The 68605-nt window shown below is 50.3% G+C and overlaps 4 protein-coding genes and 1 long non-coding RNA gene across 11 annotated transcripts; 3 read left to right on the forward strand and 2 right to left on the reverse strand.

Moving 5' to 3' along the window:
- Nucleotides 1-1869: 1869 nt before the first annotated feature.
- On the reverse strand, nt 1870-12337 carry LOC309401015 (protein HEG-like). 5 transcript variants are annotated; one of them, XM_081969904.1, is made up of 12 exons: nt 12224-12337; nt 11462-11560; nt 9124-9252; nt 8329-8417; nt 7955-8013; nt 7106-7263; nt 6804-6932; nt 4613-4655; nt 4119-4156; nt 2945-3023; nt 2570-2705; nt 1870-2439 (listed from the first exon to the last, which is right to left on the reverse strand). In XM_081969904.1, exons 1-12 carry the CDS (start codon nt 12300-12302, stop codon nt 2284-2286), a joined length of 1194 nt encoding a protein of 397 aa, XP_081826030.1. In that variant the 5' UTR covers nt 12303-12337; the 3' UTR covers nt 1870-2283. The 5 variants fall into 5 exon arrangements, with proteins under 5 accessions (XP_081826030.1, XP_081826034.1, XP_081826031.1 ...); XM_081969908.1 differs by lacking the exon at nt 2570-2705; XM_081969905.1 differs by lacking the exon at nt 11462-11560 and having other exon boundaries at nt 12224-12336.
- Nucleotides 12338-13050: 713 nt separating this feature from the next.
- Nucleotides 13051-21754, forward strand: LOC309402032 (uncharacterized protein). Of its 2 annotated transcripts, none has more exons than XM_081971518.1 (16): nt 13051-13099; nt 13202-13308; nt 13402-13669; nt 13765-13905; nt 14476-14851; nt 15226-15315; nt 15898-15970; nt 16084-16277; nt 16353-16595; nt 16797-16895; nt 17492-17685; nt 17802-17976; nt 19145-19301; nt 20080-20233; nt 20695-20806; nt 21179-21754. In XM_081971518.1, the coding sequence occupies exons 1-16, from the start codon at nt 13088-13090 to the stop codon at nt 21346-21348; spliced, it is 2565 nt and encodes an 854-aa protein (XP_081827644.1). In that variant the 5' UTR covers nt 13051-13087; the 3' UTR covers nt 21349-21754. The 2 variants fall into 2 exon arrangements, with proteins under 2 accessions (XP_081827644.1, XP_081827643.1); XM_081971517.1 differs by having other exon boundaries at nt 13087-13117.
- Nucleotides 21380-29143, forward strand: LOC309381818 (GTPase IMAP family member 1-like; the record flags this gene model as incomplete). The annotated part of the gene is made up of 5 exons (XM_081933102.1): nt 21380-21482; nt 22642-22733; nt 23184-23267; nt 24770-24797; nt 25862-29143. 5 exons carry the CDS (start codon nt 21380-21382, stop codon nt 26650-26652), a joined length of 1098 nt encoding a protein of 365 aa, XP_081789228.1. The 3' UTR covers nt 26653-29143.
- A 21654-nt stretch (nt 29144-50797) lies between these two features.
- Nucleotides 50798-56510, reverse strand: LOC309401019. The gene is made up of 3 exons (XR_014176747.1): nt 56244-56510; nt 53443-53604; nt 50798-52190 (listed from the first exon to the last, which is right to left on the reverse strand). It is a non-coding gene; the product is annotated as an uncharacterized lncRNA (long non-coding RNA).
- Nucleotides 56511-57215: 705 nt separating this feature from the next.
- Nucleotides 57216-60743, forward strand: LOC309382099 (GTPase IMAP family member 6-like). Of its 2 annotated transcripts, XM_081933570.1 has the most exons (4): nt 57216-57468; nt 57738-57807; nt 58257-58284; nt 59330-60743. In XM_081933570.1, exons 2-4 carry the CDS (start codon nt 57775-57777, stop codon nt 60085-60087), a joined length of 819 nt encoding a protein of 272 aa, XP_081789696.1. In that variant the 5' UTR covers nt 57216-57468; nt 57738-57774; the 3' UTR covers nt 60088-60743. The 2 variants fall into 2 exon arrangements, with proteins under 2 accessions (XP_081789696.1, XP_081789697.1); XM_081933571.1 differs by lacking the exon at nt 57738-57807.
- Nucleotides 60744-68605: the final 7862 nt, after the last annotated feature.

Below are 68605 nucleotides of genomic sequence, written 5' to 3' on the forward strand. Positions count from 1 at the left end.
TTGATCATGCATCCGTTGGGACCACTAGGGATATTTTTCACACTTACAACTGTCGCATCCTCCCTCGTGGTCCCGTGAACAAAATTGCCAGCCAACTCGTATTTATGATGGTCGCAGCATCCCGTGGGGCCCATCACAGGATCCCCTTCGGGCAACCTCCCAACCAGCAAATTCCATATATATATATAGCCGAAGCTGCCGTCTTTCTATAAATCTTGGCATGTGTGTGTGGAGTGCTGGATTTGTTTCAGTAAGTGGATTGATTGGATGTGTGGCTGTATCATGATTGGTAGATTGGTGCTGATTGGTGCTAGCTGTGGGTCCGTTGTTGTTTTGTGTTGTAACAGCCTGGGTGGTGGGTGGGGCTCATTTGTTTACCAGGTTGGTTGGTTGGTTGGCTGGTTTCCAGATGTCTGATAGTGGGGAGGTATTGTCACATTTATTTATATTGTGGGGGTGTTTCTCTATTTTGACATCAACTCCATCTACCAATTAGGATGCAACTACACAGCCAATCAACCCACTTACATCAACAAAGCCAGCACTCCACACACCCCACCAAGATTTATAGAAAGACGACAGCTCCGACCACGCCTTACTCGCACAAGCACGAAGCCGAAAACACCAGCCTGAAGATGGCGAGTGGGATCCTGCTGAAACGTTGCCAAGACAATATCAATCTTGCGCGGGAAAAGACCCAAGTACAACAAAACCAGCATACCAACACCCGTGAGAATCTACGAATATTAAGCAACATTAAAAATATGGTTTTCTGCCTGGATGGTCTCCTGCAGTGAGCCCTTTTCCCATGTAAGATCTTACACGGGAAAAGACCCGAATACAACAAAACCAGCATACCTACACCCGTGAGAATCTATGAGTGTGTGTCTGTGTGTGTATGTATGTATGTATGTATGTATGTATATATATATATATATATATATATATATATATATATATATATATATATATACATACACACACACACACACACACACACACACACACACACACATACATACATATATACATACATATATACATACATACATATATACACACACACATATTATACATATATGTTGGAGAGAAACAGAGGGCTCAATCAGCAACTAATGGGGATTGCTGTGTGGTCACCTTTGCTCTGACAGAGCTGATTATCCGAAAGGTTTACGGCCAAAGTTGGATTCCCACCTGGAGAGATGTTGAAAATGAGATCGATAAAATGAAATAAAATGAACATGTTGAAATTGTTTCCAGATTAAGGGATTGCGTCACATTTCCATGTCCCCGTTGACAAAGTCAACAAGGAAGCATTTGTTGTGCAAAACTCCCCACCATCTACGTGGCCCACGGTCCCCCCGACAATCGTCAGAGTTGAGCGTTTAAGTATCGGTGGGACCGACAGAAATCTGGATTTAAACCCCATAACAGGACAAAAGGGCCCGCCCGGCTCAGTTAGATGGGAGCAGGAAGCCAGGAATTAAAAAATGGTGGACTTTTCTTTAGTTTTATTTTCATTTGTTGGCTTTCTGACCCAGATCCCCAAGTGAGTGTCACTGATCCAATCGATCCCAAAAGGATCAGCAGGAGAAAACGGATTGCTTTAAAAGCAGCCCTGCCCAACCTTGGCAACTCTAAGACCGGTGGACTTCAAGAACTCCCAGAATTCCCCAGCTAGCAAGGATTTACCCGAATGGATCGGAGGAGGAGGAGGAGGAGGAGGAGGAGGAGGAGGAGGAGGAGGAGGAGGAGGAGGAGGAGGAGGAGGACAAATGGAGATGGGCTGCTTCATCCCATTTGTTGACAGGGTGACTTTATTAGTAGGTGGGGAGGATATGCAGTGAACATGATAGAACCCCATTTTTTTTAATATGAAGACTTTATTAGTAGATGGTGGATATGCAGCAAACATAATATATATATCCTGACCTCAACAGAGTGAACAAAATTGCTGGCTGGGGAATTCTGTGGGGTGAAGTCCACAAGTCTGAAAGTTGAAAAGGTTGGGCATCCCTGATCTAAAAGGAAGGTAATATATCCACTTTGCAGCCCTTGAGCAGGGGCTGGACTAGAAGACCTCCAAAGTCCCTTCCAACTCTGTCCTTCTGTAAGGGTCTCCAGCTAGAGCAGAGGGTTGGACTAGAAGACCTCCAAAGTCCCTTCCAACTCCGTCCTTCTGTTATTCTGTAAGGATCTCCTGCTTGAGCAGAGGGTTGGACTAGATGACCTCCAAGAGCCCTTCCAGCTCCATTCCGATTGATTGAAAGCTTTTCCAGCTCCTCAGAAGTGATCCCGCTCGGCTGGCTCTCCCGCGTCACCGATGAAGACCAGGTTGCGGCAGCCCCCCATTGTCTGTGGGGCCGAGAGAGGAGGACCCCGAGACCCCCAAAACGTCTTCATCCGAGGGGCTCCTTCTGCGGGTGGCCCCTCCCTCTCCTGCAAGGCACGTAAAGCAAAATGGATGACAGTGACTGAACTCAGAGGCCGGATGGGGGTCCATGGGGGGGGGCTGGGACCCCAATCCCTGAGCTGAATCCTCCCCCCCACAGCTCCCCTCAACACTCACTGGGTCAAGGGCCAAAGGGGGGCAGTCTTCGGGCTGCGGCATTGACCCCGGCGGCCGCACCCGAGGGAGGCTCAGGACCCTCGAGCGGAGGGAGAGGGGCAGGGCCACGGGGGTCTCCTGGGAGGTGGGACGTCTTCTGTGGGGAGAGAAGCCACTGAGAGGGGGCAGCCCTACTCACAGTAGGCTCCACCTAGGCCCATTCCAGGAGTGGGCTTCAGTGGGGTGAGGCTGGCCTTATTACCGACCGGGCAAAAGATTGTCCTGTGAGCCCCCTCCCCATCAATGATGGCTGCCTTCCCTTTCAGGGAATGGTAAGGCTTTTCCTGCTCGAGCAGGGGGTTGGACTAGATGACCTCCAAGGTCCCGCCCTCTTACCGGAAGAGCAGCAGGGCCAGCAGCAGGCACAGCAGGAGGCCCGCTAAGCAGGAGACCCCCACCAGGGCCAAGAGGAGAGCTGTGCGGAGGGGGAGGTCAAAGGTCAGCCTGGGGAACCCTCCAAAACTGCTCAGCCCTGCACACAGAAGCCCCCTCCCCACCAGGCACGAAGCATCGCCAAGATGGCAGCACCCCAACTGGCTTTGGGGGGGTTCTTGAGGGGGGGCTGGGACCTTGCCTGAGGGGTCATATATGAGCCATCCCCATCTTCCTCCCTTCCTTCCTTTCTTCCTTCCGTTTGTTTTTTCTTTCCCTCCCTTTGTCTTCTTTTTTCTTTCTCTTTCTTTCTTCTTTCCTATCTCCCTTCCTTCCTTCCTTTCCCATCCTCTCTACCTCTCTCCCTTTCTTTTCTTTGTCTTTCTTCCTTATTCTTTCTTTCTTTCTTCCTCCCTCCCCGTCCTTTCTGTTTTTTCTTTCCCTTCCTTCCTTCTTTGTTTTTTTCTTTCCCTCATCCTCCCTTTCTCTTTTTTGCTCTCTCTCTTTCTTTCTCTTTTTTTTCTATCTCCCTCCCTCCCTTCCTTCACCATCTTCTCTCCCTTTCTCTTCTTTGTCTTTCTTCCTTTTTCTTTCTTTCTTTCTTTCTTTCTTTCTTTCTTTCTTTTTCTTCCTTCCTTTTTTCCTTCCTTTCCTCCCTCCCTCCCCACCCTTTCTGTTCTTTCTTTCCCTTCCTTTCTTCTTCCTTCCTCCCTTCCTCCTACTCTTTCTCTCTCTCTTTCTCTCTCTCTCTTTCTCCAGCTCCTCCCCTGCACTGCTCAGAGGGCTGAGACCCTCAGACAGGGGGAGTGGGCAGACGATCGGGGGTCTTAACCAGGGCCGTCCCTTGGCCTCTGCACTCCTGCTTGCCTCAGAGGGAGGGTCTCGCTCTCAAGGAGTGGGGGGTGGGCTTTCAGTACACCCACATCAACCGAATCGGCCGGGTCCAGGATCGGGCCCAATCGGAGGAAGAACCCCCCCCCCTCCGCAACCTTCCCAATCCAAGTGCTTGTGGCAAGGAGTTCCCATGTTCCCCTGCATGCCATCCAGGCAGGTTGCTCTGCAGGGCTTCCACTCCTCCAGCAGACTATCTAGCTCCCCCCCCCTCCACCAGACTCCACCCGGGGGGGGGGATACTTACGGTCCTGGCAGGCGGCACCCCCAAAGCCGAAGAGACACCTGGAAGGGAAGGAAGAGGTGGGAGGGCCAGCGGGGAGGAAGTGGGGGGGGGGTAACCCAATTGCCATGTGGGAAGGAAAAAAAAAACAACCCTGGCTGCACTTTGGGCACCCAGAAGCCTCAGCCGCTGCCAGGTGGGCTTCTCTGCTTTGCAAAGCCCTGGTCATGGGCACTGCTGCCCTCTAGTGGCCTCAGTCTGCCTCTTTTTCATCATGGGATCTTAAGGGCCGGAAGGGACCCGGGGGGACGCCTTCCAGTCCAACTCCCAGAGGCTGAAGGCTCACCGGTCTTTTATTCCGAATGGCTGTCCGCCTTTTCTTTTCTCTCTCTCTCTCTCTCTCTCTTCAAAATGACCTGCGATGGAAGCCCCGCAATTCCCAGAGTGGGGTTTGAAGAGTCCCCGGAAGCAGAATTAGAATCCAGGACCCGATTCTGCTGAGCATAAATGCAACTCACCTGACACAGGTGCCATTCCGCAGCCAAAATCCACTCTCACAAGCTGGATGGAAGAGAGGAAGAATGTGAGAGAGAATGAGAAGAGACGGCAAAAGAGAGAAAGAGAGAGAGAGAAAATGAGAGAAAGAATGAAAGAATGAGAGAGAGAGAGAGAGAGAGAGAGAATGAGAGCGCAAATGAGAAGACAGAGAGAGAATGAGAAGAGGGAGACAGAATGTAAGCTAGAAAGAGAAAGAAGAGAGAGAGAATTAGAAGATATCATGAGAAAGAATGAGAAAGATGAGAGAAAGAGAAAGAAAGACAGAGAAAGAGACAGACAACTGGAGAATGACAAGAGCAAGCAAGAGAATTAGGAGAATGAGAGAGAATGAGGACAAAGAGAAAGAGAAAGAAAAGAGAGAATGTGAGAGAGAATTAGAAGAGCATGAGAGGGAGAAAGAGAGAATGAGAGAGAAATGAGAAGAGACAGAATGAGAGAAAGAGAAAAGAATGAGAGAGAGAATGAGAATGAAGTGGAGAATGAGAGAGAGAAAGAGAAGAATGAAAGAGACTGAGAGAGAGAGAGACAATGAGAGAGCGAATGAGGACCGAGAGAGAATGGGAAGAGGAAGACAGAAAGAATGAAAGAGAGAATGAGATAAAAAAAACAGAGAGAGAGAATTAGAAGATAGAATGAGAAAGAATGAGAGTGAGGAGAGAGAAAGAGAGACAATGGGAGAATGAGAAGAGAGAGCGAGAGAATTAGGAGAATGAGAGAGAATGAGGACAGAGAAAAAGAGAGAATGAGAGCAAAAAGAAAGAAAATTAGAGAGCAAATAAGGAGACAAAGAGAGAGAATAAGACAGAGGGAATGAGAGAGAATGAGGGAAAATGAGAAGACAGAAGAATGAGAAGTGGGGGACAGAATGAAAGAGAATGAGATGAAGAAAACAGAGAGAATTGGAAGGTATAATGAGAAAGAATGAGAAAGATGAGAGAAAGAGAGGGAGAGACAATGGGAGAATGAGAAGAGAGAGCGAGAGAATTAGGAGAATGAGAGAGAATGAGGACAGAGAAAAAGAGAGAATGAGAGCAAAAAGAAAGAAAATTAGAGAGCAAATAAGGAGACAAAGAGAGAGAATAAGACAGAGGGAATGAGAGAGAATGAGGGAAAATGAGAAGACAGAAGAATGAGAAGTGGGGGACAGAATGAAAGAGAATGAGATGAAGAAAACAGAGAGAATTGGAAGGTATAATGAGAAAGAATGAGAAAGATGAGAGAAAGAGAGGGAGAGACAATGGGAGAATGAGAAGAGAGAGCGAGAGAATTAGGAGAATGAGAGAGAATGAGGACAGAGAAAAAGAGAGAATGAGAGCAAAAAGAAAGAAAATTAGAGAGCAAATAAGGAGACAGAGAGAATAAGACAGAGGGAATGAGAGAGAATGAGGGAAAATGAGAAGACAGAAGAATGAGAAGTGGGGGACAGAATGAAAGAGAATGAGATGAAGAAAACAGAGAGAATTGGAAGGTATAATGAGAAAGAATGAGAAAGATGAGAGAAAGAGAGGGAGAGACAATGGGAGAATGAGAAGAGAGAGCGAGAGAATTAGGAGAATGAGAGAGAATGAGGACAGAGAAAGAAAGACAATGAGAGAAAGAGAAAGAATGAGAAGAGAAAGAAAATGAAAAAGAATGAGAGTGAATGAGGACAGAGAGAATGAAAGCAAGAAAGAGAGAATGAAAGAGAAAAGAATGAGAGACAGAATGAGAATGAAGTAGAGAATGAGAGAAAGGGAAGAGAAAGAATGAGAGAGAGAGAGAGAATGAAAGAGCAAATGGTAAGACAGAGAGAGAATGAGAAGAGGGAGACAGAATGAAAGAGAGAATGAGATAAAGAAAACAGAGAAAGGGAGAATTAGAAGATAGAATGAGAAAGAATGAGAGTGAGGAGAGAAAGAGAGACAATGGGAGAATGAGAAGAGAGAGCGAGAGAATTAAGAGAATGAGAGAGAATGAAGACAGAGAAAGAAAGAGATAATGAGAGAAAGAATGAGAGAGCAAATGAGAAGACAGAGAGAGAGAATAAGGATAGAGAGAGAGAATGAGGGAAAATGAGAATAAGAGAGAAAATGGGAAGTGGAAAAAGAAGTGCCCCACAGTAGCGGGGGGAGGGGGAGAGGGATCCCTCAAGGCCAGCCCAAGGGAGCCCACCTGTGCAGGTGCGGTCCATGACATGTGCTCGGAAGAAGCCGGGACGGCAGGTGCAGCTGACCAAACCATCTGAGGAGGAGCAGGTGGTCGAGAGGGGGTCGCAGACATCCAACCGGCAGAGATTCAAGGCTGCAAGGAAAGGGCTCCGGTCAGCGACGGACTTTTTGGCGGGGAGGGGGGCTGCCAACTACAGGGCCCTGCCTTTCAGGATCCTCAGGGATTGGCCGTTTGGCAGCCCTCTCCTGCCCCCTCCCTCCTTGCCAGGGCCGGGGCTCTTGGCCTGAGCTCCCGTGGCAGCTCACCCTGGTAGGTGCCTACATGGTCGCAAAACAGAGCATCCTGCAGGCTGCTGTTGTGGCACTGCACTGGGAAGGCCTCCACCGCCTCGTCCACCTCGTGAATTGTGACTGGCCCCCGAGCAGAAAAATGGTGCAGGATGGTCACCTCTTGGCTGGACAGGCTGCAGAGCCAGAGGTCAGGGTCAGCAGGTGACTGGGGGTGCACGACCCCTCCCACCTGTGACTCTAGGTTCATCGTTCCTCTGAGACGTTTGGGGGGCTGAGGGACCTCCGATTCCATTGTCCTTGATGCAGGAGATAGTCACAAGAGGAGTTGGGTGGGAGAGCGGAGCAATTCTCCTCCCAGGAACAGGTTTTGTTCCCCTGGGGGGCAAACTGGAGTTTGACGACTTGGAAGGGTTATGCCGAGGCCGGCCGGATCTCTGTCAGGGAGCCGTAGGGAGGTGGACAACAAGAGGAGTCCACAACCCCCACGTTTGCGGCTGGTTTGGAACCGGGCTGTACGAGCGACAGGCGAGCCCGTATGTGCCCGGGGCTACAGCCGTACAAGCAGGGAGCGCAGGTACTCAGTGCCCAGCTCCACTCAGGCGGAACCATCCCCTATCTCTGCCGGTCTGCCAATCCAAAAAACTTGGGGATCACTGGACTAGATAGTCCCCAAGATCTTTCTCATCCTCTCGCGAAGCCCCATCCACGCGCCTGCGGAAACACCAAACTACACTGTAACCCGGTCTGTGGAAAAGCTGCTCTTGGTCCGCAGCACCCCAAAGGTTGTGGGTCCCTGTCCTAGGAAGCTCCAGGGCAGGCCCACAAATTCATCCCCCCCTGCCCCATCTCCTTCCACCGACTCACTTCAACGCATGAACCCGGGAGTCCAGGTACCCCTCCAAATGGCCCAGGATGCACTGGAACTACGGAGAGAGACATTCAGGCATGACAAGGAGGCACGGGGCACAATTCCTGCCCCTGAGGCTCTCCAATGTGTCCCACCCCACCCCCCACTGCAGGGGACTCTCTCCTTTCCCAGCCTTGCTGGGGACCGGCAAGGGTGCTTGGTGGCCTGCAGGCAGGGGGGGTGGGCAGCGCTACGGCAGGAACTCCAACCAACAGCTCCCCATCCCAATCAGAAGGGATGGTAATTTGCCTCTGCCTTAGCCCCACGGGCATGTGGGTTCATGGCCACCAAGGGGGCAGCCTCCGTCCTTTGAGGGGGGGGGGGGGCTTACCAAGTGTCGGATCTGGCAGGCAACCCGCAAGGATGACAACTCCGGGGGCTCCAGGTTGCAGACCGTCAGCCGGGCAGGGAAGACTTTGACTGCAAGATGGTAGCCATGGCCCTGGCCGTCAATTCGAGGGTCCAGAGTGCGAGCCAGATCCCCTGCCCTTCCACCCACATCTTGGCTCAGGTGGAGCCCTGGGTGTGGGGTGGGACAAGTCCCAACCAGGAGGCAAGGATTTTATGGCGGGAGGGGCTGTCAGTTCACTCTGTGTGCTGAAGGAAATACCTGTCAACCCGCCGTTCCCAAGCCCTCCCTCCCTCCCCTTTCAGACTGGACTCTTCTCACTGCCCCCAAGCCATCCATCCCTCCCACCCTCCCCCTTCACCGTTTTGCTGAAGCCCAGCTGAACCAAGGCTGGGACGGGCAGTGCCCCCTTGGCGCTTGCATGCAGGAGCAACGCGTGGCACTCACCTGGCTGCCAGCCGGGAAGAGGGCAATGGGGCTGGAAGGGGCAGCCCCTCCCGGAAAAGAGGAACAGGCGAGGGCCTCTGGTTGGACACTTGTCTGGCGTCAGGGTCTTCTGGGGGGAGCTACAGGGGGATTCCCCCCACCCACTTCCTTTTGATAAGGGGTTCCCTATCCTCCGGTTGTGGACCCGTCTGGGGCCGCGGACTGTTAGGAACCGGGCCGCACAAAGGAGCAAAACTTTAGTCTCCAGAGTAGTGGGATCGAGGTGGCACGTGAAACCATCTCTTCCCCCCCCATCCCTGAGGGTGTGTGGGGTGAAAGTTGCCCCCTTACCTGGCACGCAGCCAAACACAGGGTGGAGATGGTAGCCCAGCCCGCAGCGGCAAATTTGGCGTCCCACGTGGTCTTCCTCGCAGGAGCTCCAGGGGGGGCAGTCCTCCTGTACATGACAGCTAGGGGGCCCTGTGAGGAACGGGGGGACATTGTCTGTGACACTGGAACCCCGTCTTTGCGAGGGGTGGTGGCGGGGGGCTCCAAGGAAAGGAGCCTGAAAGGAAATGAGGGCATCCCAGGGCACTGGAGGTGGAGCGTCCTCGACATACGACCACGACGGAGCCCTGAACGTCTGCTGCCAAGTGAGATGTTTAAGTAAGTTTCGCTCCGTCCGACGACATCCCTCCCCACGTTGGTTAAGTCGTCATGAAGTTAGTTACACGGTCATTAAGCGAACCCAGCTACCCCCTTGACGTGGCTCATCGGAAACTCATCGTTATCCTGTGACCCCCGGACACAGCGACCGACAATAAATGGGAGTCCGTCGTCAAGTGTAAACCCCGTGACCGTGGGGATGTTGAACGGTCCTAAGCACTGTTCCCTCTAAGGTGCGCGGCTGCGCGTCCGCGCAGGTGGCAACAAAACACCGCGCAGCAGTTTCCAACTGCCGCGCAGTGTTTTGCATGGTCACAGGCGCCGGAGGCTGGGGAGGTCCTTTGCAGACAGCTAGAACTGGCCGCCCGCAAAGGACCTCCCCGGACTTGTTTTGATGAGCGCGGGGCGACTGAGTTCAGGAAAGCAAGCCCGGGGAGGTCCTTTGTGGGCGGCTAATCCTAGCTGCTTGCGCCCGGCACTGCAGCTAAAGTAAACCCCCAAAGCCTTTTCAAAGCTCCCGCCGGCACCCCCGCCCGTGGTAGCGGCACCTCCCCCTCTGTTCGGAGCACCCGCGTTACCCCTGCTGCCCCCTCCTCCTCTGCTGTGCTTTTGAAGAGCCATGAGGCCGCAGGAGCCAGTAGAAAGGCGGCAGAGGGGGCGGGAGCAGGGGAAAAAAGCCTCATGGCTTCTCAAAAGCACGGCGGAGGAGGAGAAGGCAGGTAACGCGGTGCTCTGTTCCGAGTGGAGGGGGACGCGCCGCGGCTGCTGCCACGGGCGGGGGCGCCAGCGGGAGCTTTGGCGGCTTCACTCCAAATGTGGTGGTGTCGTTTGAGGAGGAGGAGGAGGAGGAGGAGGCAGCTGTTATTCTGGTGGCGGCAAGGGCTCGTCGGCATCTTCAGCAGCAGCCCTGCCCCCTGTGAAAAAAACTGAAGATGGAGCAGATCCACGCTGATGACGTCGCCGCAACGTGACTGGAGGAGGAATTCTGGGAGTTGAAGTCCACAAGCCTTCAAGCTGTCAGGTTTGAAGACCCTGGGTTTTTTTTCCCTAAAGGGTTAGGGGTGCAAGGGTCTTGCAACTTGACAGCTTTAAGACTTGCATGCTTCAATGCCAGAGTTCCTGAGCCAACATGACTGGAGGAGGAATTCTGGGAGTTGAAGTCCACAAGTCTTAAAGCTGTCAAGTTTGAAGACCCCTTGGGGTTTTTTTCCCTAAAGGGTTAGGGATGCAAGGATCTTGTAACTTGACAGCTTTAAGACTTGCGTGCTTCAAATGCCAGAGTTTCTGACCAACATTTTGGTTGCTAAGCAGGAGCGTTGTTAAGTGATACTATATAACACTTTTAATTAAGCGGGTACCTTGAATAAACATAACTTCGAGTTTCAAATAATACTGATTTTGTTGTTGTCTTAGGTGACACCTGTGAAAAAAATTCAGGTGCTCAGGCATAAAATGTGCCGCTCAAACACTATACTTTTCTGCTCACACTGAAAAAAAATTAGAGGGAACATTGGTCCTAAGTGTGAACACAATCCCAAGTCCCTTTTTTCCAGTACTGTCATAACTTTCAACGGTCACTAAGCAAAGCATTGCAAATCGAGGAGGGCTTGTACCAGGTTCCATCATGGCTGCCGGGGATCAGGTGGGGCTGTTTTGTAGCCTCTACCCCCATAATTGGGACTAGATGACCTCCAAGGTCCCCTGCCAACTATGTTATTCTACGATTGTGAGGGTGAGGGTTGAGGTGGACTAGATGGCCTCTACAGTCCCTTCCAACCCCATCATCCTATGTTCTGGGTTCTAACAAAGAGGTGGGATGGATATAAGGCAGGGCCAATGAATGTGGGGGGGGGGGATCAGGCAGTGAGGGAGGGGTGGGTGGTCCCCTTGCACCACGCCCCTAAGGCCAGGTGCCGCTCACAGGTTGACCGCTGCCCCTTCCTCATTCAGGGCAATTCGGGGGGGGGGGGGAACCCTGCCTGGATCTGTTTTTCAGTGCAAAAGGGAGTCCCAGCCCCCTTACCCGTCTCTGGTGCGTCACTGGTCCAGTTGACCGTCGTTGTGGGGAGGGTCTCGTCCCAGGCAAAGGGGGGGTCTGAAGTCTGGCTGACCCTGTTCTCCACTGGAGGAGGAAAAAGGGGGAAGTCATTGCTCTCACTGGGGGCTTTTGAAAAGAGAACGGGGCAAGCCTTGGTTGTCCGAAATAGGATAAGGTCTTGTGCTGGAGCAGGGGACTGGACTGGATGACCTCGGAGGCCCCTTCCAACTTCCCAGGTGGAAAAGACACCCCAGGAACAAAAATGATGACCTATTTGCATGACATCCCACGTGCGAGTGGCATAACGGTACATCCGTATCTCATGTGACCCAGGCGGCGTCTAAACCGTGGAATGGAACAAACCCGAGTTAAGACTTTCTGAACGTCGGGAATGAGGCAGGCACAGAAGGGGGGCGGGGAGGGGGAGAATGAATGGGCACCTCCCTCCCTGCCAATGGGGATCTCTGATGGAGAGACCCCCTCCTCTCGGGTGGGGTAAATGACCCCTTCTTTAGCCGGGATAATCTCCGGGATCGGGCGCAGCTCCTGCCTCGTCCGCGTTGCGCGCCCGGGAAAGTTTGCTTGATCGTCCCGCCGGAGGGAAAAAAACCCGAGAGGGCTGCTGCTTTGCCCCACGGATGCGTCTGGGTCGCCCGGGGCTGGGAGGGCAGGCGGGCGATGGGTCCCCCCTCCCTCCCCCTCCTGAGGGCGTAGGAGGTGAGCTCTGCGCGCTATCCGGTCACTCACCTGCGCCGCGCCCGCCGCCGATCCCCAGTTCCCCCTGCAGGAGGGCGGCCAGGGCCAAGGAGAAGCCCACCCTCCACATTTCTCCAGCCGAGGAGCTGCGCTGAAGGGGGAGGGGGATTTGGAGGAGGGGCGCAGGGAGGGAATCCTGGACCGCCCGTCCCCTCCTATCCGGGTACTCATTAACCCATCCTTGCCGGCTGCCAGGGCAAAGGGCAGGGAACACCGGCGTTGCCCACCTCTCTCAGGATCCGCCCCCTCCTTCCCCCCCCCCCCCCGTGGGGGGCCCAGGAACTGCTAAAACAGGCGCATGGCCATATCCGTTTCCTTACAGACTCAGATTGGGAAGGGACCTTGGAGGTCATCTAGTCCAACCCCCTGCTCAAGCAGGAGAGCCTTACAGAATCACAGAGTTGGGAGGGACCTCAGAGGTCATCTAGTCCAACCCCCTGCTCGAGCAGGAGACCCTTACAGAATCATAGAGCCGGAAGGGATCTTGGAGGTCATTTAGTCCAACCCCCCTGCTCAAGCAGGAGAGCCTTACAGACTCCCAGAGTGGGAAGGGACCTTGGAGGTAATGTAATCCAACCCTTTGCTCAGTGACACACAGACACACAGACACACACACCGAGGAATTGGAGGGAGGCCGGGCGCCCAGCGACTCCCCTCCGATCTCGCCCCCACCCCTCCCGGACCCTTCCGCCACTCCGAGCGGCTGCGAAGGAGCCCCGGAAAGTTGTCGGGACGCATTCTGCCTGTTCGCGGGGGCGGGGGCGGGGGCAGGCGGGGCGGGGGCGTGGGGGGGCGGGTCGCGTCCCGGCCCAATGGGAGGAGGCGAGGCTTCCTCTTCCGCCTGACTTCCCGAGCATGGAGCCCGCGGTGGGTGGCTGGGCGCTGGTAGGGAAAGGGGGGTGAGTGGGTGGTCGGGCGGGCTGGGCAGCCGTTCAACCGGTCGAGCCTTAACCGCCTCTCGCCTTGCAGACGGTCGGGGGGCTGCAGTGGGCCTTGCGGGAGATGGGCTTCGGCGAGGGGCAGGTGGGGGCCGCCCTGCGCGCAGGCTGCCTGAGCGTCTCGGAGGCGGCAGACTGGTGAGTGCGGGGCTTTGTATGGGGGGCTTTTGGGGGGGTGCGGGGTCTTCTTAAGCCCCTCCCTCTGGTCGTCTCTCCTCCCCCGGAATTCAGGCTGCTGCGCGATCGCCCGGACGGGGGTCCCCACTCCCAGTCGCCTCCTCCCCGTCTCCGGCTCTTCCCGGGGGTCTCGGAGCCGCGCGCCACGGATGCCTTCCAAGCCTCCCGGCCGCCCCTCCTAATGGACGGGATGGGGGCAGCTGAGACGCCCGGGGAGGTCCCGGTCCCGCCGGTGTGGGACGGTCAGGCGCAAGCCCGGGATTTGGCGGATCGCTCGCAGCTGGTCCGGCAGCTGAAAGCCGAGAAGAGGACGAAGCAGCGGGTGAGCTCCGCTTGGAGGGTGAGGGGGTAGAATTTGCGAGCGATCCAAAGGCCCGACCTGCGCGGCAACTTTCTCCCTGGCTCTGCCTTCCCCAGGAGCGCGAGTTGGCCTTGCAGAGGATCGCCGACGACCGACGGCAGCACCGAGCCGGAGCAACGGCAACCCCCCGACCGGTCCCGGCATGCGCGCAGGCAGAGGCGATCCAGCCGTCCCGCCGTGCGCAGTGCCTGCTGGTGGTGAGGAGACGCGACGAATCCCTCACCCCAAATGAGGCGGAAAGGGGTAGCGGGTCAGCGCCGAGGAGGAGGGAGGAAGGGGGTCCCGGGGTCCCCCAGGATGAAGGCGAGGCGGGGGCAACCAAGCTCCGGACAATGACCTCTCTCTCTCTCTCTCTCTCTTTCTTTCTCTCTTCTCTTTTTCTTTTTCTCTTTCTTTTTCTCATTCTCATTCTCTTACTCGTTCTCTTTCTCTTTTTCCCTTTCACTCCCACTTTCTCTCTTTTTCTTTTGCCCTTTTTCTTTTTCTCACTTTCACTTTTTCTTTCTCTCTTTTTCTATCATTCTCTTTCTCTTCTCGTTCTTTGTCTTTTTCGTCTTTCTCTTTTTCTTTCTCTTTTACTCTCCTTCATCCTTTTCTTTTTCTCTTCTCTCTCATTCCGCCTCTTTTTCTTTCTCTCGTTCTTATTTCCTCATTCTTTCTCTTTTTACTTTTTCTCTTTCACCTTCTCTCGCTTTCATTATCTCCCTCTTTTTATCTTTCTCTTCTATCATTCTTTTTCTCGTTCTCTCCCCCACCCCCGCCCCCAGATCCGCCTGCCCAGCGGAGACTCTCTCCGCCGGACCTTCCCGGCCGAGGCCTCCCTGCAGAGCGTCCAGCGCTTCCTCCGGTCGCAACATCCGGAGCTCTCGCCCGCCTCCTCCTTCTTGCAGGCCGCCCCCAAACGGCGCTTCGGACCGGCCGACCTGCCGCTGTCGCTGCTGTCGCTGGGCCTGGTCCCCGGGGCCACCCTCTGCATTGTTGAGCCGGCGTCCGGGGGCGCCTCGCCCTACCCCGCCCCCCCGGAGCCCCTCCCAACAGAGGGTAGCCCCTGCTCGCCGTGGGCGGAAGATCCCCCTGGCACCCCGCAGGAGGGTCCCTCGAGCCGAGGGGGAGAGGTTCCCTCCCGGGACCCCCATAGGTGGGGTGAGCGAACTGGCGGCTTGGGTGGGTGGGCTTGAGCCTCGTTCATGCAGCTGACCGCCCCCCTTCAATTATTCCTCCCTCCATGGGGAGGGGGCTTTGCCCATCGTCTGAGCAAGGGAGGGTCTGTCCTGCTATAGGGGAGCTGCAGGTGGGGGGGGGGTCTTTGGCCTGGGGCAGGAAGGATTGGGTTGAGGGCTGCAGGCTTTTCCCCAGGCTGGCCTTGCAGAAGAGCTGGGTGAGGGTCTCTGCCTTCCCCTGCTCCCTCCCCCTCCCCCTGGCCTGGTAGGGTGGGACACACACACCCTCGGCTTCAGGGAGGGAGGGGGCTGGTTCCTCCCTCCCCTAACCTTCTCCACTCTGGGGGTCTCCTACAGGCAGAGGGCAGAAGCTGGATTCTGCAGAGCCCATGGAGCAGTACCTGCCGGCAGCCAACAGGGGGCAGCAGGCGCTGGGGGAAGAGCCAGGTGAGTGTGGAGGGAGGGGCGCGGGGCTGGTTTGTCTGGAGCTTCCTGTGCTGTGCCAACCATCCAGAACAGGGGGCAGCAACTGGCGGCCCTTGGGCCACATGTGGCTCTTCCATCCCTCTCCCTGTCACTCAAAACAGGCGTCATAACCGGCACTTAGTGAGCGCAGCGATTTGCTGAGCTTTTGACCCCCAGGAGGCCAACCCCGGATAACGCCAAGAAAAAAAGTTTCAGAAGAAAACAGAACCTATAATTCAACTCCATTCGCTGGTTTTGTGGCCCCTCGGGAAACAGTCAGGCCCCAGAAGGGTTTTGGCTCGGGGTATTTTCTTTTCTAAGGGTGTTTAAGGTTGCCAACTCCTGATCCAGAGAGAGAGAGAGACAGAGAGAGAGAGAGAAAGCCGTGGAGGGCATCTAGTCTGACCCCCTACTCAAGCAGGAGATCTTTGCAGAATTTCAGAATTGGAAGGCACTCAGAGGTCATCTAGCCCAGCCCTCTGCTTGAGCAGGAGACCCTCAGAGAATCCTAGAATGACAGCACTGAGAGGGTCTCTTACCCACTCCCCTCCTTCCTGTTCATAGGGGTTTTGCCTGCTGCCCGCGATGACCCTGCGGAGTCTAGCCATCGGTGGCCACAGGAGGGTCACCGGCTGCGGTAGGGCATTTTCAGCCTGGGAGTGTGTGTGCCAGCTGTTACCTTGGCACAGAGGAAGCCTGGGGTGGGGGGAGTTGAGCAGGGGCCCGTTTGAAGGATCTCTTTGCCCCCAGGAGGGAAGCCGAGGGGAGCAGCCCAACACCCCTGCCCCTCGCCGTAGCCCGGGCGGCCGAGCAGCGGCAATGCCGAATGCCCGTCCAGGGGGAGAACGGCCAGCTTGGATCAGGGTCCCCTGCAGCCTCAGTTTCCCTTTCGGTGCCTTCGCTGTTCAGGCTGTGTCTTCAGGGGACGGCCAGCCTCGTCTCAGGTAGAAGCCCCCTCCCTCTCTAAGCCCCCCTCCCCAAAGGCTCCGAGTTGCCCACTGGCCTCTCTGCCCCTCCAGCCCCCAGCAAGCAGTACCGTGGCAGCCTGGCTGCGCTGCCTCCCGGGCTGGCCCAGGTGTTGCTGGAGCACCTGGTGGGAGAGGCTCGCCTCCATCCTGGCAGCCTGTGGCTCTTCTCCGGCTGCCCCCTGCAGACCCTCCGCCTGGATTGCTACCCCTACACCACCAACCGGCTGCTTGCCGGGCTGCCAGCGTTTCCCGGCTTACAGCGGCTGAGCCTCTTCGGCTGCTCACTTATTACAGGTGAGAGGGGAATCTCTTGGCAACTGACCGGGACGTGGCCTGCGCGGCCTGTGTCTCCAGCCTGCCTTGGGAGGAAAATTGAGGGAGGGCGGAAGGGGTGGCTGGGTTTACACAGGGCCTCACTCCCCCCACCCCAAGAAGCAGAAGTTGGGCTCGGGATGGGGGGGCTGAGCTGAGCAGCCCCCCCCTATCTCCTCCCAGACCAAGGTCTGTCCGTAGTGCAGCGTCTTTTGCACCTGCAGCAGCTGAACCTCTCGGCCTGCGTGAAGCTGACTGACAACTGCCTGCCGTTCCTGAAAGGTTTGTCTGATACACACACACACACACACACACACACACACACAGAGTCTGAATTGATCAATTGGAACCCCCTGCTCAAGCAGAAGACCCAGAGAAGCCCAGGAGGACAGAGTAGGAAGGGACCTTAGAGGGAAAGAAGAGGAGAAAGTTAAAAAGAAGAAAGGAAGGAAGGAAGAGGAAAAGAAAGAAAGAGGGAAAGAAAGTGAGATGGAAAATGAGAAAGAAAGAAAGAGAGAAGGAAGAAAAGAAAGAAGGAAGAAATGGAAGGAAGGAAAGAAAGAAAATAATGTAAGAAAGAAAATAAAGTAAGAGAATGAAAGAAAGAGAGAAGAAAGAAAGAGAAGAAAAGGAAGGAAAGAAAATAAGAAAGAAAGAGGGAAGAAAGAAAGAAAGGGAAATAGGGAAAGAAGAGAAAGGACCAAAAGAAAGAAGGACGTTCTTAGCCCTGAATGGCCCCATTGCCCCCCACGTGACCTCTTGGGCCTAAACCCTCACCTGGCAAGTGGGGATGTGGGGGGTGGGTGGGGGTGAAGTGGCCGGTGAAGGAGGAGGGGTATTCACCTCCCCCCCTCCCCTCCCCCCTCCCCCTCCCACAGGGCTGCCGGCGTTGTCCCACCTGGCGCTGGACCAGACCGGAGTGACGGATGTCGGCCTGAGGGATCTCCTCCTGGGGCCTCCCTCCGCCCTCTCCCACCTCAGCCTCAACCGGACAGGGGTCACCGAGCGCACCCTCTGCCTCCTGCCCCACTGCGCCCCCAAACTGTGCGAACTCAGCCTCAAGCAGACCGGCGTAAGTGGGGGGAGCCCTCTGACCCCTCCAGCGGCCCAGAGGGGGGGGGATTCGGGAGTGGGGGGCGAGAACAGGGAGACGCATTTCTTATAGCGTTGGGCGGTGTCTGTCCTCAGATCAGCGACGTGTCTGCCCTGCGTCACTCGGAGGCCCTGCGGAGGCTGTTCCTGGACGACACCCCCGTGAGTGAGGCCTCCCTCGGGACCCTCGCCTCCCACCCGGCCCTCGGCTGCCTGACCCTCTCTGGCGTCCAGTCGGTCGCTGGGGATCGGGCTCTGGAGCTGGTCTCAGGTACGGGCCGGAGGTGGGCTGGTCCAGATGCCCCCCCCCCCGCCCCCCAGTGCCAACGGGGCCTTGGAGGGCCCCTGCAGCGTCTCTCAGGGCAGCAGTTGGGGGTGGACAGGTGGGGGGAGGGGAAGCCTGGCTAGGGGGAAGGCCAGGAGGAATCGCAGCAGCCCCCCCCCCCCCCGAGTCCCTTCAATGGGGAGGTGCAGGACAGAAGGGGAAGGAAGGAGGAAGGAAGTGGGAAAGGGTGGAAAGGAAGGAGGGAAGGAAGAAGAGAGGAAGAATGGAGAGAGAGAAGAAAAGGAGAGAGATAGGGGAATAAAGGAATCAGATAGATTGGAGGGAAGGAGGGAGGGAGGGAAGAAGAATAAGAGGGAAGGAGGGAGCGACATTGAGGAAAAAGGAACAGAAGGACGGAGGGAAGAAAAACAGATGGAGGAATAAAGGAACAAGTTTGGAAGAATTGAGGGAGGAAGGAGGGGAGGGAGGGAAAGAAAGAAGGATGGAAGACAGGAGGAAGGAGGTAGACTGGAAGAAGGGGGAAGGAGGAGGGGAGGAAGAAGGGAAGGAGGGAGGGAGGTTGAGGAAGGAGAGAAGAATGGAGAGGGAAGAAAGGAAGGAGAGCCAGAGAGAGGAAGGAGATAGATTGGAGGAGGGGAGGGAGGGGGACTGAGGAAGGGAGGGAAGAAAAAAGGAGAGATGGAGGAATAAAGGAACAAGTTTGGAAGAATTGAGGGAGGAAGGAGGGGAGGGAGGGAAAGAAGGAAGGAAGGAAGACGGGAGGAAGGAGGTAGACTGGAGGAAGGGGGAAGGGGGAGGGGAGGAAGAAGGGAAGGAGGGAGGGAGGTTGAGGAAGGAGGGAAGAATGGAGAGGGAAGAAAGGAAGGAGATAGATTGGAGGAGGGGAGGGAGGGGGACTGAGGGAGGGAGGGAAGAAAAATGGAGAGATAGAGGAATAAAGGAAGGAGTTTGGAAGAAGGGGGGAAGGAAGGAGGGGGGAGGGAAGGAAAGAAGGGAGGAAGGAAATAGATTGGAGGAAGGAGGGAGGGGAGGGTCAGCCCAAAAAGGGCAAAGGAAACGGGGGGGGGGGCAGGTTTTGTTTGGAGGGGGGAGGGGGGAACCGCTGGCAACTATTGAGGCATCCACCTGAGGCCTCCGGTGCCCCCTTTCCCAGCTCTGCCCCTGAGCCGGCTGGGGCTGCCCAGCCGCCACACAGTGACCGACGTTGGCCTGGCTGCCGTCTGCCGACTGTCCGGTCTCCTGGAGCTGGACCTGACGGACTACATCCACATCACGGACGAGGGGCTGCGGCCGTTGCCTGGGCTGGGCAAGTGAGCTCCCCACCCCCCACCCTCCCCCTCTTACCTGCCCCAGCTTAACCCCCAGCCCCTCCCCCCACAGGAGCTCCTTAAAGACCGGGGGGGGGGGAAAGGTCCCTGCCCCCAAATTGGATGGGAACATAAGAGGGCCAGAAAGGGAGCTTTTGCCTTACCTGAGCAGAAGGGAGGGAGGGAGGGAGGAGAGAGAGAGAGAGAGAAGGGAAGAGAAGAAGGAAGCAAGGGAAGGGATAGAAAGGAAAGGAAAGGAGGGAGGAAGAAGAAGAGAGAAGAAGAAAGAGATAGAAAGGGAAAGAAAAAGAAAGAAAGAAAGAGAGGGAGGGAGGGAGGAATAAAGGAAAAGAAAGAAAGAGGAGGAAAGAAGAGGGAGGAGGAAAGAAAGAAAGAAGGAAAGGAAGGGTGAGAGGAAGAAAGGAAAAAGAAAAATAGACACAAAAAGGAAAAGGAAAAGAGGAAGGAAGGAAAAAGAAAGAGAGAAAGGGGCAAAAAGAGAGAAGGGAAGGAAGGAGGGGAGAAAAAAGTCAGGAGGATGGGAAGAGAAAAGGAAAGAAAGAAGAAAGGAGGGAGGGTGGGAGAAGGGAAGGAAAAAAAGAAAGGAAAGAGAAAAGGAAAAAGAAAAGGGGGAAGGAAAAGAGAAAGAGAGAGGAAAGAAAGAGAGGAAGAAAGAAGATGGGCCTCCTTCTATGAGACACCCCCACCCCGACCAGAGGATGCCCATCCCTGCCTGGACTCGCACCCAGAGCCTCAGGGCCCCGGCGTGGCTCTCTTGCAGGCTGCGGCGCCTCTCCCTGGCCAACACGCGGGTGACGGATGAGGGCCTGCCCCACGTCCGGCTCTTGCGGCTTCTGGAGGAGCTGCGCCTGGACCGCCTGCCCGTCTCCAGCGCTGGCGTGGCCCACTGCCTCACGGGCCTCCCCCACCTGCAGGTATGGCTGCCAGGTATCCTCGACTGACGGCCGTTCCTTTAACGACTGCCTGAAGTCGCCAGAGGGACCTCCGACCGCTTTTCACACTCACGGCCCCGTTCCCGCCATCCAAATTCCCACGCTTGGCAACCTACTCGCATTTACGATGGTGTGTGTGTGTGTGTGTGTCACACAATGCCCTTCCCACGAGTCAACGGGGAAGCCCGATTTGCTTAACAACCGTGGGACAAAGGACAGCCGTGCCTCGCTTAAGAACTGCAGCGAGAAAAGTCGTAAAATGGGCCCAAACTCTCTTAACAAATGTCTCACGTGGACGAGAAACTTGGGGCTCCCTTGGCGTCGTAAGTCAAGGACTGGCTGTGGAATTTGGCTGGATCGTTGGGTTAGGGGCGTTGGGGGAGACTTTTTGCCCCCCAGCAAAGGGGGATCCCCAGTGCTGCGATTGGACCCCACTTTCCTAGGTGCTGAGTCTGGCTGGCACAGCCGTTGGAGACCCCGTAGCCAGGCTGGGCCTCGCGGAGCACCGTCAGCTGCTCAAGCTCAACCTGAGTGATACCCGCCTGACCGACCAAGGTAGGGAATGTGTGGGATCCCCCAGCCTCCCCCCATATAAGGGAACCCCTCCCTCAAGCCAGCTCCCTTTCTTTCTTTCCTTTCCCTTTCCTTTCCTTCCTTTCCTCCCTCCCTCCTTTTTCTCTTCCTTCCTTTTCTTTCTTTCCTCCCTCCTTCCTTTCCTTTTTTCCTTCCTTTTTCTTTCTTTCCTTCCTTTCTTCCTTCCCTCCCTTCTCTGCTTCCTTCCTTTTCTTCCTTCCTTTCCTCCCTCCTCCTTTCTCTTTTCCTATCTTCCCTCCCTCCATTCTCTTCTTCCCTCCCTTCCTTCCTTCCTTCCTTTCCTTCCTTCCTTCTTCCTGCCTCCCTCAACGTGCCCTCCCCAAATCTTTCCAGGGCTCCGCTTCCTGGCTCAGCTGCCCCTTGTGCAGCTCAACGTCGATGGCTCAGGGGTGACGGCTGCCGGTGTGGCTGAGCTTGTGGCCGCCTGCCCCACCCTCGCCCGCGTCCGCAGTGGCCGCCTGAGGGTCTTGTCTCCGACGGATGAGGAAGAGCCCGGCGTCTAGGTGGCACATCTGTCCCCGCAATACCAGGGAGATGCCTCAGCTGGCTTGGAGATTTTGCCTCTCCAGAGATGGAGAAGTGCCAGGAGGAGACTTGGGGTCCATCCAGCTGCTCTTGTTTGGAAGGGACCTCGGAGGTCATGTAGTCCAGCCCCCTGCCTGAGCAGGCTTTCCTCCGGAGAAACTGCTGGAGAGCCCTGCCTTCCTGCAAACCTTGCCCCCCCCACCCCACCCCCGGCCTTTGAGGATGAGCTGAGGGGAGGGTTTGCAAGATGCTTCCGGAGGGGGGGGGAGGGTAGGAAGACGTAAAGCCCCCTCCCCAGTTCAGTGTGTCCAGGAAGAGCCCTGGGAAACCGCCATCTTTGTGCCTTAACCGTGTCCAATAAAACGGCTGCTTGTTCTCACTCTTGATCTGGATGCGGCCTTTCTTTTCCCTGGGGTGGGTGGGGGGGGGGAGGCTTTCTGAGGGGGTGGGTGGGTGGCAAGGACAAGGTCCTCCCTGCTGTGGCCCCCTCCCCAGCACCACAATGGGCCGAGCGGGGTGGGTGGGTGGAGGGAGGGGAGGGGGCCGAGGGGGGGAGTCATCCTGGGCAGTTCCCCCCCCCACCCGTGCCAGGCTGGCCTACGCTGTGCAGCTGGGCTCCCCGCTCCTGCTTTAGGGCCGGGCACCTGAAGGGGCTCATGGGGGACGTTTCGTGACCCAACTAGAGAAGGTCATCAGTGCCGGTGGAAGAGGGGGAGGGGGAGGGGGAGGAAGGCCTGAGGGGTCCTTGGTGGTCTCTGGGCTTTCATGAGGGAGCCAACTAGGGAAGATCAGCTGCCTGGCTGACTTAGGACCAGTCCTTCTCTCTCAGCCCATCCCACCTCACAGGGCTGTTGTGAGAAAAAGAGGAGGGGGGATGTCGGATGGAGGGATGGGGAGAGACGCGGGTATCTCTTGGCTCCTTCAGCCAACGCGTGTTGTGATGCCAAGGGACCAGCCTCCGCCTCCTCCTTCCTCGGCCTGCTGCCAAACGGCCAACAACCGGTGGTTGATTGCGGCCACTTTGCCAACTTTTCAACCGCTCCCAAAAGCGGATGTCGGCTCCCCCCAATTTCCCCCCCCCCGCGCTTTGGGTGTCACCATTTCCTTATGGGGAGGGGACCTGCTTCCCAAATATGGAACGTGGCCATCCATACGGGTCGGAGAGATTGAGCAGGCGGTGGGAGCTGGCTGACCGGTCGGCAGGAAATTAACTCGGTTTGTTCGGGAGGGGGGGGGGGGTAGGTTTTAAGGAGGGGGCAGTTGGCTACAAGGGGTCGGGAGCGTTTTTAAGAGTTGGGGTCTCTTCCCCTCCCCCCTTAGGGCCCACCGGTGCAAACAAGACCCCCCCCCAAGGGGAAAGGAGGTAGGACTGAGGATACATTATAAGGCGGGGGGGCGGATTGAAAGCCCCCTCCCCATTGCGAAGGGCTTGAGTGGTGGTCGAGAGGAAGAAACAGCCGAAGAGGAGGGGGTCTCGAAAGCGGTTTTGCCTTGCGAGGGGGCTTTGCCGGGTGTGTGGAGTGGGGTGGGGGCTCACCCGTCTCTGCTCGGCGGTGGCCAGACTTCCCACTCACCCACCCGGGGGTCCAAAGGGGTTTGGGCAGCCTTGGGAAGAAGGGTAGGGGGCTTCAGAGGAGGCAGAGAAAGACTGCGCAGGCGCGGGGGGCATTTTTTGGGGTGCGCCCCTTGTTATGAGTTGGGGGGATAAGCCCCTGTTGCCTCGCTGCAGCCCGCAAGGAGGCGGGGCGAAAAAAGAGGAGAGGTGGGGACGATGCCAGGCGTTGCCCGTCTCCACTTTCGCTTTCGTTTTCAGGGACTTTCGCTGCAGGAGCCACGTAGCACAGCGGGGAAGGAAACCGAGGTCGCAGAGCGAGACGGAGGCCCCTCCACGGCGAAGGCAAGAAGGGAGGAGGGTCTCACGGGGGTGAAGGTCCCGCAGGGAGAGACCCCTCCCCCCCAGATCCGCGCAAAGCCCACCCTCCCATCTAGCTCCCTCCGCCCGGGCTGAGCTCTCTGCTCCCCCCACCCCGATTGCGTTCCCGGCCACGCCCCCACCCGGGCCGAGGGAAAGAAAGGCGCCCCCTCCCCCCAAAAGCGAAAGCGGGCAGGAGTTGCGCCCACCCCCTCCCCCGCTTCCCTTCCTGCTCCAGGATCGCCCCGCGCCCCCGAGCAGCTCTTTTGCCTTTGGGTGGGGCAGGGAAGAAAAGAGTGGGGCAGTGCCCCTCCCTTTGCGGGAACGGGGAGGCTATGCAGGGTCTTCGGGACCCTCGCTTAAAAGCGTCGGGGGTCTCTTGAATGTAGTGGGAGGGGGGCACGGCTTCTTCCTTCTCCCCATAGAAGAGCCGCTGGGAGAGGCGTCACCGTCTGGGTCAGCCGTGGGGCGGCTCGTGACCTAAAAAGGAGGGGCAGCGCTCCCCTTTCTCCCCCCCCCCCCAGGAGCCGCGCCCCCCAGGCCCTCCTTCCACTCAGAAAGGGAGGGAAGATCTGCCCCTCGTCAGCCTGGAATGAAGGAGACGTTTTCTAAGACTCCGAACAATTAAGCAGTTCGTGGTTAATTAACCATTAGCAATTAAGCTTGCCAAAGGAAGTTTTGGGGATGTCCAACACTGGAGATTTTCAAGGAGAGAGTGGGTGACCATTTGTCTGGAATGGTTGGGGGTCTCCTGCTCCAGGAGGGGGTTGAACTAGATGACCTCTGAGGCTCCTTCTGACACTGCCATTCCATGATTCTGTAAGGGTCTCCTGCTTGAGCAGGAGGGAGGACTAGATGACCTCCAATGTCCCTTCCAACTCTGGTTTTCTCAGAGTCCCCTGCTTGAGTAGGGGGCTGGACTAGATGACCTCCGAGGTTCCTTCCAGTTCTCTTCTGATTCTGGTTACCTCTCATCCCCCCCCCCCCAGACTAATGAACCCCCTGGAACCACCGGCAGCCAAGAATGACCTACCAGTCAACTTCGGAGACAGCTTGGCTAGATGTGAGAACATCTTCTGAAAGAGTTTGTGTGGGTGTTTGTGTGTGACTGTTTTGGGAAAGGGGACATGCACGGAATTTGGGGGGGGGGGCAAATAGACTCCAGGGCCAGTTTGGGACGGCCCCCCCATCCTGCTGCCAAATTATGCGGTGGCCCTCCCCCAAAGAATGGGGGTCCCCCAGCCCCACTTTCCCCCTCCCCCTTTTCCACTTGGTGGCCCCTCCTGCCTTCCCTCTTCCCCCTCCCTCTCTGCCCCTCCTTTGCCCCCTTACTAGCTCCCTTCAGGGGCTCCAGAGCAGCTTTGGGGCGGGGCCTTGAAAGGGGTGGGGGACAAGACTGCGGTTTCTGGGGAGGGGGCCGCTGACATGCCAAGCCCTCTGGGTGTCGAGAGCCATGTCTGACCTGTGTTTCCTTTCCTCTCTTCCAGGAAGCCACGGATGAGGAGGCCACGCTGGGTAAGTGAGGAGGCCACCCCTGGAATTTGAGTGGGTGTCTTGGGGGAGGCGGTCAACACACTTGGAGAGGCAGTGAATTCCGGTTCTGAAGCACTGCACCGGATAGGTCTCTTCCCATAGTGGGCGGAGTTTTTGCTGGCAGGCCCATTGAAGGGCTGCCTTGGGCCCTCTGTGGAGACCCCTCCCCACTCCTGAGCTACCCTCTCCCTCCCTCCCTGAGGGTCTCTGCTGCCCACCAACGGTCCCCTCCGGCCTCCACCTAATCTGCTAATCTTTAGGGTCCTGGAGACTCCCCTTGTGTCCGTTTGGGGGGGGGGATATGCAGGACAGCCACAGAAGGGCTGCGAGGTTCAGGCAGGCAGGAAAAATGGGGCGGGGGGTGTTGGGCCTTGGATGGACCCATTTCAGCAAACTCTCTGGATCGACCAGAAAGGTTCCATCACGATTTCCCTACTCTACACAGATTGTCCTCCCTGTAGGTTTGATCTCACTCTGGCCGAAACAAACCATGTTGGAAGATGGCTTGCAAACTTCCTGGGGGGAGACGGGGAGGGTCAAGCCTGGTTGGTCAAGCCTGTCTCTGTATCCTGCCCTCCCCCCCCCTAGCCCAGTGGGTCAGAGATCCTCCTGCGACCCTTTGTCAGCGGTCTTCAGCCTATTCAGCTTACTTGGACCCAGCTTTGCTGGTGAGGACTGGATGCAGTGGCTGTATTCGGACATACGGTAGTGGAGCGCTGAGGTGGGACTCACCCTTTGGACCCCGGCTGCCCTCTGAAACCAGGGGGTAATTTTGCAATTTTGGGCTTTGTCGTTTAATCCATAGAGTTTTCCTAAAGTTGGGATTTCCGTTGTGAGAATCTGTGTGGCTGAGCAGCCCAATTTAGCCATTCTGGCAGAGTCCCCAAAAACCATCATTAAATCACTTCAGGACAGGGGTGATTCTTTTCCAAAATCCTCAACCATTTCCAGCCTGCTCAATGAGGCCCCATGTTGGATTATGGTCCCCTTTTTCTTCCTGGGCACTTGATAAATCTCTCAATTCCTTTTTGTAATGTTGTATTCAGAACCTGCAGGTGAAGATGCCGAACTCCGGCTCACCCTCGTCGGAAAGTCCGGAGGCGGGAAAAGCGCCACGGGGAACAGCATCCTCGGTCGCAAGGAGTTCGAGTCCGTTGTGTCGGCAAAGACCACCACCCTGCATTGCAAAAAAGGGCAGGGGGATTGGCAGGGTAAGAAGATCTCCGTAGTCGACACGCCGGGCATTTTTGATTCCGAAAACTATGATGAGATTGTACGACGGGAGATCATGGCTTGCGTGGAGCTCTCCCGGCCTGGCCCCCATGCCCTGATTTTGGTGAGCCAGGTGGGACGCTTCACCACCGAAGATGCAACCGCCGCTAAGTGTGTCCAGGATATCTTTGGGGCCGAGTCTGCCAGGCACACAATTATTGTGTTCACCTGCGTGGAGGATTTGGGCGGGACCCCCCTGCAGGAGTACATCCAAAAGTCCAACAACAGGAATCTGAAGGGAGTGATTCGGCAGTGCGGGAACCGCGTCTGTGGGTTCAACAACAGGGCCGAGGGAGACGAGCAGAAGAGGCAGGTCTCAGGTCTGATGAAGATGGTGAAGAAAACAGTTTCGGCAAATGGGGACAGATACTACACCAACCGGCTATACGAAATACCCAACATTCAGGACGAGGACGTCAAAGCGTTCCTGGCCGAGAACAAAAGGGGCAGAGAAAGGGTGTCCCAGAGACCCTGGAGCTCCGCTGAAATTGTCACAGTGGCTGTGTCATGTTGCTTGTTCGTGGCCATTGTGATCGTCATTATTCTCTTGGTCCGCTATTTGTGAGGGGACTCCTTCTTTCTACCTCTGTAACCGTCTGGTTCGGGCCCGCAACCGAACAGGACAGATACAGACGTCAACGGATAGTTAGGACTGCAGCAACAACCATCACAACCAGCCTCTACTGTCCATTGTAGATTCCATGGGTCAGAAGGAGGGCTGTGAAAATTGCTACAGACCCCTCCCATCCTGGACAGAATCTATTTTAATTTCTCCCCTCAAGTTGATGCTATAGGGCCGGGATGGAGAACCTAAGGCACGTGTGCCACAGGTGGCATGTGGAGCCATTTCTGAGTGCACGTGAGGTGTTGCCCTGTCAGCTCCAGCGCGCATGCTGGCCAGGTATTTTCGGCCTTGATTTTCAGCCGTTTTCACCCTCCGGAGGCTTCCCTGAAACCTCTGGAAAGAGAAAAACGTCCCAACGTGCAAACTGGAGGTTTAGGAATGGACTTCCACTTTGCACATTGGGCTGATTTTCGCCCTCCTGAAGCCACCGGAGGGAGAAAAACGGCCCAACACGCAAACCAGAAGTCTGAGAACAGCTCATTTCTGGCCTTTGGAGGGCCTCTGGAGGGGGTGGGAAAGGCCTTTTTCGCCCTCTCCAGGCTCCTAGAAAGGGTCTGCAGCCTAGGGAGGGCGAAAAATGGGTCCATCCTGCCATTGCATGCCAAAAGCAGGAGGGAGTGTGCGCATGCACGGGGTGGGGGTGCATAGAATTATGGGGGTGGGCACGCACCCCCTCCCCCACGCTCCTCCCTACTTTTGGCACGTGATGGCAAAAAGGTTAGCCACCACTGCTATAGGTGTCAAACTGGATTTGTTTGAGGCCCAGATCAGCACTGTAGTTCTCCTCAGCAGGGGAGCCCCTGTGCCCCGCTTTCAGCCTGGACGGCCTCCTGCAGCACTTTGTTGGCCAAAAGGAGGCACGGGAGAGCCTGGGCTCATCTAGTAAGTAACTAGTAAGTCTTTCTCGTCTTTTCTATTAAGTGTCTGCTTATCTTCTTATGATTATAACTTTATAGCTTGTATTTACCATTTATATTGCTTTATTTAGTATCCTATCAGGATTGCTGTCGATTGCTCGTTTAGTAGCCTAGGACCAATGTTCCCTCTAATTTTTTTTCAGTGTGTGCGGAAAAGTATAGTGTTTGAGCAGCATATTTTCATGCCTGAGCACCTGAATTTTTTCCACAGATGTTTTACAGAGCAATTGATTTATAGGATCTGAATTGGAATGGAGAAAAATGGTTTTGTGCGTGTGTGTGTGTGTGTGTTTGAGTGAGCGAGGGGTCCGGTAAGGGAACTGCGCCTATTTAGAAAAGGTAAATTATTGCAAACATGATCAGTCGAGGATAAGTATGGGGACAGGTTGGGCGGTAGAGAGAAAGTGATAAAAAAGTGGGAGAGAGGAAGAAAAAAGAGGGAAGAGAGACAGAGAAGGAGAGAGAAAGTGACAGAAGAGTGGGAAAGAAGGAGAAAGAGACAAAGGGAAAGAGGGTGAGAGAGACAGAAAGAGACAAAGAGGAGAGAGAAGGAGAGAGAGAGAGAGAATGGAAAAGAAGGAGGGAGAAAGAGAAGAGAGACAAAGAGAAAAAGGATGAGAGAGACAGAGAGAGAAGAGAGGAAGAGGAAAGAGTAAGAGAGAACATCTCATTTTAACCCTGAGGTGCAAATATTCTCTTTGTTTGGTAATTTTATTTGTCCATTTACAATCCAATACTCTTATTTCTCCTTAAGTTCATCAAGAATTCCCTTCTTTTTATTGAATTTATCACAATACCTTGAGAGCAACTTTTTCAGCATAGCTTTACAGCTATTTAAAATATATATTAATTTAGGTCAGGTTTTCAGAACATTAGTCTACTATTTATAAGTCACTAAGAGCAAAGAAACAGAATTCAGAAAGCTGGCTTCCCATTTTGTAATGCCTATTGCCTGCTTAATTTTCTACCTACATTTTTGATAACTGATATTCACTGTTGACCCAAGAAGCCCATCGTAGAAAGAATCCCTCCCTATGAACTTTGTTGGGTTTCCATGGAATGAAGTTTGATCTTTTTCTCAACCATACAGTAGCATATTCTTTCTAAGGAGGATATAATCAAGATAGTCCATAATTGCCTATCAATCTAACAGTATGGCGATTGACAATCTCTTTATATTTCAACTCTAACTCTTTCAGTCTGAAAGGTCTGGTGAGGAGAAATCCAAAAATTCTTTTAAAGAGGAAAAAAATGCTTGCACAATTGCACCCATGGAGACGTGTATATGTTACGGTGAAAGACCGAAATTGGTGAAAGTCAACAATCACCGGTGAATGTCGACATTCACCAGATACGCTTGGCGAATGTCCGAAAATACCCTTATCCTCTCGACACCCTTCTATTCGCAGAGTTTTTTTTTAAAAACCTGCGATCCTGCGATCGACATAAAAAAAAAAAACTCCGCGAATAGAAGACCTTTAAAAGGAAGCGAGGAGCCGAGGTATTAGGCTAAGGGGATTAGGGTAAGGGTGTCGAGAGGATAAGGGTATTTTTGGACATACACCCTTACCCTAATCCCCTTAGCCTAATACCTCGGCTCCTCGCTTCCTTTTAAAGGTCTTCTATTCGCGGAGTTTTTTTAAAAAAACCTGCGATCCTGCGATCGACATTAAAAAAAAAAACTCCGCGAATAGAAGACCTTTAAAAGGAAGCGAGGAGCCGAGGTATTAGGGTAAGGGGATTAGGGTAAGGGTGTCGAGAGGATAAGGGTATTTTCGGACATTCACCAAGCGTATCTGGTGAATGTTGACATTCACCGGTGAATGTCGACATTCACCAGATTTCGGTCTTTCACCGTAACATATATACACAACACAGAGAGAAACAAACTTAACAAAGTGCTAAGTCTGTCCACCAACACTCCCTCCCTCTCTCTCTCTCTCTCTCTCTCCCTCTCTCTCTCTCCTCGGATTTGCCGAGAAAGAGAGAGAGGGAGGGAGAGAGAGAAAGAGAGAGAGAGAGAGTATCCCTCCTTCCTTCAGTCCAACACTCTCGCGAGCATCCCGGCCAGACAAGAGGGACTGCAGAAGGTCTCCTCTCCTCGAGTCTAGGGCAGCGAGTCATTCGATGGGAAAGTTGCCTCTTGGAAGGAATGACCCAGCTTGGCTCCCACTTTCGATCTGCCGCCCAACGACCGAACGGAGAAGCAAAGAGGCAGGAGAGACGAAGCGGGAGCCAAGCCGGGTCATTCCTTCCAAGAGGCAACTTTCCCATCGAATGACTCGCTGCCCTAGACTGCGGAGACCCTCTCTGCAGTCCCTGTCGTCTGGCCCGGATGCCCGCGAGAGTGTTGGGCTGACGGAAGGAGGGATATACTCTCTCTCTCTCTCCCTCCTCCCTCCCTCCCCCCTCCCCCCCCTCTCTCTCTGTGGCAAATGGCAAATCCGAACAGCCACTGCTGGCAGCCCGTCCCATACCTTCTCCCAACCTCCCCACCCCTTCTCTCAGCTACTTTCTGCCTTGTGAACCTAGAACTGATTGCTGTCTCCAGGCTAGCTCTCCTCTCCTACCACTGCGCGGCAGTTGGAAACTGCTGCCCTGTGTTTTGTTGCCACGTGCGTGGCCGCGCACCTTAGAGGGAACATTGCCTAGGACTATCGCTGAGTGTTGTATCTTACGATGATTGTATTATATGATTATGGTGCTTTATCACTTATTGCTTGTATGTACTCTGAGAGCTTCTGCACCAGGGACAAATTCCTTGTGTGTCCAATCACACTTGACCAATAAAGAATGTTCTGTTCTGTCCTGTTTTGTATTCTGTTCTGTTCTCTTCTGTATTCTACCCTGCCGTATACTTCCCTTATTCCTTATTCTTTCCAAAGTTTTAGCAGGCAGCAGAAGTTGCTGTGTTTGGGTGGGGGGGGAGGGGGACTAGGAGAGTGGGCACCCCCCCCACTTTGACATCTTCCCTCCGGGGGTGTCACTTTATGTCTTCCCATCTTTTCTCTGAATCCCAGGATAATGTTGCAGGGGACACAGTCAAACATTCCTTATTTAAAGAGAGAGAAAATCTTTCCTCTTCCAAATCTGAACTCAGAATCGTGAAAATCCCAAACGTTTCTAAAATTATAATTTATAAATGATAAATTACGGTATTGGGCAAGCTGAACCTGAAATTTTACTCTACGTAGATGATACCTCCGGATTTACCGAAGGAGCAGAAATATCTCCTCGTTGCATTTCACCAAAACAAAACTCGGCCTCTTTTTACCACCAAGGGTCTCCAAACGTGTCCACTTAAAGCTTGTGGATGTGGACTTCCATTCCAAGCAAATTTGGAGACCTCTGAGTTAGGAAAGGGAATTTTCCGCCTTGTTTGGGAGGTCCACCTTCAAAGCTGCCATTCTGGGCCAGGGAAGTTGGAGGGCGGGTCCTGCGCCAATCAAGGAAAGACAGCTGAAATTCGTTTCCTACAGGCCTAAGAAGCGGGTACTACAAGAACTAACAGACAAGGGCATCCAGTCTGGGCTCACATTGGGTTGAACCCAGAGCCGAGGGCAAACTGCATTCTTCACCCATTTTTCTCCTTGAAGCAGCCTCTTGGGGAGACATGGTGGTTACTTTAGCTTTCCCTCCAGCACCCACCCTCCCAGTCTAGGACAGACTGTCTCTGCATGACAGTGAAATGAACTCTTTCATTGCATGCACTGCATTGGGATGAAACCAGCACACAAAATAATAGAAAAGGAAAATTACTCTCCTTTTTTGCGTCTTCTGCACCACCACCTCATGCTCCAACAACCTGTACAAAGGAGAGACACAGAAAGCAAGACTTTAATTGCTTGCACTTCACTATCTCAAGGATGAACACAGCACAGACCACACCACACCCAGCAATAAAGACGGCTACTTACAGAGGAAGGATCCCTGGCTTGCCGGTCTTCTGCACACCACCTTATCGATTTACTTTGCTCAAAAAACCTGCACAAAGAACAAACACAGAAAGCAAGACTTTAATTGCTTGCACTACTACTACTACTACTACTACTACTACTACTACTACTACTACTATATTAAGGATGAAACAAGCACACAAAGCAATAAAAGAGCTACACATAGGAAAGATGACTGTCCTAGCGGTCATACTCTGTTGCCTCTTCATCCTGTTAAATAATACTAACTGCAGAAGAACTAAAACAATATTGGACTCAATTGTGGTTGTAAGCTGAGGACTACACTACAGGTAACAGAAGCGATCTCTGTTTTCACCCAACAATGTACAGTCTTTTCAGGAAGGGTGTCCCCCAACAAACAGGAAAGATATAGTCTTTCATCCAAGAAGTTAGATCAAGAATGAATGTCATAGGTAGATTCACAGAGCAATAAACATTTCTTTTTCTGAAATTTAGTTCTCAGTTCAAAAAAACAAAAATATAATGAATTAGATTCAGTACTTAGGTCGGTCCAAGTAGCTATTCAAGAGTTAGTGGTTAGAAGCAATAGTAAAGCAAGATATGGAATTAAAACCAGAAATATTTTGTTGGCTATTTGAAAAGGAGTACAATACATATTTAATTTTACACATGTTAGCAGCTGCTGGAATTGGGTTTGCACAACAGTGAAAAAACAGAGATATGAAAATGAATAAATATTACAATGTGCAGGAATAAATAAATTGACAATTAAAATCAAGAAGGCTTTTAATACTTTTTCACGTGGGATTTGTTTTAGCAATTGCTAACTAACGGAAACAGAAATTAGAAATCCAAAAGTATGAAAGAAAACACCAATTATGTAAGGAAAGGTCCCTAAAATGTATAAGGAAATATTACTAGATCATTATTAATACGTAGATAACTGCAGGACATTACACCCACACCCACACAAACTATGACAGTGCCAGGAAAACACCAAAAAATAAGAATCCCCCCCCCCCAAAGACTGCAAATGATACCAGTTATTTTTTCCCTAACCCTAAGGACAGGAAAGACAAAGCCACTGGAATAAAAACCATCAAGGCATTGTGGGAAATTATAAAGGACAGTGCCAGGAAGCTCACAGAACCAGCAACCACCTCACAATTACCTAAACAACCAGGGTGAAACACACTAAATCTGGCAAAGCTGCCTTGCATCAACCTGGCCTGCCCATAGAAAAGCAGCCACTTTGAGATACATAAACCTGGTCTGAACACTTTTAAGCAACATATTGCATCACAAAGAAAACATTTGCAAAAAGGAATAGCATTTCTTGTAGTAAATATATTTCATAAACAATTAAAAAATAAAAATTCCCAAACAATAATTAAAAAAAGATATTCTATAGATTAAAAAAATCCTTAAAAACCATTGTTAAGTATTCCACCAGCAATAATTTACACTATAACTATTTTAAGGTATTGTACCAACTGTAACCATTATTCCACCAGCAATAATTTATACTGTAACCATTTCAAACTATTCCACACACAATAATTTAAAATGAAACGATTAAAAATATTCCATACACAATAAATTACAATAAAACAATTTAAAACAATTCTATGCACAATACATTTTAAAGTTACAGCTGCGAGAGTCCCCCCTCTCGGAGGTATGGCCCCCTGCCCTATTCAGGGCCCACCTTGATGACGGGTTCATTAACCCAGAGAGGTGGAGGAAGCGGGGAATTAGGGGGTTTTTAGTTAAATGTTTTTTAAATGTTTTAGGGGGCTCCAGGGTGGGGGGGAGGGTTGTACAGGCCAGGAGTGTGGTTAGAGCCAGGCAAACAGGTGTGGTCAGGAGGGGAGTGAGCGGAGTGGGGGGGAGGAGGGAAAATAACGTTCCAATAGAGGGCTTTGTTATACCAACGGTCGTAGGGAGGGGTGGGTGCGAGGACAGACGAAGAACTTGTAGTCGGTTGGGAGACCGTGGACGTTGGACGCGCCCGGTCATTTGTACCAACCCCCGCTTTCTAGGTGGCCAGGATCTACAGAGCCAGGGCCTGAGGCTGATGTTGTGTAATGCGAGGTCCGTTGTCAACAAGGCCCCCCTCATTAACGATCTGATTTTAGAGGGGGAGCCAGACCTCGCAGGAATAACGGAGACCTGGTTGGGCCACGAGGGAGGTTTACCCCTCGTGGAAATGTGCCCACCAGGCTACCGAGTGTTCCACCAGCCACGGGCCCAGGGTAGGGGTGGTGGGGTGGCGGTAATTATACGGGAGAATCTGGAACCGAGAGAGTTTACTGTGCCGCAGATATCTGGGTGTGAGTCTCTGGGCGTGAGATGGGGCCCAGGGAGGCAGCTGGGCCTGCTGATTGTATACTTGGCTCCTCACTATACATCAGCGGCCCTGCCTGAACTCCTCGAGCGGATCGCAGAGATGGCAGTTGAGACCCCCAAACTTCTAGTTATGGGGGATTTCAACCTGCCATCGATGGGAGAAGCATCCGAGGTGGCTCGGGAGTTCATGGCTTCCATGACAGCCATGGGCCTGACTCAATTAATTCAGGGCCCCACGCACGAGGGAGGCCACACACTGGATCTTGTTTTTGTCTTCGAACAGTGGATGAGGGATCTAGGAGTAGGGGATCTAGTCATTACGCCCCTGTCATGGTCAGATCACTCACTTCTCCGGCTCGATTTCCCGGGCGCTACACCCCTCCGCGGGGAGGTGGAACCAGATTGTCCTAGATGGTTCCGCCCCAGGCGCCTGATGGAACCGGATAGGTTCCAGACGGAGCTTGGGCCACTTCCTGTAGACCTGACCCGCTCCCGGATGGAGGACCTGGTAGCCACATGGAATAGTGCGGCCGCCGGGGCCTTAGACCGGGTTGCGCCTCTGCGGCCTCTCCGGTGGCAACGAACCGCCCTGGCTCCTTGGTTTAACGAGGAGCTAAGGGCGATGAAATGCCACAAGAGATGCCTAGAGAGCAGATGGAGATCCTCCCGTTCCGAATTTGACCGAACACAGGTAAGAACCTACTTAAGGACTTACCTTGTGGCATTAAGAGTGGCCAAACGTCGATATTGTGCCACTCTTATTGCATCTGCAGAGAACCGCCCTGCCGTCCTGTTTCGGGTGACCCGCTCCCTCTTGTCACAGAGGCCGCGGGAAGCCCCTCTGCAGGGTAGGGCAGAGGAATTTGGGGAATACCTGCAGGATAAAATCGCTCAAATCCGGAGGGAATGGGTCCCCCTCACTGTTCCAGAGGGGACGTCCAGGGCGAGTCTTGAGAGACCATTCTGGGAGGAGTTTGACTCTGTTGCCACCGAGGATTTGGACAGGCTGCGTGGGCGACTGCGAGCCACCAGATGTTTATTGGACCCGTGTCCCTCCTGGCTTGCACTGGCATCCTGGGAGGTCACACGAGGCTGGCTACTGGGACTAGTGAACGATTCATTGAGTGAGGGGTTCCTGCCAGCCGTCTTGAAAGAGGCGGTTGTGAGGCCCTTGCTCAAGAGGGGTTGTTCCTCTATCCTGGTCCTATTAGATCTCTCAGCGGCTTTTGATACCATTGACCATGGTATCCTATTGCGCCGGCTGGAGGGGTTGGGGGTAGGGGGCACCATGTTGCGGTGGTTCTGCTCCTACCTCTCTGACCGGACACAATGTGTGTTGGCAGGGGAGCAGAGGTCGACCCTGAGGCCACTCACTTGTGGGGTGCCACAGGGGTCAGTCCTCTCGCCCCTCCTGTTCAACACATATATGAAGCCGCTGGGCGAGATCATCCGTGGTTTTGGGGTGGGATACCATCTGTACGCTGACGATACGCAGCTGTACATCTCCACCCCGAACCACCCCAACGAGGCCGTCGAAATGATGTCCCGGTGTTTGGAAGCCGTACGGGTCTGGATGGGAGACAACAGACTCAGACTCAACCCCTCCAAGATGGAGTGGCTGTGGTTACCGGCCCCCCGGTTCAACCAGTGTATTCCATCGCTGGCCATCGGGGGCGAGCAGCTGGCCCCCGTGGAGCGGGCGCGCAATTTGGGCGTCCTCCTAGACGCCCGGCTGTCTATGGATGACCATGTGGCAGCCGTGGCGAGGGGGGCGTTCCACCAGGTTCACCTGGTGCACCAATTGCGCCCCTATTGGACCGGGATGCCCTTCGCACAGTCACTCACGCGCTGGTGACGTCCCGTCTGGACTACTGCAATGCTCTCTACATGGGGCTCCCCTTGAGATGCACCCGGAGACTACAGCTGGTCCAGAATGCGGCCGCGCGGGCAATTGTGGGGAGAACGAGGTTCACCCATGTAACACCTCTCCTGCGCGAGCTGCACTGGCTCCCTGTGGTCTACCGGGTGCGCTTCAAGGTGTTAATCACCATCTTTAAAGCGCTCCATAGCACAGGACCTAGTTATTTGCGGGATCGTATCCTGCCCCATACATCCCTGCGACCAATCCGCTCTCACAGAGAGGGACTCCTCCGGGTGCCGTCCACTAGGCAGTGCCAGAGGGCGGCGCCCAGGAGTAGGGCCTTCTCTGTGATGGGCCCAGCCCTCTGGAATGACCCCCCCCCAGATATTAGGACAACGACTGATCTCCGCTCCTTCTGCACAAAACTCAAGACCCACCTGTTCCAACTAGCTGGCCTGGCTTAATTAGAACTCTCTAACCTCCCTGGCAATTTTAAACTGTAAATTTAAATTTTTGGGTATTTTAATTGTTTTAATTGTTATAATTTTACTGTTATTTATCTTAACTTTGTGGCTTTTATTTCTATTTGAATTGTTAAATGTTGATGTATTTACCTCCTCCATGCCACATGCCTATATATTTGATTGTACGTCGCCCCGAGTCCCTTCGCGGAGAGGGCGTGACTGATAAATTGAACAAATAAAAAATAAATAAATAAATAAATAAATAAATAAATAAATAAATAAATAAATAAATAAAATTAGTATTGAGTATAGAATATTTTAAAATGGTTTATTTTAATTTATTTTGGATAGAATCTTTTTTAAAACAGTCTAAGATAATTTAAAAAAAGAATCCACACACAATAAATTGAAGTAAACCATTTAAAAATATTCTATACTCAATACTTTAAGTAAAATTATTTTAAAAAATTCTATGCACAATAACAGTGACGTGCGGTGAAGTTTATGGCTGGTGAGGCTGGTGACGCCATCAGGAAGGCGGGGAATGGGACCACGTGTGCTGGAGGCTGAGGCTGCCTCAGCCTCCAGCACACGTGATCCCATTCCCCGCCTTCCTGAGCGTGCTCCGCCGGCTCACGCTCCGCAGTCCTCGAAAGCGACTGGGAAACGACAAGAACCTTCCTGCCTCTGCTGGACTTTCCTCGTTGAAGCGCCGGGCTGGCGTAGGCCGTGCGGCCGGTGGGCGGCGAGCCTCTGCAAGGAAAGGCCTCCGGGCCTTTCCTCGGCGAAGCTAGCCTCCCACCGGCCGTGCGGCCTACGCGAGCCCGGCGCTTCAGCGAGGAAAGGCCCAGAGGCCTTTCCTTGCGGAGGCTCGCCAGCCGCATGGCCTACGCCAGCCCAGCGCTTCAACGAGGAAAGGCCCGAAGGCCTTTCCTCGGTGAAGCTAGCCTCTCGCCAGCCACGCAGCCTACGCCAGCCCGGCACTTCAGCGAGGAAAGGCCCGGAGGCCTTTCCTTGTGGAGGCTCGCCGCCCGCCGCCCGCGCGGCCCACGCCAGCCCGCCACTTCAGCGAGGGAAGGCCCGGAGGCCTTTCCTCATCAAAGCTAGCCTCTCACCACCTCCCTCGCGCTTAGTTCCTTACCTGAGGGAAGCAGCAAGCTCCTGGAAGGCGAAGGGAATGGAGTTTTGAAAAGGAGGACCCGCTTTTAAGCGGGTCACCTCCAGCCCGCTCACTGATTGGCTGGACTCCAGCCAATCAGTGAGCAGCAGGCTGGGTTAGGTAGTTTAGTTCAGACGGGCGGGGGAGCGAGTGAGTGAGCTGCGTTGGGACGGCAAGGGCGATTGAGTGACAGGGCCAGTGCCGGTTCCCAGAAGTTACTTCTGGGTCCGGTTACTTCCGGGTTCGGTCAGGAACCGGATCGCGCGATCCGGTGCGAACCGGTAGGAACCCACCACTGCTGCCTACACACACACATACACCGCCTCTGCCTGTAGTAATGGCGAACCTTTTTGGCACTGAGTGCCGAAAGGGGAGCATTTCATGTGTGCACATGAGCTTCATGTGCTCATCTGTGTGTTGACAGGGGGACAGAGGTCGTCCCTGAGGCCACTCACTTGTGGGGTGCCACAGGGGTCGGTCCTCTCGCCTCTCCTGTTCAACGCGTATGTGAAGCCGCTGGGTGAGATCATCCGTGGTTTTGGGGTTGAGTACCATCTCTACGCTGATGATACTCAGCTGTATATTTCAACCCCAAACCACCCCAACGAGGCTGTCGAAGTGATGTCCCGGTGTTTGGAAGCCGTCGGGGTCTGGATGGGGGACAACAGACTCAGACTCAACCCCTCCAAGACCGAGTGGCTGTGGTTGCCGGCACCTCGGTTCAGCCAGCTGACTCCATCGCTGGCCATAGGGGGCGAACAGTTGCCCCCTGTGGAGCGGGCGCGCAATTTGGGTGTCCTCCTTGATGCCCGGCTGTCAATGGAGGACCATGTGGCAGCCGTGGCAAGGGGGGCATTCCACCAGGTTCGCCTGGTGCGCCAATTGCGCCCCCTACTGGACCGGAGTGCCGTGCGCACGGTCACTCATGCGCTGGTGACGTCTCGCCTGGACTACTGCAATGCCCTCTACATGGGGCTTCCCTTGGGACGCATCCGGAGACTGCAGCTAGTTCAGAACGCAGCCGCGCGGGTTATTATGGGAAGTACCCGTTACTCCCACGTAACACCTCTCCTGCGCGAGCTGCACTGGCTACCTGTGGCCTTTCGGGTGCGTTTCAAGGTATTGATCACCATCTTTAAAGCGCTCCATGGCAGAGGACCTAGTTATCTGCAGGATCGCATCCTACCACACACGTCCCTGCGACCTATCCGCTCACACAGGGAGGGGCTCCTCCTGGTGCCGTCTGCTAGGCAATGCCAGCGGGCGACACCTAGGAGTAGATCCTTCTCTGTGATGGGCCCAACCCTCTGGAATGACCTCCCCCCAGACATTCGAACTACCACCGACCTCCGTTCCTTCCGGCAAAAGTTAAAGACTCACCTATTTCAATCAGCTGGCCTGGCACTTTCTTAGTTTTACCTCCCGGGATTCATTTATTTTAATTGGGTTTGGGGTTTTAATAGGCTTTTAACGTATTATATTTATTATTCTATTACAGTCTCACAACCTCCTTCACCTACGTATTTAATTATTTAACTGTTTATGTATGTATTTTACAACGTATTTTAGTGACTGTACACCGCCCCGAGTCCTCTCCGGGAGAGGGGGCGGTCTATAAGTGTGAATAATAAATAAATAAATAAATAAAATAAATCTGTACTGCAACTAGGAAGAGAAGAGGAGCTGCCCAGGGGCCATGCGTGTGCCGGAAAATGATCTTTTGTTTTCCCAGCAAATCTTCCGGTTACTGGCATGCATGTGTGCTGGCTAGCGTGCATCCTCACACTGGAAAACGGACGACCAGCTCTTCCAGTTTACGTCACTGCCGCGTGCACGAAGGCCAGCCGATTGTTGCGTGCGCAGACGTGCCCAAAACCCAGAAGAGGAACAGGCAACGCCACGCGTGCCAGGTGACATGGTTCCATGTTCCACTTTCGGCATGCCTACCTTAGGGAATCAACTCACATTGCGCTGCGTGGGTTGTGGCTGCTGCCGACATCGTCGACTCACAGGCGCTCACTGCCTCCTGTCCTGGTTGTGCCCATTCCCCTCCTCACTAAGGCTTATTTTGGGGGTTGGTCTTATTTTTGGGAAAACCTAATATTTGTTGCACAAAAGTACCCCTTGCCTGGCTTCACAATGTTGCCAATGACTTGTTTTGTGTAGGGTTCCCCCCTCCCCCCCGGTTGCTTCTTTTTGCAGGTTTGCCTGGGCAAACTACTACAAAGTGTGTAAAAGTCACATTGTCATTTTATAATTTTGAGGCCGTTTTTCTAAGTCGATCCCATACCCAAAGTTTCCCCCCCCCCAAGCTATCATAGTTTCTTTAACTTGTTCCTCTTGTAATTTAGTCTCTAATAAATATCCATATAATTTTTAATTACTTTTTCATCAGTACCAATTAAAATTTTATCTAACTCAGTCATTTCATTGTAAAGACCTATTGATTTTCTATCTTCATTATATCTAGATTGTATCTGTAAGTAAGAATACCAATTCATTTCTATTCCTTCTTGTTTCAACTCTTGGATAGATGTGAGTTTACCCTCTGTATTCAATATTTCAACATATCTTACTGTTTGTTCCTTTTTATATATTATTGGATATGAAAATGCTTCAATGGTTGCTATCCAGGCTGGAGTTTTTAAGTAGTGTAATCTTTTAACCTTTTCCCAGTTTAATAACAAGGCCTCCCTTATATAGTGTCTTCTAAAATAACCATGTGCTTTAGTTCCCATACCATAAAAAAGCATGCCATCCCAACAATAAATCATGACCCTCTACATTCAATAATCTGGAATGTTTTAAATGTTACTCACTCCTTAATCCACATCAGGTTTGCTGCTTGATAATATAACTCCCAGTCAGGCAAGCCCAATCCTCCTCTTGTTCTAGCATCTTGTAGGAATTTAAGTTTTATTCTTGCTTTTTTCCCTTGCCAAATAAACTTCAAGACTATTTCATTTAGGTCTTCAAAAAAGTTCTTGCCTAATCGAATTGGAATTGTCTGGAACAGATATAAAATTCTGGGTAAAATGTTCATTTTAATTGTAGAGATTCTTCCTAACATTGATAGTTGCAGATTTTGCCATTTCATCAAATCAGTCGCAATTTGTTGTTTTAATCTAATATAATTATCCTCCTTAAGAGTGCTACATCTAGTTGATAAGTATATCCCCAAATACATCAAAATCATTCTCATATTATCTTTCATTTGTCTCTTTGGTAAAAAACACCATTTTGATCAGAGTGGATAAAGCTATTTAAATACTTCTTGAGTCTGTCTGCTAATATCGATGCGAATAACTTGTAATCTGAATTTAATAAAGATATTGGTCTATAATTCTTGGTTTGCGTTAGATCTGTCTCATCTTTGGGTAGCGATGCAATATATGCTTCTGTCCATGATTTAGGGATTCTGCTCTCTGATATCACTTCATTCATGACTTCTAAAAGAGGGAGAGGCAAGGTTTCTTCAAATGTTTTGTAGAATTCCACCGGAAATCCATCTGGACCTGGGGCTTTCCCATTATTTTGTTTTTTGAGTGCTTCCGTTAGCTCCATCATTGTTATTTTACTTTCCAGCATTATTCTAGTTTCATCTGGTATCTGGGCAAGATTAGCATCCTGTAAATATTTTTTTAACTCCCCCCTCTTCCATTTTCTCTTGTTGATACAGCTTAGCATAGTAGTCTTGTATAATTTTTTTTTCTCCGCATTTCCATAATGAATTTGTCCTTGATCATCTCTTAATTGGAGTATTTTCTTTGCCTCTCTCTCTTTTTTCAATTTATATGCCAACCATCTGCCTGATTTATTTGCGTTTTCAAAGTAATTCTGTTTGGTGCCTCTAATTTTTTGTGCCAGTTCTTCCTTTTCCAGTAGATCTATTTTATGTTTGATCGTATCCATTTTTATTTTAACATCTTTTTTTTTGTGGCGATCTCTGTAACTCTTTTTCAAGTACAATACAATACAACACAATACAATACAATAGTAGAGTTGGAAGGGACCTTGGAGGTCTTCTAGTCCAACCCCCTGCCTAGGCAGGAAACCCTATGCCAAGTTTTTTATAGTCATTGTCTAGAGCTTTATGCATTTGTCTTTTCTTTAAGTTTCTCTTCCTTGTATAGTCCATTATCAGGCCTCTAGTAACAGCCTTCATTGTATCCCAAAGGTTCTGCATTGATGTATCTTCTTTTCTATTTTCTTTAAAGAAAAAGGCCAATTCTTTTTCCATTTTCTGTGTAAAATCTTTTTCTTTCAGTATGATATTATTTAATGTCCATCTAGATTTTATCCTTTGGCCTTTCCATTTAATTGTGATTGGATTATGATCCGCCCATGTGCTTGCTTCAATCTCAATTTCTTGTACATTGCAAATCAATTCTGTTGAGGCCCATATCATATCAATTCTGGAAAATGATGAATGTCTATTTGAATAAAAAGTATATTGTTCTTTTGTAGTATTTCTTTCTCTTCATATGTCTTTTAAGTTTATTTCATCTATCATCCTAAAGAAGGATTTCGGAAGCAGTTTTCTATTTAACTTTGTTGTTTTGTGTGTTTTATAGTCCATGTTCTGGTTTACAATGCCATTAAAGTCTTCCATCATGCGAATATCAACATAGTCCAAGTCCAAAAAAAATTTGTGCAGTTTTTTATAAAATTCATCTTGCTTTTCATTAGGAGCGTAAATTCCAATTAAAAGTATTTTTTAAAATATTATCCATAATTTCCACCATCAAAATTCTTCCCTCTTCATCTGCATAAATTAATTTCGCTGGAATATTATTTTTAATATAGAAGATCACTCCTCTTTTCATTTAACCTCCAAGACCTCCTAGATCCCTCTCTATATTCCAATTCCATCCAAACCGGATTATGATCTGTTAGAGTTCTCGGGCATATCTTCGTCTTCTTCACCCTGGAAAGTAAATCATTTGTAATTAGTATGAAGTCAATTCTGGAAAAGGATTGATGCCTATCGGAAAAAAATGTAAAGTCCCGTTCTTTAAAATTCCGTTCTCTCCAAATGTGTCTCAGTTCCATATCATCCATCAACTCAAAAAAGGATTTAGGGAGACTTGTTCGTGTTTGACTATTTTGCAGTAGTCTCTTCTTGTCTTTGATGGTGTCCAGTACTCCGTTCCAGTCACCCAATAGTACACACGATCTATAATCCCATTGTGTTATTTTAGTATGAAGCAACTTGTAAAAAATTTTCTTGTTGTTGATTGGGAGCATATACTCCTGTTAAGAGTGTTTTCTTTCCTTCTATTAGTAGTTCAATTGCAATATAGCTTCCTTGAGGATCTGCTTCAATTAATTCAGCCTTTAAATCTTTTCTTAAGTATATAACTATACCATTTATCTTCTCTGGAGCAGATGCCACAAAGTATGGTCCCAATCTTGCGTTCATCAAGTATTTCTAATCCTGTGTCCTAATATGTGTTTCTTGCAGACAAATTACATCATTTTAAATTGTTTCAGATAGTGAAATATTTTCCCCCTTTTTTATGGTGAATTTAAACCATTAACGTTCCAGGTTAGAAATTTAATTGTCATCTTCAGCTCCCTGAAGCTTTCTAAGAGCTACCTGGAAATCTTGCTGGGATTTCACCTTCGGTCTTGCTCCCCCCACAGCTTCTGTGTTCGTATTTCTAATTTCTTGGATTATTGTCTGGGCTTGCTGCATCTTTAATTCTTGCTCTTTGCGTTTAGTGGCCGCTCGAGTTTGTCTTTGTTCCATAATTTCTTCTGTCTCCTCAGGTAAGTCCAGAGCTTGAGCAGCTCCCGCTTGTGCCTGAATATCTTGCTGTCTGGTCTCGCCTGTTTCTTTTCTTCCTCTAGATCCTGGAGATGGAGGGTGTCCAGCCTTTAATACATTGCTATAAAAATCTCCTGCTTTCCAAACTGAATTAAGACGATATCTTTTTCCTAGGTAATTCACCACCAATCCGGCTGGGGCCTCCCATCTATACTGTATCTGGCGATTTCTAAGTTCGTCCACTAAAAATGCGTAATCCTTTCTGGATCTCAACATTTTTGGAGGAATTTCCTTCAATACTATCACATCTTGTCCTGCCACTTGTAACTTATTTTTGTAAGTTGCTTGCAATATTCCTTTCCTAGTTTTCCTGGTGACAAAATAAATTACAATATCTCTTGGTAGTTGTCTCTGTCTAGCAATCCATGAATTGACACGGTAAATTTTGTCAATCTGCCAGGCACATTCTACCTTTGGTTCACCAGTTAATTGAGCGAAAGTTTCAGCAAAAATATCTCTCAGATCTTCTTGGTTATGTTCTTTCAGACCTCTTATTCTTAGAGCAAATTCCATTGTTCTGTATTGTATCATTGTACCTCTGCCTCTGATCTATCGATTTTGCTTTGTGCCTCCTCAACTTTATTTTCCAACTTGATATTAGACTGATTAATTTCCTCTACCTTCTCATCCAGAGATGTTACATAACCAAGTAAGTCCTTAAGTGCATCCATTATGTCCTCTCTTATCTGCTGATTACGGGTTTGGATTAAATCCTTAATTCCAGACATTTCATCAGACACGTCTTTAAAAGCATTTGAAATTTTTCCCTCCAAAACAACGGCTTGGTCCTTTAATGCATTTTGAAGAGCCTCAAGTGTCAGAGTTTGTGTTTCTACTGGGGGTAATAAAGATTGTAATTTCTGTCTCTGGGCTGGGGAACTTCCAGCGCTCTTGGAAACGCTTAGTTTTGTTTGTTTTGAAGCCATTTCCAGATATTCAAGCAAACTTTTCAGCGGCCAGTTTATTAAGTCCAAAAAGTCCACCTATTCCCCCAGGTTTGTTAACCAATACTGTTTTCTTTGATCTTAAACTCTTGAGTCTTTTAACATCATTAACAGGCATTTAACAAATGCTGTCCCATAGCGACAATCAAAATGAATATTTTACCAAGAATCTTATTCCTGTTACAAGCCGCACCTATTAACCCATGTAAAAAATTCTTTCAAGAATTAAATAACATAACCACTAGGTTTATTTGGCACGGACGAAAAGCGAGGATCAAACTAAAGTCATTGCAGGACAGCAAAGAGAGGGGAGGTTTAGCATTACCAAATTGGGACTTATACGCATTGGCAGTATCAATAACATGGGTGAAGGATTGGATAGAGCTAAAGAATAAAAGAATTTTGACCCTGGAAGGCCATGATTTGCAAGCAGGCTGGCACACTTTCCTATGGGATGATAAAAATAAAACGCACAAATACTTTCAAAAACATTTAATTAGAAGAGCGTTATTGCAAAAATGGCTCAAAAAAAAAAAAATCCATTACGTGAAAATCCCGAATTGGCTATCACTGACAGAAAGGATGACTCATCCAAATTTTATAGATTGGAACAAAATACTAAGATAAAAGAGACTTAATTGATAGACAGGGAAACTTAAAAACAGTTGAAGAATTGGCAGAACAGAACATGAAAGTGGACTGGTTAACCTACTTGCAAATCAAAACTAAATACAATAATGATACCAAATTATATGACATTGAAACAGAATCACACGAATTGGATAAAATCTTCCAAAGCCCAGATAGAAAATTGATAGGGAGAATATATAAATTTCTCCTGAAATACAAAATGGAAGAGGAAATTGTGAAAGAACAAATGATAAAATGGGCACAGAACTTTGGACACAATATTGAATTAGACAAATGGGAAAAATTTGGGGGAACAAACTTAAAAATGACATTCTCGGTCACATATAAGGAAAACCAGTATAAAATGTTTTATAGATGGCACCTGGCACCAACAAGGTTAGCTAAAAGATCGTCAAATACATCCCCAAAATGTTGGAAATGCGAATCGATACACGGAACATACTACCACCTATGGTGGACCTGTGAGGAGGCTAAAACGTTTTGGAAAAAAATCCAAAAGTGGCTGGAGGCAATAACGAGAGTTAAAATAGAATGGAAACTGGAAATCTTCTTATTAGGATTACTGCCTACAAAATACAAAAAAGAAACCCAGTACTTAATATTGCATATAATAACGGTTGCCTATGCCCAGAAATGGAAAAACAAGCTAATCCCAAGCGAAGAGGAAATAATAAGAACGGTGATGGACTGTACCGAAATGGACAAACTAACTAAAGAAATCCAGGGAAAAGAAGAATCAGAATTCTATCAGATATGGGATAAATGGTATAGGTGGATGGAGGAAAGAAATAGGAATCCTAGGCGATAAATAAGCAGAATGTGGTAGCTCTTATAGATTGTTGTCGGTGTTAAAATGTTTATTCATTGGATAATATAAATACGAATGATTCTGGATAAAAGTACTTTCAAACAAATGCAGATAAAGGAGAATGTTGGTATATTCTTTGATTTAAAATGCACAATTCAATTTGAATGAAGTATAAAGAATGATTGTAGTAATGCACGGAATTTAATTGTAACCAATCGACATGCTAGCTGGAAGACGTATTGAAGAGTGTTTTGTGTGTGTGTTATCTGTCTAATTAAAACAATAAAAAAAATTTTTTAAAAAAATTATGTCCCTTTTAAGTTTCACTTTCGACACACCCTTTGTTATTCAATCTCCATCTTCCTTTTAAGTCCCTTTGTCTTCACAGAGGGAAGTATATTACATTGGAATTAAGGTTTGTACTTACAATTATATTCACTCGTTTTGCTCGGCCTGCGTATCATTCAAATATAGATTTAAACATTGACAGCAGGGATGGTCGTGACGTTTCGTTTATGCAAAAGCGTCCCGGACGAGGAGCTATGTCGGGCATCTGGGGAGCTCTCACCCTTCGTGCCCCAGAATTTCTCCTGGGGATCCCGGGGAGCTCTACCCTCACCCGTCTGCTCACCCCCCCTCTTTTCCTGAGGGGGGAGTTTTCAAGCCGCTAGACAGCTGATTTACACTGTTCTAGCAGCTTAACTCAGTCACGGGGCTGGCGTTCCCTAGGGAGCTGCCGGTGCCACCGGAAGCCCTCATCATTGCTAAATTCTTGACTCATAGGAGTTTTAGCTGGTTTACACAGTTCCATTTTGAGATTCCTGAGTAACTGATTGATCTTCTCAGTCTGTGATATTTTATATCCTCCCCTAGTTTTATCTATCTTCAAACCAAGATATTTCTTTATTTCACAGGTGTTTTATTTTAAAACGCCTTTTTAATAGTGTAATAATCTCAATAACCTTTTGCTCTATTTTAGTAATCAATGCTATATCGTCTGTAAACAATAGCGATAATGAAATCATACCATCGCTTTCTTTCTTAAATAAACAAGGATCAGCCATTCCAGCTTTAAACCCTATCCTTGCTAATTCCTTCACTATGCATTGATTCCACTCGTAGCCTGACTGTTTTAAACCATACAGGCTCTTTTTTAACTTCCAACAATCAGTGTTGCTATCAGTGTTTAACCCATCAGGTTTCTTTAAATAAATAGTGTGTTGCAACGGTGCATGGAGATATGCTCTTTCAACATCTAAATGATTTATTACATATCCATGCTTAGCTGCCCAAACTAATGATGCACGTAATGTTATGGCTTTTAAACTGGGCACAAATACCTCATCATAATCATTTGCCGACTGGTTGAAAACTTGTGCTACCGATCTAGCTTTATGGGTAACAGTCCCATCTACACTAGTTTTAATCTTGTAAATCCATTTACACCCTATTGCATTTTCACCTGGTGATAATCTCACATTCTCATATACCTCCAGATCTTGTAAAGATTTCCGTTCCCTGTTCATTGCTGCTTTCCAAACTATTTGTTCCTCTTTAGGATACGTTGATAGTTCATGATACGTTGCAGGAACTTTATCTACTTGACATGCTATACTAGCTTGATATCTGTCAGGTGGTCGTGTTACACGGGTAGAACGCCTAGGCAACTCAGGGCTCACTCTTGGACTCTCTTGTTCCCATTCTTCTAACTCCTCCCGATTTTGCACTTCATCCCGACTTTGCACTTCCTCTTTAATTTGTACAGCTGGTCCTTCTATTTTACCACTAGGAAATACCCAGGTTTCAATAACTACGTCATTGTTAAATTCCAGTTTATCCCAACCAACATGCTCTAGAAACTTTGCATTAGCACTGTGATAGATCTTAATTGTCCCTTGTTCCCAGAACCTGTAAGATCTATGGTTTGAGTTATAACCTACGAAAAATAATTTCCTAGCTCAACGTTGTCCCTTCAATCTGATCTGTGCTGGAATATGCACCCATGCAAGAACTCCAAACGTGTGCAAGTAGCTTAAATCAGGTTTCCTACCATGCCAACAAGTAAATGGTACTTCTCCAGTAGAAGCATTTACAATGTTGTTCAGTAGATGATTAGCACACATCATGGCTTCACCCCATAGTCTTTCAGGCAATCCTGAATCGGATAACAATGTTCTAGTCATGGCTTGTAACATTTGCCCTCTTCGTTCTACAAATGAGTTATGTTGTGGTCTATAAGGAGCAGAACCTTTATGATCAATACCAGCTGTTTTTAACATTGTTTGGAACTTATAATTGGTAAACTCCGTCCCATTATCAGTAACTGTAACAGTAATAACCTTGGCTTTTATCTTTCCGCAAATCTTAACCAATTAAAGAAATGTGGAAACGTTTCTGTCTTGTCTTTCATTAAATAGCAGAAACCGCATCTTGAATAATGTTCCATGATACTCAAAACATAACAGGCACCTCCCAAACTGGGTTTTATAGGTCCAATTAGATCAGCAAAAACAACTTCCAAAGGTTCCTTTGTTTTAAACCCATTACATCTGTTTGCTGGAGTAACCTTGCTCTTTTCCTGACTACACACATTACAATTTAAATATTTACTGCAAGGTTTTAACTTTACTCCCTCTGACAATTTTAGTTTTTTGCAACATCTTGAAATTAATGTGCCCCATACGCCTATGTAGCAGATGTATGCATTCATCATATGGTTTCACATTATCATACACTGAGTTAGCAGTATGGGCATCAGATATAATATATAAATCATTTGGTAATTTTGCAGTAATCCTATTACCTTCCTTTTCTATGATACAGTTATCTCCCCTAAAGGTTACTACATAGCCAATCTTAACTAGAGCCCTTACTGATAATAAATTAAATTTCAGTTTAGATATATACAACATGGATAAATGCTCATTTACAAATAAACACCTTGCCATACCTTCACCAGATGCTTTCACCCTCCAACCATTTGCCAGAGATACATGTTGCTTGCTGGCGGACATTTTTACAAAACAATTCTTATTTCTAGTAATGCACTGTGATGCTCCACTATCAACAACCCATGAATCATGGCTTATTGGTGCATTTCTAGAGATAGTTAAAGTAGACATACCTAAGTTGATATTAGCATTTTTCTTAGCTTTTCTAGGAGTCTTAGCCCCACAAGAAAAACACTTTCTAACAGTATAGGCAGTTGAAGGTGACTCTTCATGTTGAGGTGGTTTCTCTCTCAGTTGCTCTCTTTTCAACCTTCTTCTGGACTCTTCCAACAGGCGTGCAGTTATGTCAGTCAATGTTAGTTCATTTCGGGTTAGGACTTCGAGGGACGGTACAAAATCATCATAACTCTCATGCAGTGATGACAGAATGATGTAAACTTGATGTAACTCTGTGAAAATAAGTTCCTTTTCATGTAGCTCTTGGAAAACTCCTTTCATAAAGTTTAAATGAGCTAACATATCTCCACCCTTCAGAAGACGTGCCCTAAACCCTTTGCGGGTAAGATGTATATGTGCATCTATAGTGTCACGTACGTATATCTTCTTCAAATTCTCGCAACATCTTGCTGCAGAATTCTCCCCACGAATATGAACTAACTGTTGGTCAGTCAGTGTTAGACCAATTATACACAATGCTCGTTCGTTGCATCTTTGAAACTCTGCTATCTTTTTGGCATCATCCTCAACATCTGGATTCCAAGAAGTCACGTCTGGTGGATTCTGTACAGCATCCCACAATCCCTCAGTATGCAGGAGTAGGCTGCACTTCATAGACCAGGAAACATAGTTTGTTCCGTCCAACTGGGTTATCAGCAATAGATTTGCTGATGGTGCGTGTGCCATCTTCTCCATAATAGTAAAACTTACAAACTAAACAGCTATCTGTATACAGTATTGTGTATCGACACCAACTCTCTCTTTAGCTACGTCTGGTACACTCTGGGTCCATAACCAGTGTTAAGTAAGTAAGCTCCCCGTTAGGAGAGCGAGTGCTCAGCGGAAGCATGCTGGCCCCATAACCAGTGCTAAGTAAGTAAGCTCCCCATTAGGAGAGCAAGTGTGCAGAGAAGCGTAATGAGAGTGATATGGAAGAACACGCACAAACCAGCAAACAGGGACACTGAATAGCATAAAATACAGTAGTTTACTATGTGGAAATATAGATGTATTCAGAGTCCGGTTAACAGTCCCAAGTCATATACGGTTCAGTCATTCAGTTATCAAATAGTCAGTCTAGCAAACAAAACAGCTAACAGTAGCAAACCACAGTACCTCACAATACACCGACCAGCGTCTAACAAACAGAGAGCTAACAGCCATTCTGGCTCCCTCTTATGGCTGCTTGAGGTAACAAGCCAATTACATCTCTTTAGCATTTAAAGTAACAGATACATTTGTTACAATCATAGCTTATATACATTGCCAAGCCAAGCCTAGGGTTACATCCCTAACATGCCCTTCCCACCTCCATTTTGGAACGAGATTGAAGGGCTGGAGGTGGGGCTGTTGCATTGTGTGGCGCGTTATATGAAGGAAATTTTTCTCCAGGTTTAACAGATTAACCGAGTTGGAAGGGACCTTGGAGGTCATCTAGTCCAACCCCCTGCCCAAGCAGGAGACCCTAAATACCATTTCTGACAGATGGCAGTCCAGTCTCTTCTTGAAAGCCTCCAGTGGTGAAGCTCCCACAACTTCTGTCCCATGGGTAGATTGTTCTCACTGTCAGAAAATTCCTCCTCCTTTCCAGGTTGAGTCTCTCCTGGCTCAGTTTCCATCCATTGTTCCTTGTCTGGCCTTCAGGTGCTTTGGAAAAGCAGCTTGACCCCCTCCCTCCTCTCGGGGGCAGCCCCTCTGTCACGCTTCCAAGAAATACGTCCCTTGAAATAAAGCCCAAGGCATCCATTGTCTGTTACAGTCTGTTTATTAGAAACATATCAAATTGGCAAAGGACTTGGTGTAATTGTGACTCTGGCTGGGATCCAGAATTACGTCCAATAAAGAGCAGAAACTTGGAAACTTTCCCCTCTCTGAGTCACAATCTCCAATCAACTCTCCGTCTGTCCGTCCGTCCCCCGTCAACAGCTAGGGAGTAGCGAGCATAAAATACCTTTTTGTTCTTTTACTCGCAAACCTAAAACCCAAGAGAATGGAAGCTGCAAAATGCCTGGGAAAAATGCAGCCAAGAGGAACTGAGGTGATTCAAAGGCCTGAAAACGAAAACATGGGAAGAACAGTTGCAAAATTGGGGTGTGGCCGGTCTAGAGAAAAGGGGGACCACGGGGGACACGAGAGCAGCCTCCCAGTGCTTGAGGGGCTGCCCCAAAGAAGAGGGGAGCAACTTATTCTCCAAAGCACCGGAGGGCAGGAGAAGAAACAATGGATGGAAAGTCATCCAGGAGAGAAGCAAGCTGGAACTAAGGAGGAATTTCCTGACAGTGAGGACAATTAACCGGTGGAACTGCTTGCCATGAGACGTTGTGGGTGCTCCATCACTGGAGGCTTTAAAGAAGAGATTGGACAGGAAATGGTCTCCTGCTTGGTGGTGGTGGGGGTTGGATTAGAAGACCTCCATGGTCCCTCCCAGCGCTATTCCGATTCAGTCTAGGGTGATTCCCTATCCTCTGGCTCATGGCTGCCTCAAAGATGCTTTGGCCACTGGGGGCCTTTCTTGGGTTTTGCCTTGAAGAGGTTTCTTTCCTTATCCCCGAAGCTTCTTCAGAATCTGAGGAAGCTTCTGGGATGAGAAGCAAAACCTCTTCAGGGAAATAACAAAGTCCAGTGGCCTTTTGGGGGGAGGGGAAAGCAGCCTTGGAATGAAGCAGCCAAGGAAAGCCATGGCTGTCTGTGCTGACCCAGGTGTGTTTGAACAGTATCCCCCAGGGGTCTCCATTGGTGATGAAGACACTCCGGGATCAGAGGAGGGTACATAGCCATCCAGACAGACTCTTCTTGTCCTCCTCCAGCATCTCTTTCGTGTAATACGGCTTCGGCCAATTCTTCCGCGCGAGGTCGTCCACCATCCGAATCAGCTCATCCACCTGTTTCTTCCGTTCCTCCCCTTCAGCGTTGTTGTTGAAAGCCAGGCACCGATTCCCACAACTCTCGATTTGCTCCCTCAGAGGCGCCAAGCTGTCTGCCTCGGACAGCAGCTCCTGAAGAGGGCGCCCCTCCAGGTCTTCTTTGCGGGTCAACAGGATGACCAAGTACGCCTTGGCCTTCAGGCTGAAGATGTCTTTGATCAGCTTGGCGAACTCAATCTCCTCCCGGCTGAAATGGCCCAGACGGATGACGTGTATAATGACGTGGGGACCCGGGGAGCAGAAGCTGACACATTTTTAAACTTCTGCCAGAGTCACCGGCTGTGGGTATTTCGTATTGAAAAAGCCCGGCATGTCGATCACAGCCAGGGTCCTCCCATCCGCCAGGACTTTGTTGCCTTCTCACATTTGGCGGTGATGGATTTGGCCTCTATCTTGGACTTAAACGCTTCCCTCCCTAAAATGGTGTTCCCGGTGGCACTTTTCCCGTTGCCCGATTTGCTGACCAAGACGATCCTCAGGTCTGGAACTAAGCGGAAGAGAAGAGACAAAGGGGTCAGAGGCCTCCCGTCACTCGCAGGGAAGAGAATGAAGGGGAGAGAATGACAAGAAGGCGGCGAGCAGCAGGGAGGAAGCAGAAAGGCTTAATGCGTTATTTCCATCCGTCTTTCCACAAAGGGAAAAAACAGCCCCACCGGTCAAAAACAGGACTGTAAAAAAACAGACTAGAAATAAACATTAAAATAGGCGAGAAAATGATAAGAGAACACCGCAACTCAGGGGTGTCAAACTCGATTTCCTTGAGGGCCACATCAGGGTTGAGTTTGACCTCATGGAGCTGGGGTGGGCGTGGCCAGCTTGACGTCACTCATGTTGGGGTGCCTGTGATGCCTCCTGCAACCCAATGCCTGTGAAAATGGAGCTCTTAAAGTTTGTTTATTAATTAGAATATACTTGTCAAAGGCTTTTATTTTATTTTTCTTAATATCTCAAAAGATATGCGGAAGGGAATCAGCCACGGTCCATTGATCTCAGATATCAGGCGTTTTTTCCCCTGACAAGAAGGACTCGGACTTCACTGGCAGAGGCATCGCGTGCTGGTCCTTCGCTATTTCAGGGCGGCCTATGAGCCAGATCTAAGCACCCTGTGGGCCAGATCCAACTCCCGGGCCTTGAGTTTGACCTCCCTGCCTTAGCTAATATAGATCTTAACGAATATAAATCACCGAGATCTGAAGGAACTGGCAGATACGATCTGGGAACCATTGTACCATATTTCTCAAAGATCCTGGAGCGCCAGAGAACTACCTGAAAGTTGGAAAAGCGCTGATGTGGGCCCCATCTTCAAAAAAGGGAAAAAACTGGATCCGGGAAACTATCATGTATAATTTATATAATTTAAGGTATCATCTACAGGGACTTCAGTAAGGCATTCGACAGAGTAGACCACAACCTGCTTCTTGGTAAGCTAGAAAAAAAAGTGGGCTAGATAGCCTGACCCCCTGATGGATTTGTAACTGGCTGGCAAACCCTACTCAAAGAGGAGTCCTTAAATGGTACTACGTCTACATACAGCAGAGGGAAGTAAGCAGTGGGGTACCACGAGGTTCCCTCCTAGGCCCAGGACTCTTCAGTATCTTCAGAAATCACTCAGATGAAGGAAGGGAAGGGAACGCGTCAAATGCGCGGAGGACACTAAGGTGACGGGAATAGCCAACACCCCAAAAGAGAGGCTTAAGAAGACAGCACCCCACACACACACTCCCCTAACCGAGATTTACCTGACTCAGCTGCACCCATGTTGCCGGTGCTCCGGTGCTCCTCCGCCGATCTTCAGGGTTTCTAATCCTCTTCTGGCAGGAAGGGAAGTCACAGGAGTGAAAACGAAGGAAAAAAGAAAGTGGGGGTGAAGGGGAGGCTGGGCTGTTTTCTGGAGTCTTCCTCTTGGGACTTACAAGACCTCCATTTGGCAAACATAAATACTTCATTACGACTGGAATTGAATTCAACGCTTCTGTCGTTAAGCGAGGCATTCGCTAAGTGCATTTTAACTCAATTTTACTACCTGTCTGGCCACTGCTGTTAAGTGAACCCCACAGCAGATATGTTAGTCTCCCAGTTGTTAAGTGAATTGGGGCTCCCCCCCCTCCGTGGACTTTGATTGTCCGAAGGTCGCAAAAGGGGAACGCGTGAGCGCGGGATGGAAGTATGAACCTGTCGTCATGCCTCTGAATTTTGACCCCATGATCACAGGGAGGCTGCAATGGTCGTACACCTGAAAAACAGTCCGAAGTCACTTTTCCCAGGGCCATTGTAACTTTGAATGGTCACTAAACAAACGGTCGTAAGCCAAGGACTGCCTATCATCATAAGAACAGTGTATGTTTACACAATTTGATGCGTTTTTCCACAGCTTCAACGTGTTCTTAACATGGGAAACGTATACTATGTATTTTTTTGAAGCTTAACCATTCATCCAACAGGCCTTCCTTGTCATAAATTTCACTCTGATTTTAATTGGCTTTAGAGCAGAGCCGTCAAAGTCGATTTCGTTGAGGGCCCCATCAGGGTTAAGTTTGGCCTTGGAGGGCAGGGGGTGGGTTGGTGGGGATGGGCGTGGCCAGGGTGGGCACTTTACACAGGCTCAAGATGTGCTTTCCCCCTTCCTTCTTTCCACAGGACTCCCCGGCCTCCAGCAGCTCTCTGCCTGCCGAGCATAAACGGACCATGTAGATGCCCTCAAGTGGCCCCTTGTGGGCCCTCCAGCAACACTGCTGGACAAAATGGGCCCTGCGAAACCCCGCGAGGCCTCCGCATGGCCCGTTTTTGGCCGGCCGAGTGCTGCTGGAGGCCGGGGAGGCCCAAAACGGGCTGTGTGGGGGCCACACGTTCCCTCCTCCCATGGCCCACTTGGGTCGGCAGAGGCATCACGGGCCGGTCCGTAGATTTAAGCAACCCGAGGGCCAGATGTGGCCCGTGGGCCTCGAGTTTGTCACCCCTACTTTAAAAGTTAATCTGAACCCCTTGATTCTTTACTCCCCAAAGTGGGAAAACCTGTAGGTGAGTTTTCTGAATCCGGCAGGGAAAATCCTGCATCCTGGTGGGCAGCTTCCTTCTGCCCCCTCCCCTCCCCAGGGCTGCCAAGGGAGACCCCCCCTCCCCGTACACCCCCGAGGGCCAGGCCAGGGGCAGTGGAGGCCCTGCCCAGCTGCCCGGGGGGGGGGAGGGAGAGGACTTCCACGGCCCAGTTCCCAAGGGCCCATGGCTCGGTACCAGAGGGTGGGGAGCCCAGAGAGGAATCAGGAATGGGAATCTCATCCGGTTCCAAGGGGTTGGAGGAGAGGCATAAGCGGCCAGGGGAAAACCGATCCCTCCACCTCCCTGCCCTCTTTTGCTCCCAATTAAGAAACCACTGTGGATTTTGCATCTCTGGGTGCTCCTCCAATTGCAACGCTTCGTTTAGTGGCCATCCAAAGGACAGCTTTTCGCACCGACGACCGTTGCAGCATTCCCCACAGCCACAGGATCAAAATTCCAATGCTCACATTTATGACGTCACGCGATCCCGCTTTGCGACCTTCTGAGGAGCTGGAAGCAAGAGATGCTTCGCAGCCATGGTCCTCGCTTAATGACTGCAGAGATTCACCTGACATCGGCGGTGGGAAAGGCCGTAAAATGGAGCGAGAGCTCACTTAACGATGGCCTCACTTAACAAGAGGAATTTGGGGCTCTCTGGCGATCGTAAATCGAGGACCGCCAGCATTTAGGGACAAAATGAAACGAAGGGCTGGGCTCAGCTAACGGCTGGAGTGCCAGGGTTAAAATGGGAGTCTGAATTGGGGGGGTGTCTTTCGCATATCCAGGTTCCCCCCCCCAAAAAAAAGACCCCTATAGCCATCACTCTGTGGCGTTTCTGCTTTTGTCTGTCCGGCTGGAGAAGTTTAGGAAATCCGGCAATGAAACTTAGTTATTATGGGCTGGGAAAACAGATACAGATTAACAGAGTTGGATGGGACCTTGTAGGTCATCTAGTCCAACCCTCCCCCCAAGCAGACCCCTACAGCATTTCTGACAGATGGCAGCCACAAACACATTGCGAAATCAGTCAGATCTTTTCCTCTATGCCAGAAATAAAAATAAAAATTAGCGTCCTGTTTTGGGATAGTTTAACCATTTGGGGTTTATAGTCTTTTTGTTGTTAACAGCCGTTAAGGGAGCAGACCCCAAAGGAACACAAAACGTTGACAAAGGAGCTGGACCTCTTGAGGACGCAGAGCAGAGGCCCCTCCCCTTTACTCTTCTCTCTCCAAAGGAGGCTCCCTCCCACAGGAACATCTCCACCCACCTCCCCAAAGAAAAGGAGGGAGTCCCGGCCGCCTGGTCGTCCCCCCCCCGAAGCTGCCCAGCCTGGAAGCAGGACAAGGCGGCTGGAGGCGGTTCCCCCTCCCCTGTGCGCCCCCCTCCCGCAAATTGCAGGACCATCCGACGTGCCCCTAGGTGGGAGGGGGAGGACGGACAACCCCCCCTTCGCATCCCTGCCCTGGCGAGCTGGGCGGGGGGAAGCAGCCCACCGGGAACCCACCTGAATCGGAGGGAGCCGGTCAGGCGCTCCGTTGACTCCTGCGTTCCGGGTTCGAGTGAGCAACCCGAAGAAACAACGGGCGGTTCCAGCTTCGTTCTCCGCGCTTTGGCTTTCTCCTTGGGCGGGTCAGAAAAAGAACAGACGAAGAAGAAAAAAGGGACCTTGGAGGTCTTCTAGTCCAACCCCCTGCTCCAGCAGGAGACCATCTACCATCGTTCAGGATTTGCCCCCCTCATGAGCTCCCTTTAATCCCCGGGTGGATGAGGCCTTTCGGTTCCTGCTAAAAACGGACTAAAAACACACCAAAATCCAAACTTCATTCAATTTTTCGATCTACATTTTGCCCAGTGATTTTCCTGACTTGATCGTGTTTGCGCCAATTGTTCGCCGGGTCTCCCAAGTTTCAACAAGAGACTAGACTGCCCATCTGTCAGAAATGGCCCTAGGGGGTTGGACTAGATGACCTACAGGGTCCCTTCCGACTCCGTTCGTCTGTTTCTGTAAGGAAAAGGCTCAAAGGATCGCCCCCTCAAAAAATAAGCGGAGGGGATGGGAAGAAGTGAGTGCCCCCCCAGAACGGCTGTCTTGCCCTGTGTGTGAAGGGATACTCGCCCCCCCAGAAGACACCCCCCCCCCATTTGGCTAGGCCTCAAAGGGGAGAGGTGGAGGAGGGGAGTCCTCCGCTGAGGAGTTGCGTAATCATTAGGGGTTGCCAGCCCCCCCGCCGCCCCCCACTAGGAATTTTTCCAAAGGGCAGGGAAGGCAGGGAAGCGAAAGTGAAAGTCTCCGGACGGCGGCGCTGATTGGAAACCACGTGATTGAAGATAAGAGCCCGAGACGACACACACACACACACACACACACACTCGCAGGAAAAGGGGGAGGCGCTTTGTCTCCGGGTCTCTTAACAGCCGTTGGGGGGGGGTGTTTCCTTCCCCTCCCCCCCCCCCCCGGCCTCATTCCAGGCTCCTTCCCTCCCAGCGCTTCCTTTGCCCAGGGGAAGGGGGGCAGCGCGCGCGGGCGGGTCTTTGGCTCTGCTTGCGGAGAGGTTTCAGGCGATGGACGCGTTTGGTGTCCGTCAGTTATAAGGTTTCCTGGCTGAGCAGAAGGTTGGACTAGAAGACCTCCGGGGTCCCTTTGGACTCTGCGATTCTGCTATTCGGTAGGCCAGCGGGACCCCCGTACAGTGCTTCTGGCCCCCTTCCCGTGAAAGAGCGACTGGAAGGTAAGTCCGCGCAGAGGGGGAGGCGGGGGGAGTGGGTTGGAGTAGATGACCTCCAAGGTCCCTTCCAGCTCTGCTACTGTTACAGGACTTAGGTCAAGAGCCCCCCCCCCCTCCAGCTAGAAGGAAGGAAAAGCAGCGCCGAAACGCTAGAGAGAAGAGGGCTCCCCTTGGGTCCGTGGACAGATGGAGGGGGGGAGGTGGAATAGATGACCTCTGAGGTCCCTTCCCGCTCTCTTCTGATTCTGGTGACTCCTCCCCCTCCCCACCAGGCCAAGGGAATCCGCCTGGAACCACCGGCAGCCAAGGATGACCTACCAGTCAACTATGAAGTCAGCCAGGGTAGATCTCAGAAGAGCTTCTGAAAGGGTTTGAGTGTGTGTGTGTGTGTGTGTGTGTGTGAGTGAATATTTTGGAAAGGGGGAGATGCTCAGAATTTGCCCCCCCCCCCCCAAATAACCTCCAGGGCCAGTTTGGGATGCCCCCCCCCATCCTGCTCTCAACCAGCCCCCTCCTTCTTATGACAGGGAACAAGGGAGGTTCTGCTGCCAAATTATGCTGTGGCCCTCCCCCAAAGAATGGGGGTCCCCCAGCCCCACTTCCCCCCTCCCTCCCTGCCCCTCCTTTGCTCCTTTCCTGCCCCCCTTCAGGGACTCCAGAGCAGCTTCGGGGCGGGGCCTTGAATGGGGTGGGGGACCAGGCTGCGGCTTCTGGGGAGGGGGTGCTGACACGTCAAGCCCTCCGGGTGTCCAGAGCCATGTCTGACCCCTGTTTCCTTTCTGCTCTTCCAGGAAGCCATGGATGAAGACTCCGTGCGGGGTAAGCGAGGAGGCCACGCCTGGAATTTGAGGGGGGGCTTAGGGGGGTAAACACACTTGGAGAGCCAGTGGTGGGTCTCTCCCCATAGTGGGCAGAGAGAGCCTTTGCTGGCAGGCCCAGAGAAGGGCTGCCTTGGGCCCTCTGTGGAGACCCCTTCCCCACTCCTGAGCTGCCCCCTCCCACCTTCCCTGAGGGTCCCTCTGCCCACCGAAGTTCCCCTCCAGCCTCCACCCACAATCTGTGGCCTTTTGACTAACCCTGGACGGTGTCTGTTGGGGTGGGGGGAATGCAGAACAGCCAAGGAAGGCAGGCATCTCACTGGTGGGCTGGGGGGAACAGACAGGCAGGAAGGAGGGGCTGCCCAGGGTCACTTGTGGGGAGGGGAGGTTTGGGCCTTGGATGGACCCATTTCAGCAAAGTCTCTGGATCAACTGGAAAGGATCCTTCGCGATTCCTCTACTCTACACAGATTGTCCTCCCTGTAGGGTTGATCTCACTCTGTGCAAAACAAACCAAGTTGCAAATTTTGGGAGGAGACAGGGAGGGTCAGTCCTAGTTGGTCAAGTTTGCCTCTTTATCCTCCCCTCCCACCCCCAGCTCAGTGGGTCAGAGATCCTGGCGCAGCCCTTTGTCACTGCTCTCGAGTCTCTTCCTGGTCACTCAACTTGGATCCAGCTTTGCTGGTGACGACCGGATGCAGTGGCCATATTCGGATATATGGTGGTGGGGCACTGAGGTGGGGTTCACCCTTGGGACCCAGGCTGCCCTCTGAAACCAGAGGGTAGTTTTGCAATTTTGGCTAAACTGGGGTTTTCCGTGTTGTGAGAATCTGCGCAGCTGAGCAGCCCAATTTAGCAATTCTGGCAGAGTCCCCAAAAACCATCATTGAACCATGTTAGGGCGGCGTTGATTCTTTTCCAAAATCGTCACCATTTCCAGCCATCTCAATGGCGTCTAGCATGTTGTAATACAGCCCCCTGTTTCTTCCTGGGCACGTGATAAATGTCTCAATTTCTTTTCGTAATGTCCTCTTCTGAACTCTCAGAACTCCGGCTGATCCTCGTCGGAAAGTCTGGAGGTGGGAAAAGTGCTACGGGGAACACCATCCTCGGTCAGAAGGAGTTCGAGTCCGTTGTGTCGGCAAAGACCACCACCCAGCATTGCCAAAAAGGGCAGGGTTGGACAATCTATGTAGTCGACACACCGGCCATTTTTGATTCCGAAAACTATGATGAGATTGTACAACAGCATATCGTGGATTGCGTGGAGCTCTCCCTGCCTGGCCCTCATGCCATAATTTTGGTGAGCCAGGTGGGACGCTTCACCACCGAAGACGCGACCGCTGCTAAGTGTGTCCAGGATATCTTTGGGGCCGAGTCCGCCAGGCACACAATCATCGTGTTCACCTGTGTGGAGGATTTGGGCGGGACCTCCCTGCAGGAGTACATCCAAAAGTCCAACAACAGGAATCTGAAGGGAGTGATTCGGCAGTGCGGGAACCGTGTCTGTGGGTTCAACAACAGGGCCGAGGGAGACGAGCGGAAGAGGCAGGTCTCAGTTCTGATGAAGATGGTGAAGAAAACCGTTTCGGCGAATGGGGACAGATGCTACACCAACCGACTGTACAAAATACCCAACGTTCGGGACGAGGACGTCAAAGCCTTCCTGCCCAGGAACAAAACAGTCAGAGAAAGGGCAGCCAGGACACCCTGGAGCTCCATCGAAATTGTCACAGTGGCTGTGTCATGTTGCTTGTTTGTGGCCATTGTGATCGCCATTATTCTCATGGTCCACTATTTGTGAGAGGACTTCTCCTTTGTACCTCTGTAACCGTCTGGTTCAGGCCCGCAACCGAATAGGACGGATACAGACATCGATACATAGGACTGCAGAAACAACAATTGCAACCAGCCTCTACCGTTTAGTGAGGACCTGTATGTCCCATGGGTCAGAAGGAGGGCTGTGAAAATATCTTCAGACCCCTCCCAGCCTGGACAAACCTGTTTTGATTTCTCCCCTCAAGGCAACACTATAGGGCAGAGGTGTCAAACTGGATTTCTTCGAGGTCCAGATCAGCATTGGAGTGATCCTCAGTGGGCTGTAGTGGGGGGGGGGAGACCAGACAGACTCTTCCTGCAATACCCTGCCAGCCAAAATGGAGTGCAAGAGGGCCCGGGAGCACTCTGTTTTGCCTGCCAGAGGCACTGCGGACTGGTCCTTTGCTATTTCCAGGCCAGTCCCATGGACTAGATTTAAGCACCCCGCAGGCCAGATCCGGCCCACTGGCCTTGCTGTCGATTGCTGGTTTAGTACCCTAGGACTGTCACTGAGTGTTGTGTCTTATGATGATTTTATTGTATGATTATGGTGCTTTATCACTTATTGCTTGTATGTACTCTGAGAGCCTCTGCACAAATTCCTTGTGTATCCAATCACACTTGACCAATAAAGAACATTCTATTTTGTTCTCTCCTATTTTGTATTCTGTTCTATTCTATTCTGTTTTCTACCCTGGCGTGTTCTTTCCTTATTCCTTTTTCTTTCCAAAGTTTTAGGAGGGAGCAGATGATGCTGTGTTTGGGTGGGGGAGGGAGGGAGGGAGAGTAGGACAGTGGACACCCCCCACTTTGAAATCTTCCCTCTGAGGTGTCACTTTACGTCCAAAGAATAATGGTTGTGCCTCGAGGGGCTTCCTGCCAACGGATGGGAATATCTGTATCCTAGGATAATGTTGCAGGGGACACATTCACCCATTCCTTATCTAAAGAGGGAGAGAAAACCTTTCCGCTTCCTAATCTGAACTCAGAATCGCTTGCCTGCAAAGTGAAAATCCCAAACACTTCTGAAGTTATAATTTCTAAATTATAAATTATTGGGCGAACTGAACCTGAAATTTTACTCTACATATATGATACCTCCGGATTTACCGAAGGAGCAGAAATATCTCATCCCATTTCACCAAAACAAAACTCAGGCCTCTTTTTACCACTAGGGGTCTCCGAACGTGGCCGCTTTAAGAGTTGCGGACGTGGACTTTCACTCCCAGAATTCCTCAGCCATTTTTCTCCCAGCTGGGTAACCCTCAGGGAGACATTATGGTTACTTTAGCTTTCCCTCCAGCACTCACCCTCTCAGACAGGACAGACTGTCACTGCATGGTAGTGAAGCACAAGTGTAAGGAGCGTATGATGGCAGCTGATAGATGCTCACTTGGGACCTTGGGACATGTGCAGGCCGCAGGAAAGCTGAGTCAGTGGGCCGAGGTGGGCAGCCACAGGAGGCTTGTCTTAGTGCAGCAGTACTGGCAGCAGAGGGAGGCAGAGGCGCAGTGAAGGCGGGCGATCTCAATGCACAGCAAGGGTTAGGGTTAGGGTTAGGGTTAGGGTTAGGTGGTCTCGCAGGTACCCTGGGTCTATGCCGTGGAGCGCTTTAAAGATTATAATTAATACCTTGAATCGCACCCGGAAAACAACCGGCAACCAGTGCAGGCCGCCTAAAAGAGGTTTAACATGGGAGCACCTAGCTACCCCCATGACAACCCGCGCGGCTGATTCTGGACCAGCTGAAGCCTCCGGGTGCTCTTCAAGGGCAGCCCCATGTAGAGAGCATTGCAGTAGTCCAGGCGAGAAAGGACGAGGGCATGAGTGACTGTGCACAGAGCATCCCGATCCAGGAAGGGGCGCAACTGATGTACCAGGCGAACCTGGTAAAAGGCCCCCCTGGTCACGGCCGTCAGGTGTTCTAAACTAAGCCGTGTATCCAGGAGGACTCCCAGATTGCGAGCCTTCTCTGAGGGGGCTAAAATTTCTCCCCATATCACCAAAGATGGAACAAGGTGTACAAATCGGATGACGGAAACCACAGCCACTCAGTCTTGGAGGGATTGAGCTTGAGCCTGTTCTTCCCCATCCAGATCCCCACAGCTTCCAGGCATCGGGACATCACGTCGAGGGCATCGTTTGGGTGGTTTGGGGTAGAGATGAAAAGTTGGGTATCATCAGCATATTGATGATACCGTACCCCAAAACCACGGATGATCTCGCCCAGCGGTTTCATATATATGTTGAACAGGAGGGGTGAGAGAACAACCCCTGGGGCACCCCACAAGTGACGCGCCTGGGGGTCGATCTCTGCCCTCCAGTCAACACAAACTGCGACCAATCCGACAGGTAGGAGGAGAACCACCGTAAAACGGTGCCCCCACTCCCAACCCCCCAAGTCGTCGCAGTAGGATACCATGGTTGATGGTATCGAAAGCCGCCGAAAGGTCAAATAAGACCAGGACAGAGGAGCAGCCCCTGTCCCGGGCCTGCCAGAGATCATCGACCAACGCGTTTGAGCTGCTTGCTGTGCTCCCCTAGAAGACTCCATGGGTTTCCCACACACTCTTCCTCGCCATGCCTGGCCGAGTAACAGGCTTTACGGTTGGTGCCCCTACAATCACCTCTGCACATTCCACAGCCCTATGATCCACTTTTCCACACCAGAAACACAACATCGGCATACGAGGAGGTCCAGTTCTAACTGGCATGGCAATAGAAGGACTTGTTGCTATCAGTGGTGCTGTCGGCATGGCAGGGATGTTTTTAGTTGGTTTTTCATGTGGTCTTTGACCCCATTGCGTCCAACCCATTTTCAACCCATCATCCCACAACTCCATCCAACTCAGTCGCCACCTGGAACCAGTCTATAAGGCGAGGTCTCAGGCCCCGGCTCTACTTAACCCACAGTCGAGACCAACCTTGAACTGATATACGACCAATCTCTCTGGCCAGCCCCTGACCTTCCCAGCAAGTATGTAATCAGTTACTGGCCTGCCTCTCTGTTTGACTGCCAGCAACTCTCCCTACGCCCATTGTGCCCTACTACTATCTTCACATCGTTCCTGGAGCACTGCCAGGAACAGGCCAATGTCTCCCAGCTCTCTAGCATGGTCGCTATGTAGGTTAGCGACCCATTCAGCCACCTCCCCCTTCATGATTGCCACTACGGCCATAACCATAGACCACTGTGATACGTCTAAATGTCTGTAATTATCCAGATGGCTAATAACTTGTCCAATGAAAAGGGCGACCCTATCTGGGCTTCCATCAAAAGATGCTCTGACAGCTGGCAGATCCCACTGGAACCGGTTCGTAGCCCAGCAGCCTAGGCCAAGGAGGCCTTGTTGAGGAGCCCTCATATCCCCTCTCCCCTGTGGCCATACCTCAACTGTCGTAGGACATGTCCGTCCGTGCTGTAGCTTGCACTGCTGGTCTCTGTTCCCCAGTAACCCCCTGGCCCAATCCATAGGGTGGTATCACTCCAGGATGGTCCCTATACCGGCGGGACCCTTCATCCGAGGCACGTGTCTCCCAGGACAGACGGGGTGGCTCCTGCTCTCTACGCCAACCACCATCAAGAACCGGCTCCTACAACCTGGGAGGCCCAAACATTTGTCTATAACATCCAGAGTTTGATTATCTAACGCAGTTGAATAACTCAATTCGTCTTCCGAAATCCTTCTTTCTGTCCATTGCGAAAAATGTTCTCCAGCGGGCATGAGGGTAGGGGGGCCCTGTGTACCCTCGAAACCTTCAGGGCCCAGGGGACCTGGCTGCCATCCACTTACGGCACCCAGACCTTGCTGCTTACCCAGCAGCACCCTCCTGCACCCCCAGTCAAGGAGGCTTCTTCCCTGGCCTCTCCTTGAGCCACACTCCCGGGCCCGATGGAGGCGTAGGCGAGGCTTCTGGGGTAACAAGCTCTGCTGGCGCTTCTGATTCTGCTTGGTCAGCTGTCTCTAGACCAGGCTGCGTCCCCTCAGCCATGCCGAAATGGGTCAGGTTCCGTTCAGGCAAAGGAAACCAAGAAGACAGCCAAGCAGGTAGTTCCTGGCAAATCTAATCTTTATAAGCCTGTTCGCGATCCAAGTCACGAAACGCCCCCATCACGATTCTCCCCACCAGTGGAATGGCAGCCCCTAGCCACTGAGACCGCCATGGCTGATACCCTGCTGGATGTGGGGTGCTTGCACAGAGGCTGGACGGAGGGTTCGTGGCAAGGCTGCCGTGAGGATTTTGGCAGAACTACAAAGTAATAATAATAATCACAATAACAAAGGATTAAAAAGAAAATAAGAATAGAATATAGAATAGAATTCTTTATTGACCAAGTGTGAATGAACACACAAGGATTTTGTCTCCAGTGCATAAGCTCTCAGGGTGCCTACAAGCAACAAGTGATTAATCATGATTATAATCTTAAAATACAACCATCCTAAATCATAAGATACAACATTCAGTGACTAAACAAGCAATCAACATAAATCATGAGATACCAAGAGCAAAATTATGGTCTTTAGAAGCCAAGGAAATGGGTCATAGGAAAGATGAGAAGGATCATAGGGGGTACAGCCCTACTATCATAGCTGGTTTGACATCCCAGGGCATAAGGCAGCATTGTGAGAATTGGTTGTGTTAGGGGTATCTCTGTTGGGAGACAGAAAGTAGCGCAGTGGAATGTGCAGCTAGAGAGAAAGAACGTTGCTAGTAGAAAAACACACGAATAGAGTTTCAGACACTGCTAGTAAAAAACAAAACATTCCAGTCATCAAGCATAAGACAAGCAGAGAGAGAGAGAGTGAGCTCTCCTGACTCCCTCTTATTGTAAAGTTAATTACAGCTGATAAGTACATTCCACCCATTTAAAGCAACAACGACCATTTGTTATTGTATATAGGTATATATATACCCTACCCAACACTAGGAGTATGCTCCCAACATTCTCCCCTTTGGGTAGCCAATATATGTTCACAATTCCAGTCCATATCGTTCACAACTTTCTTTTATGTTTAATAGCACCCTGAGCCTTCGTGAAATGGTCAGCTATATTATCCTCTGACATACAGTGTGTTAACTCCACTAGCTTATTTTTAATACTCTCTCATACATTCAAATAACACAGATCTGTATGTTTCGTTCTAGTTTTAACTGCCAAATTAGTAGCCATTTGAATAGCTGCCTGGTTGTCCTCGTACATGGTAATAGAATCATTTACTTCTATTCCTAGATCTATCAGTAACTGTTTGTAACATATTATATCAGTACATAGTAGTGATAAACATGAAAATTCTGCTTCCATAGTAGACAGACTCAGATTTTTATTAAATTAAATTTATTAAATGTTTCTGCCTAATGGATCTCCATCCAACCAATGTCTTACCCAAAAATACAGCTATTCCAGACGTTGACTTTCTTGTGTCTATATCTGCGGCAAAGCTTGCATCAGCATATGCGGTCAGCTTTAGCTCCTCATTAGGTTCAAGGTACAACGCATCGTTTGCTTCAAATACCTTAAAATCCTTTTCACAGCCTGCCAATGCCTCTCAGTTGGGTCTGAATTGTACCTAGCTAATTGGTTTGTGCTGTATGCAATATCAGGCCTTGACCAATTGCTTAGATATGACAGGTTTCCGATTAGTGATTGGTACAATCCCTTATCAAACATAGCACTCTGTTCATTGCTATTGTTTATTAAACAAAAATTTTATTGGTTTTAGGAAAAATAATCAGCAAAAGGGATGGTGGATGAAGTTACAAATTTTGACAGTTACATTATGCAGGAAATGTCCCTCCCCCCCATTCTCATAACTTTCCTTTATTAATACCTTAAATTGTTGCTACTTAATAGTATTTTGTCAGCATATAACCTTTTATCTTCAAATAATTTCAATCATTTTATATCAAACAGATTTTCTAGTTCATTTTTGTGATCTGAGTTTTCTCGATGTTGCCTCTTCTCCCCCCTCCAGCTGGGCTCCGGCACCTCCCGTGTCCTGTATGTCCCGTGTATTGTCATCAGGTTTATCTAGGAGGGCTTTGTTTTTTTTCCATGAAGGCCTCGGCCTCTATAGTTGTATTGATTCTAACTCTCGTGTCCTCCCAGAATATTAGCATACCTTCTGGCAAAAGCCATCTGAACCACACCCCTTTCTAGTATAATTTCTTCGCTAGAAGCGAATATTTTTTTCTTTTATCTCTAACTTTCTTTGGGATTTGTTTCAGAATGGCTATTTCTCTATCCTTGTGTTTTAATGCTTGCCGCCTTTGTGCACTCAGAATCTCATCTCTTGTAGTGTTTCTAAGAAATTTAATGTGGACCTCCCTTGGAACGTTATGTGTTCTGGCGTATGCTGAGTTTACTCTATAGACCAGGTCCATGTCCCACCCCAACTGTTGTCTGTCTTTTTTAATATATTCAGCCAGTAAATTTGTCATAATATCCCTCAGGTCCTCATCATCAGCCTCGATTACATTTTGAAATCTAAGAAAAAAAGACATCCTTTCAAATTCCATTTTTGTCTGATGGTTCTCAAGTTCTTGGTTTCCTCTCTGGACCCCCTTTACCTCCCCCCTCATCTCAGCCATCCCCTCCTCCAAAAGTTCCAGTCTCTGTGAATTTTGGATCGTCCAGTTTTGGTTCTCTCTGAGTTGTTCGTTCATTTCTTTCAATTGATTTTCAAGTCCTCCTGCCCCTTTAAGAGTTGTTGAAACATCTGTTGAAAGTCCGCCTCCAAGGGCTTAGGCTGGAGCAAAGATGTTAGTGTCTGTTGTCCGATGGGGCTGGACGTTCAAGACGCTGGGGCCGAGCCAGCAAAACCCGGTTTCCCCGTTGGTGGTCTTTTGGGTGGCATTGTAGTAAGAAGAACTCAGAGGCGACTGTGCCCGTACAGAGAAGAAACAATTGTAAGGGTGGATAGCCGAGAGGGATCGCGAGGCAGTGAGTCCAGACAAATAAAGACCTTTTCTCAATTCTAAGTCCAGGCAATAAAATCCATTGTTCCAAGTCCAGGATAAAGTGTAACAAGAGATATCTCTGAGTATCACGGAGACAAAGATAAAATGCCAGCAGTTTCTGTGGGTATAGTCAAATTTCAGAGTACATGAAGACGATGCGACTGTGCCATCTACCCCATTGCTATTGTTGAACTCCTGACTCATAGAAGTCTTTGAGGGTTTGCATAGTTCCATTTTGAACTGTTTCAATAAATAGTTTATCTTATCCGTCTGTGATATTTTAAACCCTCCCCTGGTTTTATTAATCCTTAATCCTAAATACTGACGTATTACACCTAGATCTTTTATAGTGAAATGTTTCTTTAACTGTTCCAATATATGAATAGCCTCTTGTTCTGTCTTAGTTAACAATGCTATATCGTCGGTAAATAAAAGAAGTAATGAAACTTTTCCATCCCTTTCCATTCTAAACAGACATGGATCAGCTAAACCAGCTTTAAACCCAATGCTAGCTAAAGTGTTGACTACACACTGGTTCCACTCATAACCAGACTGTTTTAAGCCATAAAGACTCTTTTTCACCCCTCTCAGGCAAAGCGGCATTTGGACTATCTCTCAATCTCAGAATGAACTAGTCACTTGTACGAACTATGTGAAAAGATTTATATTACAATTGCAAGAGGCGATTGCTGAGTTGTTTTAAAAACTTTATGGAAATTTTTGATGTTCTGCTCCCTGGTTCCCTGTGAAAGGGGGAGCCAAGATGGCCTGCTTCCGTCTTCTTCTTCGCACTTATAAATGAAGTCTGCCTTTTGAAACTACCTTTGAAGAAAGTCTGGCTTTATATTACTATTCCCCCCTGAAGGACCCCTGGAGCTTCTCCTGTTATGTTGTCTTTCTGGATTTGGATTATTTGATTTTTTTTTCTTGTGACTTCTTGGCTTGGAACTCTGACTGAGGATTAACTTTCACTTTTGGATTTGCCTGTCTTCTCAGACTCGCTCAGCTGCACGCTTCACAGATGCCATTTCTTTTGCAAAAGATTTACAGTCAACTCTGAACTCAGACAAATGGGGCCCAGAAAACCACCTTCAGGCAAGGCAGCTTCGGCACCTACATCTTCTACATCCAGCCCAACAACTCAACAGACAAAAATTGCATCATTCTCACAACAAGAAGGGACTGGAGAAAGTTCAAAAGACTTATCTGTTACACAAATGTTCCAGGCTCTTATGCAGGGACAAAATGAGTTGAAAAAAGAGGTGGCAGATTTTAGAGAACAGCTCAAAGGTATACAGCAGCAAACAACAGAAAATAAACAAAGAATTGGTGTGCTGGAGGAGGGTGCGGCCAGGCTGGGGGAGGAGGTTAAGGCAGTCCAGAAGGGGAATATAGAATTGGAAAATTTTATGGTAAAGCTAGAACCTGAAAGAATGTCTGTCAGGGCAGCCTCCATCAGTAACCAAGAAAGAAACCACTCAAGTCCATTTTTCAGAATCAAGAGTACTTTTACTGGTTATGAGTAGAAAGCAGCTAGCAAAGCA

This window comes from Natrix helvetica, assembly GCF_964273705.1.
Source record: "Natrix helvetica genome assembly, chromosome: Z".
In the NCBI taxonomy this organism is placed as follows: Eukaryota; Metazoa; Chordata; class Lepidosauria; order Squamata; family Natricidae; genus Natrix; species Natrix helvetica.

Excerpts from the sequence above, each read along its gene's own strand:
- LOC309402032 (XM_081971517.1), top strand. The coding sequence starts at position 13,088 with ATGGAGCCCGCGGTGGGTGGCTGGGCGCTG. Across the intron at positions 13,118-13,201 it reads CGGTGGGTGGCTGGGCGCTG|ACGGTCGGGGGGCTGCAGTG; the intron begins GTAGGGAAAGGG and ends CTCGCCTTGCAG. Across the intron at positions 20,807-21,178 it reads TACCCGCCTGACCGACCAAG|GGCTCCGCTTCCTGGCTCAG; the intron begins GTAGGGAATGTG and ends AAATCTTTCCAG.
- LOC309382099 (XM_081933570.1), top strand. The coding sequence starts at position 57,775 with ATGACCTACCAGTCAACTATGAAGTCAGCCAGG. Across the intron at positions 57,808-58,256 it reads CAACTATGAAGTCAGCCAGG|GAAGCCATGGATGAAGACTC; the intron begins GTAGATCTCAGA and ends CTGCTCTTCCAG. Across the intron at positions 58,285-59,329 it reads GGATGAAGACTCCGTGCGGG|AACTCCGGCTGATCCTCGTC; the intron begins GTAAGCGAGGAG and ends CTGAACTCTCAG.
- LOC309401015 (XM_081969904.1), bottom strand. The coding sequence starts at position 12,302 with ATGTGGAGGGTGGGCTTCTCCTTGGCCCTGGCCGCCCTCCTGCAGGGG. Across the intron at positions 8,014-8,328 it reads CCTGCCAGATCCGACACTTG|TTCCAGTGCATCCTGGGCCA; the intron begins GTAAGCCCCCCC and ends CTCTCTCCGTAG. Across the intron at positions 6,933-7,105 it reads CCATGTAGGCACCTACCAGG|CCTTGAATCTCTGCCGGTTG; the intron begins GTGAGCTGCCAC and ends CTTTCCTTGCAG.